General features: G+C 39.8%; 5 protein-coding genes across 7 annotated transcripts; 2 read left to right on the top strand and 3 right to left on the bottom strand.

Annotated features, from left to right (window-relative positions):
* Positions 1 to 527: 527 nt before the first annotated feature.
* LOC146499454 (uncharacterized) lies at positions 528 to 8,035 on the bottom strand. 3 transcript variants are annotated; one of them, XM_085137847.1, is made up of 9 exons: positions 7,748 to 8,035; positions 7,093 to 7,295; positions 6,903 to 7,004; positions 6,729 to 6,824; positions 6,543 to 6,653; positions 6,352 to 6,469; positions 3,468 to 4,239; positions 2,579 to 2,637; positions 528 to 2,497 (listed from the first exon to the last, which is right to left on the bottom strand). In XM_085137847.1, the coding sequence occupies exons 2-9, from the start codon at positions 7,228 to 7,230 to the stop codon at positions 996 to 998; spliced, it is 2,898 nt and encodes a 965-aa protein (XP_084993973.1). In that variant the 5' UTR covers positions 7,231 to 7,295; positions 7,748 to 8,035; the 3' UTR covers positions 528 to 995. The 3 variants fall into 3 exon arrangements, with proteins under 3 accessions (XP_084993973.1, XP_084993972.1, XP_084993974.1); XM_085137846.1 differs by having other exon boundaries at positions 7,786 to 8,035; XM_085137848.1 differs by lacking the exons at positions 7,093 to 7,295; positions 7,748 to 8,035 and having other exon boundaries at positions 6,729 to 6,819; positions 6,903 to 7,005.
* Positions 8,036 to 8,859: 824 nt separating this feature from the next.
* washc3 (WASH complex subunit 3) lies at positions 8,860 to 15,805 on the top strand. The gene is made up of 7 exons (XM_085137852.1): positions 8,860 to 9,069; positions 9,823 to 9,921; positions 10,017 to 10,082; positions 10,179 to 10,310; positions 12,130 to 12,246; positions 12,328 to 12,392; positions 12,485 to 15,805. Exons 1-7 carry the CDS (start codon positions 9,019 to 9,021, stop codon positions 12,582 to 12,584), a joined length of 630 nt encoding a protein of 209 aa, XP_084993978.1. The 5' UTR covers positions 8,860 to 9,018; the 3' UTR covers positions 12,585 to 15,805.
* dram1 (DNA-damage regulated autophagy modulator 1) lies at positions 13,664 to 20,831 on the bottom strand. Its single transcript, XM_085137851.1, has 7 exons — positions 20,462 to 20,831; positions 20,054 to 20,121; positions 19,701 to 19,843; positions 19,429 to 19,606; positions 18,364 to 18,422; positions 17,668 to 17,760; positions 13,664 to 17,578 (listed from the first exon to the last, which is right to left on the bottom strand). The coding sequence occupies exons 1-7, from the start codon at positions 20,590 to 20,592 to the stop codon at positions 17,540 to 17,542; spliced, it is 711 nt and encodes a 236-aa protein (XP_084993977.1). The 5' UTR covers positions 20,593 to 20,831; the 3' UTR covers positions 13,664 to 17,539.
* A 5,833-nt stretch (positions 20,832 to 26,664) lies between these two features.
* On the top strand, positions 26,665 to 47,565 carry gnptab (N-acetylglucosamine-1-phosphate transferase subunits alpha and beta). The gene is given in 22 exon segments (XM_085138379.1): positions 26,665 to 26,957; positions 27,388 to 27,473; positions 27,790 to 27,909; positions 28,110 to 28,160; positions 30,456 to 30,658; positions 31,564 to 31,628; positions 31,782 to 31,916; positions 38,323 to 38,484; positions 38,631 to 38,810; positions 38,926 to 39,096; positions 39,208 to 39,331; positions 39,418 to 39,633; positions 41,549 to 42,564; positions 42,645 to 42,844; positions 42,976 to 43,195; positions 43,284 to 43,397; positions 43,481 to 43,566; positions 43,644 to 43,742; positions 43,874 to 44,041; positions 45,247 to 45,337; positions 47,363 to 47,404; positions 47,407 to 47,565. Coding segments are annotated over 22 exon segments (3,741 nt in total). The 5' UTR covers positions 26,665 to 26,795; the 3' UTR covers positions 47,437 to 47,565.
* Positions 47,566 to 47,835: 270 nt separating this feature from the next.
* On the bottom strand, positions 47,836 to 57,391 carry chpt1 (choline phosphotransferase 1). The gene is made up of 8 exons (XM_085138389.1): positions 56,935 to 57,391; positions 54,763 to 54,910; positions 54,489 to 54,630; positions 53,419 to 53,503; positions 52,823 to 52,954; positions 52,583 to 52,741; positions 52,334 to 52,459; positions 47,836 to 51,175 (listed from the first exon to the last, which is right to left on the bottom strand). The coding sequence occupies exons 1-8, from the start codon at positions 57,172 to 57,174 to the stop codon at positions 51,059 to 51,061; spliced, it is 1,149 nt and encodes a 382-aa protein (XP_084994515.1). The 5' UTR covers positions 57,175 to 57,391; the 3' UTR covers positions 47,836 to 51,058.
* Positions 57,392 to 58,678: the final 1,287 nt, after the last annotated feature.

Below are 58,678 nucleotides of genomic sequence, written 5' to 3'. Positions count from 1 at the left end.
AGACAAAATGTTGTAGAACATCAGCAAAATGTCTATTTGGCGAGACAAAACTACCAAAAACTGTGCGTGGTTTTCAGCTTCTCTGTGGGATGAGTGAGGAGGATACATGTGCCCAGAGGCCCTAAACCTTCATAATCCGTCCATGCATTTTGCATGTTGTGTATGTTCAGGTCTTTTATCGTCTTAAATTATTAAGGCCTAAATGGAAGAAACTTACCGCAACAAAGTGCTAAGACTTACTAATGAGCAGAATTATCACTACAGATGTAAGGCAATGGTGGTGACAGAAAACCTGTTTCTGTACAGGTATTATAAATAGTCCTGAGGGGAGGATGTGCATGTCTGACCACATTTCACAATAATGCATTCAGTAGCTGCCGAGATATCAACCACTAAATTTCCTGTCATTGTTACTCATCACAAGACTGAACTATGTAACCCTTTGAGGTTGCTTGGTCTGGCCTTAAAGTTGAATGCAATCCAACATACAACACTTTCTCAGCAAAAAAAGAAAAATTACACACATCATAAAAGGACCATTTATTGCATGATGCTCATTTTAATGTTTGATGACAGAGTTCTCCAAGAAGTCTAGAAATTGGATCTAGAAAATCATGTTTTTCCTTTCTTTACTACCTGCTGGTAGTATCTTTGTTTTCATTTATAGGTGGGCAATAGTACAATGGCAACACAAAGAAGGAAAAAGGCAGTACATGCAGTGAAAAAGTCCACTACAGGAGCAGTTTTTGTTCATCTTCCATTTGAAAGTATTTTGAATATGATTTCCTTGTTGTGAAGTGAAAAGAGTAAAACTGCCAATATAAAAATGTATTTATTTATTTTTTTAAAAGAAATATCTAATTTGCTGACAAGCTGAGGGCCTGTTTCGCTCCTGATCTGCATAAAATATATTTTCTCCAATTATATCTAAGCAAAATATTCCTTCTCCTTCCCCACCCTACTTATTTAACCTCTGGGAGTTTCTGTTACAAGTTTCATTCCTTGGTCTCTACAGACTGCACTGTGTCTCCTTCGTCTCTATGTGTCTCCATGTGTTTTTTCAGTTTGGCCTTAGATGCGAACGTCATCATACACCGCTCGCAGCGCGGCTTCACCCGCTTTAAGCCAGAATGGCTGCGTTTGTGTCGTGCCAGCTCGGACGAGCTCTTGAACTTAAGCTCGCATGTGTCGCAGGGATACGGGCGTTCCCCCGTGTGGATTCTCTGATGCAACTGAGCCTCACTGAGGGTGAGGAAGGACTTCTCACAGTGTCCACAGGGGAATGGCCTCTCTCCTGTGTGGATCAGGTTGTGTCTGGTGAGGGCGTAGGGTTTGGTGAAGCCCTTCCCACAGTAAGTGCATGGGTAGGGGCGGGCCCCAGTGTGTGAGACGATGTGCTCTTGCTGTGTTTTCTTGCTCTTAAAGCGCTTCCCGCACTGAGGGCAGGAGTACGGCCTGTCGTCCACGTGTGACCTGTGATGTTTTGAGAGCTCGCCCTGTGACAAAAAGCCTTTCCCGCACTGAGAACAGAGGAAGGGTTTCTCCCCGGTGTGCATCCTCTCATGTCTGGCCAGCACAGACACCAGGGTGAACCTCTTTGGGCAGTGGGAGCACTGGAAAGGGCGCTCACCCGTGTGAACACGGAGGTGTTTGATGAGCATGAAGCGCAGCGAGAATCGTTTGCTGCACTGGTTGCACTGGTAGGGTCGCTCCCCAGTATGGGTGGACAGATGTCTCTTAACGTCAGACCTCCGAGTGTACGTCTTCTCACAATGTGGACATTTAAACTGACGCTTCACCTGATGCATCTGCCTGTGCTGAGAGCGTGCGAGTAGGGTGTCGAAGCCTTCGCCGCACTGCTGGCAGATGTAGCGTTTAGCGGTGACGTGGGACTTCCTGTGCTCCAGCAGCTCAGACGAAGTCGGGAAACTCTGACTGCAGATGGAGCACATTTGAGGCAGCTGGCTCTCCTGCGAGTGAGACTTTTTATGGTGGACAGTCAACGCCCTCAGGTTAGCGAAGGAGCTCCTGCATACCTGGCAGGTGAAGGAGATGGCTACGCCGTGATGTTTGCTCTCGTGCTTCGCCAGATCCCACGAGTGCTGGAAGGTTCGGTCACACTGCGAGCAGTGAAACGGTCTCTCTCCCGTGTGAGTGAGCTGGTGTCTCCTGACATCCGATGTCCGGGTGAACGTCTTACCGCATGTTTCGCATGTGAGCGATCTCTGACGGCCGTGCAACTGAGAAACACTCTCTCTGCTTTGCTCTGGCTGCTCTGCTTTTCTCTCCTCCGAGTTTCCTCTGGGAAAAAGTTTAATAGATGTAAATATTTCATCTGTGCTGGAGGGGGATGGTGTAAATTTAACTCCTGAGAGAGTCCTGTATGCTTCTTTGCGAACGCTCTGCATGTGGAAGTGTGGAGGACTGTTTTCATCCGAGTTATGGAAAGGACACTGCGAGCAGGTGAAGATGATAGACGTCATCTCGTGTGCATCTCCTGCATTAAAATAAAGGAAGAGATACATGAGTGGATTTATTTAAGAAGTTCAACATTGTTTTCTTCTTGACATCACATCACCTTTGTCAGATCCTTTGATGGCTATCACAGAAGGGGCAGCTGATCCATCAGCATTGCTCCTGGAGAAATCAAAACACTGTGTCACAATATTTAAAGGAAAATCTCTCAGATTTTTCACATTTTTGTGATATGAACAAGTAGAAGAAAGTGTAACAGGAAACCATAAATGTTTAATCAGAATGCTAAAGTACATAAAGTACATAGCACATAAAAATCACTTCAAAGTTTGTCATCTTGTCCTGGGATACAGCAGTTTATATGCAGTCATCATAGGGATTAATATCATGGTAATTTTGAGCTTTTAAAGAATTGGGTGCACAAGTACAACAAATTCTTGCTTTTTAAAGTAATTAAATATGTATGCTGTACAATCATTTCACTTTGGAAAAAGAACAAATCAAGGAAATCAGTAAAAGCTCAAAATTACCCCGATATTCATGTCCACGATGACTGCATGCAAACTTGATCTGCAGATGAGAAACTGCTCATATCTGTGTACTAAATATGCTCCAATGAGCACAAAGACATTAAAACCAGGGAATCGTCCAGCCTATAATTAGTTCATTAGTGAGGTTTAGCAGTGCTGACGGGCAGATTTATTTATTTTTTAACATTTGCACCGATCTAGAGCAAGTGCTTAAGGATGCTGGGTGTAGCTTCACATTTACCAACCAGACATGACAGTAATGACCTATTTTCTTATATTATTTTAACCATATTCCTTATTCCTACTTAAATGGATGAGCATGAATTAAAACGTGCATCTTTAGATTATAATAGCTATACCCAAGATCAACATAACCAAATTAATCTGATTTTTTTTTTTGTTATTCTAATAAGGTGTACATTTCTGCTAAAGATATTTGGAATGAAAATAATGTTTTTGTACATTTTTGGTTCTTCAGGATTTTCTCTTGTTGTCCTTTTTATTTTACACGTCTCGTTGCAACTCGGCGAAGTCTTTAGTTGCAGACGTGTGGATCTGCGCATGTTTCCTGACGTGTCAGACTCCTGTGCTTCCGACATTTCAGTCTGGATTTCTGCCATTTCTTGAGCAGAAAATGAATTATCTTTCAGGTCTGCGCATATATTTCTCTCTATGCCTCCAAGCTGGAACTCATCTGTCACTTCTTCTGCAATGACTTCCCGTTTCCCTTTAGTCACTTGGTCACTTATTTCGTGCGCTTCATGGCTTTTTCCTTCATCTGTTCCCTTTCCTGGTTCAAGATTGTCATTTATGGATGACTGGTTGTTCTTTTCTGTAAGTACGTCTTGCCCCCTTAATGCAAAGGTTCTCGTCAAAGTCTCCAAAGCTTTTGCTACATCCACAGTCTCACTCGTTTCTTCAGCCCTCACAGCAGGAGCCTCTTCGTCGCCAGCGCTATCAGCACTTACAGCTACTATCTCCTCTTCATAGAAATCTGTCTGAACTTGAACTGCAGCCGACTCCATCATTTGCTCATCCACCTCAGCTGCTCCGACTTCCACTTCAGTGTAAACGGTGACCACGCTGTACTGGTCGGTTCCCACTAAAGTGACTGGGTTCAATACGTTAGCGTAGTTATGGATGGCGTCCAGTCCAACTGATACGTTTGTCTTTTGTGAGGGAGGGATTGATAATGCAGACATGATGGAGTTACCAGCAGTAGAAGAAGGACCGTCTGCAAAAAAGAGACTCATCAGCTACTGCAGAGAGAGACATATGTACTTCATGACATATGTGAACAAAATCTCTCAATTCATTTTATTTACATAGCACCAAATCACAACAATAGATGCTTCAAGGTGCTTTATACTGTAAAGTAAAGACACTACAATAACATAACAAAGGTTCCAGCAATCAGGCAACCCCCTATGAGCAAACAAGCAAACATGTGGCAACAGTGGGAAGGAAAAACTCTCTTTTAAAAAGAATAAACCTCCGTCAGAAACAGGCTCAGGTACTAGGAAGTACGAGTATAAAGTGTATACTAATAATAGTACACACACACACACACAATACAAACAAATGTATTTAGGTGTGATGAACACATCAACATCTATTGTATCTGTTATTAAACATTTAGTTGACCTGTTACAAATATGTGGGAATCACAGTAAGTTAAAGCCTGGCTACACTATCATTTTGCGGTATCAGTCAAAAACATAAATATATACAATAGAATATGGAATGACTGAGTTCATTTATATGCGAAGTAATATTTTTGATTGTATTTCCAAGCCAATTGGACCTTTTCTCTCAAATCTTCTCTTCAAAACATTGAACCTGAGAGGTCACTTAGATATATTCTCAGAAATTGTAATTTAATGTTTGCTGATAAAAGCATTAGGAAGTCACGAGCACCTCTCTATTTTGGTGTCAAAATTATGTTAACATACTGTAATACACAATTCACTCAAACATGGCAAACAAGAAGAGGATTAAATAAATGTAGTTTTGTTTATACAACTTGTGTTTTTAAATTTCTTTTGGCATAAAAAAGATTAAAAATATAATTTATTACATTAGGAAATGTCACTAAAATAGCTTTGTCACTTAACAGCCATCAGGTCACCCTATCCCACTTTGAGTTAAGGTTGAGTTAATATTCACCTCTCTTCGTGGAATTTTCCCCGTTTAGAAAAACTAAATGGAAAATCCCATCAATGAATAACTGCAAGGCCAAAATGTATGAAGGAGACTTCATTTGAAAAATAACAACTTCTAGTTTCTGGAAATTTATTTGTTTAGCATGTGAGTAAAACATCACCAAACCCCAAATGGTTTGCTGGAGATTTGGTGGGTGTTTAGAGGTTAGATAATTCAATTCAATTTTATTCATATAGCTCCAATTCAGTCACCTGAATGTGCTTTATATCGTGATGGAAAGACCCTCCAATTTTAGAAAGAAACTGACAATCACGCAACCACCTATGAGGACAAAAAAAGTATTTAACAGAATGAAACCTTGCGCAGAAATAGGCTGAGGGAGGTGCTGTCAATGCTGTCACAGTTGAGTGAAGGAAAGCAAACCAGTAGTCTAAGCCTATTGCATCACAATGAGTCCGCTAGGGTCTATTTGACATAATCTGGTCATCAGATAATGATTCTGAGGGTCACATGGAGATGTGACCCTCATATATTGAAATGCACCAACTATACATGCATACCAGGTGGACTTCAAGTGGGCTTTTAACAAGTAAAACAGGAATGACTGCTCAGCTGTTGGTGCTTTAGCTGTTTCTGTCCATAACAGAGTAAAATCAAGGCCTAAGGGAGGATTCAGAGTCACCTGATCCAGCTCTAACTATAAGTTTTATCAAAAAGTAAAGTTTTAGGCCTAATCTTAAAGGTAGAGACGGTGTCTGTCTTCAGAATCCAAACTGGGAGCTGGTTCCACAGAAGAGGGGCCTGATAGCCAAAGACTCTACCTCCTGTTCTACCTCTAAAAACTCTAAGAACCATAAGTAAGCCCACAGAGAGAGGGCAAAGACCTTATTAGGTAATATGATACTAATAGGTCTTTAATATATCACAGGGCCTGTTAAGATAAGCATTATATCTCAGAAAGTTCTGATAAAGTGCATTACTATACACTACAAACCTGTTGCTATGAATTTATCCACTGATCTTGAAATATTAAGAAGTGAGAACTAATTATGCAACTTTAAATCTGACTTTTTAACCCAGCTGTGATGGTGCAACATCTTGCTTCATAGTTTTGTTGATTGTGAAAACTGCTGCAGGTCTACTTAAAGTAAAGCGCTATACAAATACAGGCCATTTTACTTACATGCCATTTTTAGTAGTCCTGAACTTTTGTAGTGCTGGTAGATAAAGCTCAGATCTTCAGTTGACAACTGAATGCATTCCCCCAAAACAGAAGGAGCGGAGTCCAGCCAGGCTACAGTCTGTAATCACAGCACGGTGTTAATATAACCTGCTGAAAATCACCTGAAACAATTATGTTATCTGACTGAATACCTGCTTTAGGTCTGGTACTGGAAGCAACTTTTCCAGCTTGGAGAGCAGATCCCATAATAACATATTTAGTGCTGAGTCATACTGTGGACCGTATTCCACTGGAAACACTTCCTGTAAGATAATAAGATGTTATTTTTATTCTGAGCATTTTCAAGCAAAGATATGAAATACTAAAATATGTCCTACCTGAAAAAAATATGCCCTCTCAATTGGATCTTTCAGCAGACTTTGAACCAGAGCGACAAAAGTAGACTCTGTTGTTTTCACCTCTGCATCCCTATACTGCAACAAATTGAAGTAATATCTTGAAAAAAGTACTGGGCACACTTTATTTTAGCCGCTTCTCTTTAACGTACTTACATCTGTGTTTTCAGAGGTTACTGGGAGTCTGTCCAAATGGCTCTGGATTGCTTGAGAATCAACAGAACCGCGTGTCGAGCCTTTGCAAAGCTCCAGTATCAACTGAAATATCAATAAACTGAGTTTTTACAGAATCAACGCAGCAAAATAAACATACATGGATGGCATGTCAGCCAGACTAACTCCTCACCCTCGCTCTGAGTCCGAGGATGAGCTGGGATCTCTGCCTGTGGCTGATCAGACCAGGAATCGCCTCTGTCACTATGAACACGAACTCCTGCAGCTTCTGGTAGTTCATCACATCTTTCTGCTTCACCAGCTGCCACATGGAGGCAGACAGAAGCTGCAGAGGTGGCACCAGGAGTTGGAGGGATGAGAGAGAGAGGCTTGGATCTAAAACATAAAGGTGTAATGTAACAAATGGTCTTTAGAGGGCAGCAATCAGCTTTAAACTCCAGAACTCACACTCACATTATAACAATACAATGTTATTCATTTAATTCAGTGCTGCTCATATATTACTAAGGTAATAATTTTCTCAGGTAAAGCATTGCACACATATGTATTTTTTTTGCCCTGTATTTAAATAGCCATAAGCTTGGGAACCCGAATAATTGCTGGACCGTCCTTAATAAAAGGAGTTTTAAATTGCGATTCTTCAAATATATCATCAGCTATGGTTTAGATAATAAATTAAGCATAATACTTGACAGAATAATAAAAAAATCTGAAAATAATTGCTTTATTTTTTATGCTAAAGCTTAAGTTTGACAGCGTGTGCATAGCACAATTCCTTTAAATAGACGGCCACCGCTAACTGTGTAACCGGCATAGACGTAGCTTACTTTAAATCGCAGCTGATTCAGATTGCCACTGTACCCACCGCTTGTTTTCTCTGCAGAGTCGAGAACCTCCATGGGTGCACTGTGCCTCTTGTGGCGCCGAAAATTAGGCGTTAAGTTGTTTTGTTTTAGTTAGTAGCTAACATGCGCTGTTCGGACGCAAGCACCGTTTCCTCAACGCTTATACTCTGATTCCGCTTTTCAAAATAAAAGTATCCAAGCTGACAGGCGACTTGTCTCACTGACATGAATTTCTTACAGTTTTGTTTTTAGTTGGAAGACAAGATAGGACAGACTTTCCTAATCTTACAAATCCTAAAAAATGAGTAATTCCAATGTTACATAAATTGAAAAGTAAGTAAACAAGTAAACATTGCATCTGCATGCTTTTTCCGAGCATGAAGCTATAATGCTGCTTACTGATCGTCACCTCTCTTCTTAACCTAGCTTGAAGAATTCCTTCTTATAGCGTCACGGTTTGGCACATTAGCCTTATCCCTCTGTAGTTACTACAGCTCTGTACATCACCCTTGTTCTTGGCGGTCAGTACCACGATATTCATATCCATGTAAAAAAAAAAAAAAAAAAAAAAATCCAAAACAAAACAGTAGACCGTAATAAAGTAAAAATATCTCCTATCTAACAAAGCAAGATTTAAAGAATTAAAATTTGCAACAATATAACTCCAAGTTTTCTTTTAACTTTTTTTTTTTATTTAAAAAGCATGAACATTATCTGATAATGAAGACCTCATTGTTTGAGTTCATTGTTTTGCTTGCCTCCTATCATCTGTTCTTAATTTTTTGTTGTCAAAAACATATAAATAAATACCTAAATAAATGCAAATTCTATACAACAATGATATTTTCATGGCTAAATTACAAGTAGCTCCGAATGTAGCAAAAGTTCAACTTTTACTTTGAAGTAACACCCAACCCACCATCCCCTCTTAACTTTATTTAAACACAAACAATTTACAGAAAAATACAAACATGACGGTTAAAGTCATATAATAGTGCATATAATTCAGGTAAAGCAGGGAACAAGAAAAAATATAGGTTTAAAAAAAATACAGGCTCGAGGGTATTTGAAGCGCGACTTTGAGGCAGACTTCTGCTACGCAGTTGGTGACGTCAGGACGTGATCACGCAACCCAGAGTCACGTGAACCGTTTCACATATGTAAATGTTTTAATAACCTGTTTTCGGTGTTTTTTGCAGTGAAATTTCTTGCTGCTGAATTTGAAAGTGCACTTTAATCTTCAGCCATCCAACATGGACGAGGACGGGCTGCCCATCGTGGGCTCTGGAGTCGACCTTACCAAGGTTGGCGTTGACTAGTTAGCTAACATAGCTATTTGAGTAGCTGGTGAGGAAATGAAAGCAGGCACAAGCAGAGCTGCTTGACATATGTTTTGTTTAAGAAGTAAGATAACACAAAGGCTGTTTATCGGTGATAGAAGCCTATAGCTTGTAAGTCATTAACAGATATGACTGTCGCAAGCGCTTGTAGTTCAATTTCCCTGATAAATGAGTGATTTTTTTTAAGTGAATTTATGTTGTTTCTACACTTGATCTTCCAGGGTAACAGATTTAACCTTTGCAAAGAGATATACTTACGCTTATCTTTTGTTTAAAATAAATCTATGAAGTGAAAATGTCTGTCATTTGTATAAATAACCGTTTTTCGGGAAGGGATGCTTTTTATTTTATTAAACGTTCTGGGCAATATTAGCTAATCTAAAATGCTATTTTGCTCTTGTGAAATATAAATGGTATATTTTGCATTCAGCATTTGAAGTTTCCTGTGAATGACTGTCAGCATGTTAAACTTGTTCTACTCATTATTTTTTTTTCACAAGAATAATAAAAATAGTTTTGCATCACGTTTAAAAGCAAGATACTTAACAAAAAACTGATTGTGCCAACACCTAAAAGGAGCAGGGGAAAGAAGATGTATGCAGCCTAGGGAGGAGAAGTTGCTTTAAGGGGAGATTGGACTGGGAGTTGTTTCATTTCCTTGTTATATTACACTTATGTTCCTTTTACCTTAAATTTCTTTTCCTGTGTTTCCTTCAGGTTCCTGCGATCCAGCAGAGAAAAATTGTTGCCTATCTCAATCAGTTTGTTGCACATACAGTCCGCTTCCTTAACCGCTTTTCCACAGTGTGTGAAGAGGTTTGTTTATCTTTATTTTTCTTCTGTTCTCGTCATGAAACAAAAAATCTCTGTAACACTTAAATCCTGAACTGTTGTATAACATCTTCCCCCAGAAACTTGCAAACATATCTCTTCGCATACAGCAGATAGAAACCAGCCTGTGCATTTTGGAGGCCAAGGTGAGTTCTGAAGCCTCTGCAGGATGCAGTGCAACATTATCTTAATTTCATGCCAATTTGCTTGATATTTATGGAGCAATATTGTGCTCTGTGTAGTTGTCTTCCATTCCTGGACTGGAGGACGTCACAGTCGAAGGACTCAGTAAGCAGCAGACTGCACAGGCCAATGGACCCATCATCCCCAATCAGAGCCAAATCGATGGTCCAGTAGCAGTGCCTCAAGAAGAGGTAGATACACAAACTCGTACACGTAGAAACATAGTTCCATCCAGCTTCGCTGAACTGCAAAGTCGAGGGGTTCTTTTTGGACAGTTTTAAAAATAAACCTGTGAGCAGACAAAGGTTTCAAAGCATCCCCAAGACCACCTAATTAGAACTTAATATCTGACCTGTTTAGTCCATTTTCAACTTGACAATCCCACATTGAGAGAGCCTCCTCTAATATATTTTTGACATGATGGGAGCCAGAGCAGCTTTTCTCTTGACTCTCAGGGTAACTCTGTCTTCTGTATTTGTTGTCCAGACATTCAAGTACAATTTTCCACTGTTTTGACTACAGTGGGATGTTCCACCACATGTGTTTTTGTTTTTCTTCCTCTAGATGAAGAAAGGGAATATTTCCATGGAGCTTTATCTGGCTGAAGTTCAGCTCCAAAGTAGCTCTTTTAATGCAAGAGAGCCAGTAAAGAGAAAAAACCGAAGTAGTTGGAATTGTTAAAGAGAAATGAAACTTTGTTGTTTTTTCTTTTTGGGAATATAATTTGTCAAATTTTAGTGGTTTTGATGATCTCCACTTTCACCTGAAGTGAAAATGAAAGAACTTCAAAGCAGGAATCTCCCACTTGTATTATTTATATCTACCAGTGGAGCACTTTTAAAAAAGAGCCACATGAAAATAGTTTAGGGTAAATGAGATGATGAAAAGAGAATAAATGTTATTTGAAAGATCTCTTGCAAAGAGGACCTCAAACAGAAAACATTTACAGGCTTTCATTTCTCTTATTGTGAAACATTTGCAGAAACATGTTGTGGGAAAGTCAAACTTTTTTTATTTAAAGACAAAACATTTTTCTTTTTACTGTTAACACTTCATGCGTTATTCTACCACAAAAGAGAATAGATGAGGGGGGGGGGCAACAAATCTCTGGAAAAGGGGAAAAAGGACCTGTTTAAGTAGAGAAAGGTGTGATGAATGAATGAATGCCAAAGGAGATGGTCTTACAGGGGAAGATTTATTAAAGCTAAATATCATCACTGAAATCCTGTACTATGAGATGCCACAGGGCTCCATCTTAGGACCGTTGCTGTTTAGTGTATTCACCAATCATTTTTCCATTTTTTTATGATGGTGTTGCTGGGAGCGTTGTATGTACATTGTAATGTATTTGAGCAAGTTGCTGTTAAGTTAGCATTCACCATTCAAAAAGTTATCAAATGCTCTGAGCAAATTTGCATAGCGATCGGGTCCACCACAAGGGGGCACTGTAGCATGCCTGAGCAAGGCACCACTTTTTTTACAGTCTACTTTCTCTAACAGAGAAAATAAAGCTTGGAATTTGCTTCCAAAGGATTTGCAGATTTGCACAGATTCTCCTCTCATGGTTTGGATAAAAAAGGATTTTGAGAATTAATTTCATTATAATTTTCTTTTTGTTTTTGCAAAATGTATTTGTTTTTTATTATATGTGTGTCTATGCACATATTTATTTGGTATTTCATCATGTGCATATCTGTTATTTGGTGATTTCACTGGTTTTTAACTGCCCAGGGTCTGCAGATGGACACTAGTAGCTAAATCTAATACAAAGCATCTTTTGCTTTCATGTGATTAATATATTTAGTACATGGTCCCTTAAAGAAATAAACACGTAGCACTACGCCCCTAAACAAAGTGATGAAATGGGTATGTTTCCAGGTACTTCCAAAATTGTATCACCTGATTTAAAAACATATCTTAAACTATGAAAATGTAAAACCTGTCAGGATATCTGCTGTCATCTAAACCGCTTCACTTTGCCTTTGTTTCTGTGCATGTGTCATGTTGCAGCCTGCTCAGACCACACCAGAAGCTTCAGCGACGCAAAAAGCAGAAGCGGCTGCAGAGAACGTCATGACGGTGGCCAAAGACCCGCGCTATGCCCGATACCTGAAAATGGTTCAAGTGGTGAGTCATTATTACTGTTGCTGTGGTTACCTGCGTAACGGTTTAGTTTTGTGCCTTAATGTGATGTTTAATGTGCCACAGGGGGTTCCGGTGATGGCCATACGGAATAAAATGGTCATGGAGGGTTTGGATCCCAATCTGCTTGAGTGAGTGTTTTTTTTTTTATTACTGTTCTGGTTATTACCAGTTTTCTGATAAACTGACAAACAATATGTGACTTGTTCTCTGTTGACCACAGCACACCTGATGCCCCCGTGCCCGACGGAGAAACGAAGACCTCGGAGGACCAAGATGCTGCCGGCAGCAACTCTGATAGTGAATCATCTTTTAGTGACTGAAATTGCTCATTTGTCCTCAACACACAAAGTTTCCTCATCCATCGCCGTCTGCACAGCTTTAGGCCCGTAGCGAGGAAGTATGAGGTACCTGTTAAGGGCTTCGAAGGAGGTGGTGTGAATGTAGGTGCCTGTAACAGGAAATCCAAATTGAGTGACTGTAGTTTCAGTTTAAAAGAGCTGAACTGGTTCTCCTGTTTGGTCAATCAGTGACCTTTATTTTTGAAAAAACATTTTTTTCTCATAAATTACTTTTCAAGAGGAGGAGATCATTTTTTCTCTTAATCATATAAGCAGCAGTCAGAAGATGACAGTAGCAAGTGTTTTAACAAAACCAAACCATATCACATAGAGGTCTTCTGTGGTAGTTGCACCACTGACTAATCACTAATGTCTAATTTCTGAAATGTTGTGTTCACACCAGCTGCAGAGAATATAGCTGGAAACCCATGAACATTCACTCTTAACAACCAGCAGGATGAGAAGGAATCAAGTTACAGTACATTAATTTAGAACTTATCATAATGTCCCAAACATTTACTCATGTTCATCTAAACCTTCTCCTTTTTCCTGTCTCTGTTTCAAAGCAAAGTTCAACTATACAGCTCGAGATTACCTCAAGTTTGTCTTTTATTTCTTATCGGCACTGAGGAGAATCTGAGGTCATGTAGCATGAAGTGAACTTTTTGGTAAAGTTTACATATTTTAACTACTCCCCTCAGCTCACATCAGTTCTATGGAAGCTTATTACTGCCAGTGAATTTTTTCCCATTGATAACTCAGACTTTTGGAACCTAATTAAATTTTTAAAAATGAAATTAAAAATTGAAATTAAAAGAAGTTTTTTTTTTTTGAGTGGCGAAAACGAGCTTCCATAGATTTAGCCTCCGCATAAACTTTGTATGTAATTTGAATTTGGTGTGGATGCACAATAAACCAGTACACCCTTTCTTCTTGCAGATTTCAGGCAAAATAGGAAGAACAAATATGTTGGTATTTTCAATGTTGGATATGTTCGTGTGCAATCAGGGGTAAATTAAATCTTTGGATCTTGAAACGCTTTTTCTCTCTATTTTAAAAAAAAAAATTGTACTGTTGTTTAATTATTTTTAAGTTAGACAGAAGTAAATACATAACAGTTCTAACACAAAGACTAAATATCAGTGGTGTCAAACTCAAATACACAGTGGGCCAAAATTCAAAACTGGAACAAAGTCGCGGGCTAACGTTAATATTTATTGAAATATATTTATTCCTACAGATATAAGAATGAATCTTTTCTTATGGACTCAAACACGTTTTGCTGAAAAACCGAATATGGAACAAGCAAAGCTTAATACTAAACAATATATATATTAGCTGTATAATACCAGTAGGCCAGCTCTAATAGTAATTTGGTATGGCTTCACGGGCCAAACGTAATTAGGCTGCAGGCCAAATTTGGCCCACGGGCCAGAGTTTGACACCTATGCTATATATCATTTACATCCTATACTATATACAGCATAGTCTTCACCATGCCTGGTGAAATGTAATAATAAAGGAAAGTCCAGTGTAGCAACTGAACTTGGATATACATCACAGTAGTGACGTGGTGTATTTTTTTTTTTTTCATTATCAAAGAGATCAGACCTGTGTCAAAAAAAAGAAAGAACTTATCTCGGTTTTGTTATTTATCCACTCTAAATAAAAGCAGAGGTATGAACTGATCTGATCTGTGGTTTAAATGGGAAGAATTAAATGGGAAGATTCACACTTCTTACATGTGTTATACTATAAATGCTTTTTGTTTTCACTCTAAAGTGCTTAACTATCTCACCTAAGGTTTGTATTACACTCCTGAATATGACTTCCTGATTGTGTTGGCTGATGCGTTCATCAGCCAGGCGTCAGCTCTTGTGTGCTTGCATTTCGAGCTGCCCTCACATCTGTGTTTACCCAGCCGTCACGGGCAGAGCCAGCAACGTGTCGTACTTGGACGAGGACAGAGGCTCAATGAGAAACCTATGACTGATCTCATTCATGGAGCCTGTCATATCTGCATCAACTCACACAAAGGAAAAGTTGCTCTGCAGCTGCTAATCAGGCTCACGTATAATAATTTCCTCACTCTGTATGATGTATGGGTATGATTTTTTTATTTTTTTTAAGAGATGGAGGTGAAAAGATGATTTTACATTACATTTAAATGTAGTATAAGTGTCCACACCACCTTTATTCGAGCAACAAATGTAGGTATCAGAGCGCCGTCTTTTGGGGGCATTACAACATAAACACTTGCTGATTATGAGCAAAAGTGGCTAATATTTGCCATGTTATTCAGAAATGGTTTATTCTCCAATAATGGTAAGACTTGTGCAGTAATCTTTTTGATTATTGTGTAACCTTGATGGAAAAAGAGGATGCTGTTCAGACTAAAATATTCTTTATCAAGACTTTAAATCCGTACCTGCAGCACTGCCTAGTGCACTTTTAACCATTTAGTTGAATCTAATAATTTATAACAATAAAACTATTTTCTTTTTGATATTTGTTTGTTTGTTGTTTGACATTCAAATTCTTTGAGAAATGTTAGTTTCCCAAAGCTGCTTAAGTTTTGATGTTTGATACAGAGAAATTAATTACTGTACTATTAAGACACTGAGTACTAATAAATTCTATAGCCAGTCAGTCCAATGACATGCCTCTTGATCTTCATCTGGTTTTGTAGAGTTATGCTCTAGCTTTTGTAGGTGATGTGTGAACTGCAGTCTTTCTTGTGGTGTTTGTTGTTGGTAGGAAGTACGACTCTTCATCGTCATGTGACTCAAAACTTGTGGGTACAAATGCTTGTACCCTGAGAAAGAGGGGCAATCATGTCATCGCTGTCAGGGATAAGATGTCCTTTAACGGATGCTAAATTGTAGTGAGATAAGTGTGGAGTTGTACTGAAAAAACACCATGCTGGATCTGTGATCCTGCCTTAAATAAACACTCGTACACTTTTTCTTTTCTTTTTTTAAATATGTGCTTTTATTTTTCATCTCAGCTGTGCATTACAATCTGTGTTTTACCTCATTTTATAAGCAAAAGTACAAAAGTAGTTCAGATAAAACACAAAAATAAAACGTTTCCCTCTTATAAAAACAGTACCTGTAGTGAAATGGTTACAACTTGTATACATCACTGCGCAGGATCCTTTTTTTTCTTTAATGTACAGTACGTTTATTCCAGCTCCACATTAACAGCTCCAGTCGAGAGCAGTTCAGCAGAAGTATGTGCCTGCTGCTCCACTGAAACTTGACCACTTTTCTCAGTTTGCATGTCTTGCATGTATCTCTCTGTCTGAGAGATAAAAGGTAATGAAACTTTCAAGTAGCCTTCCAGTTTGTTAATATCTTCCCTTGTTCCTTTTATGTAACAATCTCTAAATCACACATTTTTCTCAGAGTTTTACAGCCCTCTTCTAGTCTCCCAGTGATTTTACTTTGCTGATTTTTGGCTAAAACGGTGGCTCTCAATTTTAGATGTTTTCCTCTAAACATCTAAAAGTAAATAAATAAATTACGCCAGATTACACCAGCGGCAATGCCACAAACTCCTCACCCCACCCGTCTGCTAAAATCAATTTTTGGAAGAGGGGTGTAGTCCAACACCCTTTATGTATGGGGTGTCAAACACAAGGCCTGGGGCCAGAATCGGCCTGGTAAAGACTCCAATTTGCCACTCGGCAGGTCTGGAAAATGTGATGGAGTGCATAGACTTTGTACTTTTAACTGTATTCTGATATGTTTTTGAGCTTGTCAGACATACTACGCCAAAGTAATTAATAGATAAACAAGGAAATTACAGCAAGTTCCTGTTTTTTCACTGTCGTCTATATAAATTCAATCTTTTGACAGTGGACTGGACAAAGACTGTCTGGGTAATAAATTACCAAAAGCTTTTCTATGATTTTACATATTTATCATGTAATTCCACTGGTCCAGCTCATTTAAGATCAAAGTTGTCTAAAGTTTGACATCCTTACTTGCACACCTATAATGATCCATGACTCATTATAGGTACCATACAGTACAAGATACATACTTGGTACCAGAAACTTCTGCCTAGATTAAAACCGTACGATGTAAGGTTACAAGAGAAAAACCAACCAGAAGCCCTATTGAATGAACCTCCAGAATCCCAGCTTTACTTTCGGTTCATATTGTATAATTCCTACTAAAGAGTAGCATAATTCCTATTACCTGTATGAAAATCTACATTTGTAGCAGCACCAGAGATGATATTGAAGTGTCTGCTAGCATGACTGAGAACGTGAACAGTATACAGTAACTCATATCAGTCAGAAACACCATGTTGGACTTTTCATGAGTCAACAATGTGGAGAGGACAGATTCAAATACCGAAACCAAAACTCTGAATCTGAGCATCCACAGCAGGAGTTTTTCCTCCTTAATTTGATGTTGCAATAATGTGGTCATCCAATAAAACTGGGAATTCATAAACCTCTGCACAAAACCAACAACTAGTACACATTTACTGTCAGTCAAAGACAGGTCAGACTGCCAAGTAGCCACAGACATACTGAGTGGTCTGAGTGGTATTGTCATTTAGCCCCGAGTGCACCGATCATGTGCTTACTGTGTGATGAACTTCTCCTATGTAAAGTCGGAACTCTCACAGAATGTGTCATGCTGGTGTGGCAACAGCAAAGTGCAAAGTAAACAGGCAACATTAAGTACACTTGAAAATAGTTTGTGTAAAAACAACGTAATAATACAGTATTTGCATAATTTTTCATCTGTCACACCTGACAGACAGCCAGTTGTACCAAAATGCATAAATACATATATTTTTAAGTATCTACTGTATTCTACCAAAATTTCAGCCAGGGGAAATTGGACAGGATTAAAGATACATACATAAAATGTAAATACTTATTTATCTTAATGTTTCTGGCCCAAAATGTTCCAAGACTAATCCTCAAGTTCTGCTTTCACCCGTAAGGTAAAGAACTGTAGGAGAATAAAAAAAGAAGAATTTTAGCAAATGAATAAATATATATTAAAAAACTATATACTATGTGTGACAGTGAGATACTGACCTTGAAATCATGAATGTATGTGAAGAAGAAGAAGACAAAGGTAAAGGCAACAATCCACTCGCATACTGCACTGGCTACATGGAAGGGATAGTCCTGCACGATGGAAACAGACACTTAAATCAGAAAATTCTATGCATCTAATAATAATTATTAGAATTTTTGTTCTATAAATGTTGGAACGTTCTGTCCAATGATGCCAAATATACTTCCACTAGTTTACTGTTAGAATACTTTTTTGCACAACTTCTCACATTTAGGCAGCACAGATGAACAATGGACAATGGCAACGGTAAACAGTTCTCACATATTATCTGATATTGGCGTTTGAACATTATTTGCATCACCATTTGGTTTTCTCTGCTGCTTCTTTTCAGACTCGCTTAACTTCCACAAAAGGTTTCTGGTTCTTTTAGCTGACTCATGGCAGTGAGAGGTTTGTGTTATGCACACACTTCCATTTAATTCCAATAGTAAGTTTACCAAAAATTATCACTGACATGTTGGGGAATGTTTGTTGGATCTATCTATTAGATCCCCCCCCCCCCCCCCCCCCCAAAAAAACCAAAAAAACAAAACAAAACAAAATACCAAACATTCCCCACATTTTGACACTTTATGTCACTATTTTGACACTATAAGTTTTATTCCTGATCTGTCCTGTGATCTGATGCAATGTGCTGACACACTGTGGCCTACCTTGTCATGCTTTTGTCTGTGCAGCTCCGTTTGTTTCACGTAAAATGCACAGATGACGCCTGAGTTATCCATGAAGGAAAACACTGAGTCGATACAAGAAATGACACTAATCATAATATTCTGCAGGTCATACATTTACATATTGACATATTGCCAAGAGAAAAATAAAGTAAAAAAAAAAAAGGTTTATATATCAGGTTGTAATAAAAAGTCTGCCGGTCCTCAGCAGGGGTTAAAATTATGCCTGACTTTGCTTTTATTACTTCTTATTTAGATTACTGAAACTCTTTATATGTTGGCTCTGATCAGTCATTACTTTATTGCCTGCAAGCTTTTCGAAATGCAGCTGCTCGCCTTTTGACGGGAAAGAAACGGCGTGAACACATTACACCCACACTGGCCTACTTAGACTGGTTTCCAGTCCATTTTAGTATACAGTTTAAAATTCTCTTACTTGGTTTTAAGTCTCAAGGGTTTGGTGCCACACTTTTGATACCCTGCAATCCTACCAGAGCACTGAGGCCTCTAAACCAGCTGCTCTTAAATAAGTCCTAATCCAGGCTTAAAAGCACAGGGGATAGACTCTTTTCAGTGGTGGCTCTTAATCGTTATAACAACTTGCTGTTTCACATAAGAGCTGCCCAGTCTCTCAATCGTTTTAAAACCCTTGGCTGTTATTTATACTGCATATTATGTACAACTAAGGTTGTTTAAAACTTTGTCTTGGCTAATTTCAAGTGAATAGAACATAACATGATACACAGTGCTATTATTTATTTTAAAAGTCGATGTGAGGGACTAGTAAAAAAAGTTTCAGTACTACACTGCTTCTGCATTTCAGCTTAGTTTTTGTTATAAATAATATAAATAAATATAAATAAGTAAATAATGACGGTATAATATGTCATATATTATTGTTCATCTAAAGTTGTATTTAGATAATTTTCAAACCTAAGAAGGACCAGATGACTTATTTTTCTAAGTTCTGATATATAAAAGCTTCATCATCGTTATCATCATCACAAAGTTAAATCACACAGACATTTGAACACTCAAAAAGGATACTGGGTACAAATGCAACAGTAGCAAGGGAGGCGATAGCGACCCGCACACAACACACATTCTTGGAGGACCCATACGGATAGGCTCGGAATGATATAACACACTGGAGGATCATGTACACAATGCCACAGACAAAAAACAGAATTGCTCCAATATCATGGACTATTTGCACTACTGTTTCCTGCAATCAAGAAAAAAGAAAAGAAAAGGCACCACTTGTAATTACACTGAATTAGTTGTGATGTGTTAAATGTGATTTTAATGTGAGTACATACTTGGAAAGTAGCAACAATGCACATGCCAAAACATGAGATCACACCAAACCAAAGCGCTGCTTTGTTGAGGTGTGCGCTCACATTAGTGGCGTCCTCCCTCAGCAATTCCACGTGCTTGTATCTGGCATAAATTGTGCCCACACCTGTGCAAAAAACACAGAGAGTCACGAGAGTGTGCAAACCTACACATTTACCCTAATCCATGAGTTGTACTTTCATTTTCTTAAAAAAGGGGAAATGTGAGAAGCATCTTTGGAAAGCATGCTTCCTCCTTAGGGAAAGCCCAGAGTTGCCTAAAAAGAGTCAGTTCACAGAGATGACACTGCAGATGTCCACACTGAAATTTCAAATACCTGCACATGCAGAAATAAAAGTCATCAGACCAAAAATGCAGCTCTCTGGGGGGCTGACACCTGTGTCGCTGGAAAGAAAAGAAAAAGAGTAAAGACCCGTGCAGATTTTCAGTCCTGAGTTCGGGTTATATGAGACAATACGTGGGTTGTGTGACTGTGTTTTGTACAATATTAAACATTTAGTTGCCTCTTCTTAACATAAAAGTCTTCTAATGAAAGCGAAGTGAAAGAACAGATTTGCGCAAGTCTCCTACAATAAACAGATGTGCAGGCTACACGCAGCTGGTGTTTGTTATAGCGGAAGAAACCGAAACTAAGACGTTTTCTCATGAAACGTTTTCCACGGCTCCGAATCAGGTTGAGCATGAAAGAAAGGCTGCTTTGTGTGAGCTCTTCAAATAAACTTACCTTATGTACGGGAAGATTACATCGACGTCGTGCCTGTAAATCGCGATGATATAACAAATAATGAAAGTGGCGGAAGACCAGACGACTAAGAACGCTGGCAGGGCGCACAGACCTTGCTCGAACCAGTACATCTCCAGTTTTTGCGCTCAGCTTCAGGCAGACTTTCTCTCACGTATATACGCGCAGAGTAAACAGAGCCATGCGATAAGAAAAGCTGGTGTAGGTGTAGGGGTGTCAGCTGCCGTCTGTGGTCTGCGAACGACAGTCACATGCAGCGGTGTGTGAGCAACAATGAACTTGGCCTCTACCAGTAATCAGCATATACAGTGTACAGTAACCTCTAGCCCAGAGCTACTCCCCCGTGGGGCGACCAAGCGCTTCCTTGTTCCTTTTTATTACACACACACACACACACACACACACACACACACACACACACACACACACACACACACACACACACACACACACAACGACAACAGCAAAATACCAAACTAATGAAGTGTCTTTGAACTTAACTTCAACCGGAGGTGATACTCAGAGTTTCCACAGCAGAGTGAGCAGCAGTTCTACATTTATATGAACAGATTTGAGTTTATAGAGTGAAAAATCTGCATAACTGCTTGCGTTTGTGAAGTAAAAATAACTGTCTTTGAATCATACATTATGACTTGTTATGCGTTTTGTTATTTCACAGCTGTGCAAAACTCTTGAACTGCCCCTCATTTCTTTGTATTTTTCCTTCTAGACTATAGCCCCCCCCCTCCCCCCCCCCCACACACACACACTCATTTTGAGTCCAGTCTAGCTGCCTGAACATTTTCAGGGGGATATTTCTTAGTTTTTTTGTTAGGCCACTTAACACTGAGGTATGAACGATGGGCCAGTGTTTCGTCTGCTCATAACAGACAACTTAGCAAAGAACCAAATTTAACTTGTATCTTAAGGCCCTTTTTAATCAGCAGTCTGTCGCAAAAACACATGATTTATTCCCATTTCTTTAGTTGAATCTATGAAAAATGCCAAAGATAACAAATTTGGACCTGAGCGATGCATCCGGCCCTTCAGTTGATCCATCTACTGTTGACTGAAGCCTCGTCAACTACTGTCAGGTTTTGATCCACCACGCATTAACATTTTGAAACCATTTGATCGGAAACAGCTTCATTTTCAGCATGGCAGTGAGCCCCAAAAGATTGGCCTCCTCAGAGCCTGAATCTCAACGTTCAACATTATTAAAGCAGCGCGGGATCATCTTGACAGAGAACAGAAGAAAAGGCAGAAACACCCAAAGAAGACCTTTGAAGGTCCTTCAAGAGGCGTGGAGAACTATTAAAGAAATTACACCAAAGCTTGTGTTGAAGAATAAAGATGGTCATACCAAACATTGACTTTCAAGTTAATTGTATTGTGTACAGTATTTTCGTGTATGTTTGGATGTTTCAATAAATCCCTGCACATATTTCCCATTTTCATAACAAAATATAAAGAAAAGAGTGGTGGCTGGGGACTTCTTGACACTTATGTAGTTTTGTGGAGGTACTTGTCGTGATCCTTATGTCCTCTCAGGTTGCATTCTTTCTATCTCTCTGTTGTGTACATGCATGTGTGGGAATGTTCATGATGTAACTGTACTTATCTTATACAAGTAGTAATTGTAACTGCCAGATTCCAGATTCCAGATTCCACACACAACTGATATGAATCTACAGTTCCAACGGTTCTCCTCCCCTTCCCTTGCTGGATCATTCGACTACAGTTTATTTTCTATCTATTCACTGCAACTGAGAAATAATACTTACCTCTTTAGCATTTATGGAGCCTAAGTTCTTCAAAGGGATAGAAAAGGTGTTAGAGAGAAGTAATAATAATAATGGATTGCATTTATATAGCGCTTTTCGGGGCCCTCAAAGTGCTTTACAATTCCTCTATTCATTCACTCTCACGCACTGGTGGAGGGAAGCTACAGTTGTAGCCACAGCTGCCCTGGGGCAGTCTGACAGAAGTGAGGCTGCCATATCGTGCTATTGGCCCCTCTGGCCATCACCAGTAAGTGGTAGGTGAAGTGTCTTGCCCAAGGACACAACGACCGAGACTATCCGAGCCGGGGCTTGAACCGGCAACCTTCTGATTACAAGACAAACTGCCAACTCTTGAGCCACGGTCGCCCTGACAGGCATCACAGTGTGTCACTGTAAGACAAAAGGGACAAGATAGGAGAGAGCAGAGAGGAGAGCAGTGTAAAGCACTTTAAGTCTGGTAGGCCTGGTATTTCGTGCTTCCTCACATTTTCTTTATATTTTATACTTGTTGGTCCTTACATTGAGAAGCCAAACACGTCTAGATACAAATTTAATTACCGTGTGATATAACACGGTAGTTATATAAGTGATTAATATATTTTAAGGTTCCTTTGCAGTAATTCTATTTTTAATTCTTTGTGGGAATTATCCTACGAGCATGGTGCATCTTTCTTTTGTTTGTTTTCTTCTTGGAGCGTTCAGCCCTGGTGCACAGGTCTCTCCAAAGATGCTCTGTTGGCCTCAGGTCTGGACCTGATTTTTTCTAGACTCCGGGTTTCACTCACAGTAACCACCAGCTTCTTGGTTACTTGCTTGTCCAAGGTCTTTTGTTTTCTGTTACTCAGTTAGGCTGGGAGGCTAAATGTATGCATTCACATGTTCCCAGGGAAATGGTTTATGGAACATTTGCAGCATCTAGCTTAACACCTACAGGTGAGGTATAAAAAGGGCACCTGTGTAACCTCCATGCTAGTAGTCCGATGATTTCAAGTGTACCAATATAGTACATTTAGATCTGATACATTCCTTTAGTGCAATTTTAATAATAATATGAGGCTGACACCGAATTTAAAGGAACACACGAGACTGTCTTGGCACACTATGTGGGAGCCACTGCTACTTTTTACATTTCTCAGTAGCTACTCCTGCAACAACCTGTGATTTGCTGTGTCCCTGCCACGAAGACCATCATTTGACCATGATGAAAACTGCCTCGCGTTGCATCGTCCTTACTCGTCACGGGACTCTAGAGAATTCTCTTGACCACATTTGGTTTCCACAATTCATTTCCTTCTAACCCGTAACTGTCAGAAAACTCTGCAGAAAATCCCCACTTCCTGTCTCCCGTTTGTCGTGTTGTTCTCAAACTCTAGCCTCTGTAATTGTTGCATTGTTTTACATTACAGTGGAATCTTGTATTATGGTAATAATAATAATGATAATGATGATGATGATGTGGTTTGACTTTCATCAGACAGAATAGAGGAAAGGGAGAAATGACTGAAACGCAGCAGAGATTCCTCCAAAGAAGCTGACATTCTGGTTTCAGGAGTTGCACAATACAGTGTTATGAAGAAACTTTTATTTTCATTTTTACTGTAAGTGGTGGCATGAACAGCAATACAGTCATGAGACTTTTCAATCATATGACAGTATGACATAAAAACAATAATAAAATGACATTATTCAGTTGTTCAGTGATGTTGATCAAGGACAAACTGAATTTATTTGAAAATCACGAAAAACTTAATTCTACTGCATTTTAGTAAAAAAAATAAAGAGAAGCTTTCATGTATTCTGTATTTGGTGGATGTTAAGTGAAATCATTTGAGCATTTTTAAACTTTAATTTGAATAATTATGGCATAAAAAAATCCATCCAGTATTTCTATTAGAGTATTAGAGTATTTTATGAGGTCAAAAAAATAACTAGTATTACAGAAATGTCCAACTTTTGTAAGTACTGTATGTTAATTTCACACTGTACTTGGTTTTGGGCTCCTTTACCATGAATTACAACAGCCTAAGCTGGAGGTGATCAGGTTGTAGTACTGCTAATGTATTACTGATAACCAGTTTGGGGTTTTTTCTAATTGTCTCTTTTGGGCTTTCTAGTCTTTGTTAGACAGATTAGTGAAGAAGAGACAAGAAAGCGCACAGCAAAGACCCTCAGGTCAGAGTCCAACCTGGGCAGCTGCATATCTTCATTGGCTCGGTCACTGAGCCAAACTGGTAACCGCCTTCAGCTCTTTTCGGTCGAGTGTTTCTTATCTTCCTCGTGATGAGGTCTCATATTCGGAGATTCTCTGTGGTGTTCTGATAAGTTGAGTTGGCTGGTCCATTAAGCACAGCAATAACATGGCCAGCAAATCATTTGGTTGTATCTTTGGCACTGTGGGCAGCTGCTAAAGAAATCAGCCTGTCAGCATGTGGAAGCTGACATGCTCTAAAATCTCTTGGTAGAAGCTAAGTTGACTTTGGACTAACCACCACAAACGCCAGCAGATGCCATGCACCCAGAAACTTCTCACACCTTGGAGTCTGGTGTCTCTCCACTCCTCCATCCGCCTCCAGGACCTTGAGTTCCAAATGAAATGCAAAATTTACCTTTATTTTAAAAGTTTCTGTTTCCCTCTTCAGTCCAGGTAAGACTCTTATGACACCGTATCTGGTTCAGGAGTGCTTGCTACACAACAGTTGGTAGTTATTAATGCTCATACACCAGCCTTAGTCCACTTCCTGTGAAGTCCTGAGTAACATGAGTAATTCATTCAAATTGACTTTTGTCTCACGAAAGTTGATTTGAGCCTCTCTAGCCAGCGGATACCGCTGTTGCTTTTGCCTTCCAGTCAGCTTTCCACTAATATGCATTGTTAGAGCACTCTGTGAACAGCCAGTCTTTCCATCAACGACCTGCTGTGGCTCACTTGCTCCCCCTTGTGGAGGGTGTTGATTATCGATATCTGGACGATTGTGATTGTGGATGAGTTTACTAAACAAAGGACATGCTGTATTTATGCCTTTTGAATCCCAATCCACTCACATTGAAAATTTATTGATAAAGAAAATAATGCGATTATTAATTAATGTTAATTAATTAATTATAACTAAGTGAACTACTGTATTTCTGGTTTTCATGAGTTATAAGCCATAATCATCTAAATTAAAATAACAAAATTCTTATAACTTTTCACTTTATGTGTAATTAATATAGATTATATGTAAATTTACCTGTTTGAAGTACATTTAAGAAAAAAAAATCACCAGACTACTGTCGTTTAACACTATGCAGGGTAAAGTTTGATTACGTGGCACAGTGTGGGGCATGCTACTGATTACATCTAATTTTAAAAAAAAGAAGCACAAAAACTACTCAGTTTAAAGGTTTGTACCACGTGTTGGGTGAGCACAATTTTGCCAGTCACTGCACCCTTTTCTGATGTGTTTCAGCAGATGGAGGGTTTATTTACTACTTGTATTTTTACAAATAAAATCATAAAAACAATGATTGTACAATACTAGCAAAAACCCCAGATAAAAACTACCCTGCACTTTTCATTATAGAATGAAAGTTGCACTTTCAGCATTAGCTCATTGTTTTTGAATTCCTGTCCTTTCTATACAATTATTTTAATAATTAGACTGCAATATGATACATTTTTGTCCAGCAGAAAACTGCTTCCATTTTTTGCGTCCATTTTAGGAGGACTACAAGTTATAGTCTAAGGAAGATGCATATTAAAACTACATATATTGTCATTGTTTGTGTTTACACAGACCCAGTGGTGAAGACAGCAGGTGAAAAATGTGAAGTAAATGTAAAATGAACTTTTTGGAGTGAAAATAAAGAAACAACAGTTCTGATGCAGTTCCACTGATGAAATACACTATTATTTAAGTCAAACTCAATATTGATGCTTTTTATAAATGGTAAAATGGTAAATGGCCTGTATTTGTATAGCGCTTTATGTGGTCCCTATGGACCCCAAAGCGCTTTATACTACATTCAGTCATCCACCCATTCACACACATTCACACACTGGGGATGGCAAGCTACATTGTAGCCACAGCTGCCCTGGGGCGCACTGACAGAGGCGGTCAGTAATTCATAAAAAAGTTGGCTATATAATATAATATAATATAATATAATATAATATAATATAATATAATATAATATAATATAATATAATATAATATAATATAATATAATATAATATAATATAATATAATATAATATATTACATTTGAAATGTATAAAATGTATTAGGGACAATTGAGATACCGCGAGTTACTCAGTGAGAGAAGGCCGTGAAGACACCATGCATTCTGCTCCTCGCCGCCAGAGGGCAACAATGAGCTCAAGAGGTGGTGGTGGCAGCCGTGCGCGTGCTGCTTCATCAGGGCTGAGGAAGAGTCACAAGCCTCATGTGTCATGTGTCTTGCTCTGTGGCAGGCGGTCAGCTGACAAATCCGGCTCCTGTGTGATGTTTACTTTCTGTTTTCAGCGCGTTTATCTGCGTTTTTTCTGAATGAATGCGGCGCTATGCTTCGCCCAGGAGGACCATGGTAGTCGTGAACTCGGTGCTGAAGCTGGTGCAGAGGCAGACGTACACCTGTCTGTCCCACCGATACGGGCTGTACCTCTGCTTCGGGGGGATCGTGCTCATGATCGTTTCCGCCTTTCAGTTTGGGGAGGTGAGGTTTCTTCTCTTGTTTCAGCTCCTGTCTCTTACAAACAGCCGCTTCTGCTGTCGGGTTAGCTAGCGTTTACTTTCTCCTAACAGCTGTTTTCAGCACAGCACCTTCCCACCAGAGTCCACTAAAATTCGCTTGTTTAAGCAGATCTTCCTGAAAGTAAACAGAAATGTATTGCATGTCTTTAAACGACACGTCTCCCCGGACTGCCTCTGTTCTGTGTGTATTCTCCATTAAAACCACTACTGTAGCTCTGTTTTAATTAAACTGCCTGCCCCTTTTTTCAGATGTAGTTTAGATTTAGTTACACCAACTGCTACTTGATTTACGTTGAATATCAGATACTAAATCTCCCAAAATGATTCAGCACTGTAGTGTGCGCGTGATTTTAAAATCGTGAACTACACGGCGTGTTCTTCTGTCCATGCAGGTGGTGGTGGAGTGGAGTAGGGACCAGTATCATGTGCTGTTTGACTCCTACAGAGACAACGTGGGTGGGAAATCATTCCAAAGCAGGTAAAAGAAACCAACCTTAAGCTCATTTCATAGATACATTTTGTGTCTTAGGGGAAATCTATCTTAAGGCATTAGGAACTAGAAATCATAAAAATCTCAAAGCACATTGCACATTTTCTAATCCTAGCAGACAAGAAATGTGAAAGAACCAGACAGGGTTTAGCCGTGCATGGATAAAAGTTAATTTACAGAGAAGTGTGTGCTGGGGAGGAAAACGGGGTTGTGGATTTGCAGTTTAAGCGCTGTCTGTTGAATTATATGAGTGTGTGTTTGATTTATTATTTATTTATTTATTTATTTATTTATTTTTTTGCAGGCTTTGTCTGCCCATGCCTATTGATGTGGTGTACACATGGGTGAATGGCACAGACACGGCGCTGCTGAGGGAATTGAAGGCAGTCAAAGAGCAACTGGAGGAAGAACAAAAAGCTCAGAGGTAGCTTTATCTCCTAAAGTTCCCAAATACAGTAAAACTCAGCATGAAGGTCAGAGTATCATCAGCTGACATTGATTGGCTTGCTGATGCATGAAAAAAGGGAATCGTGTGATTTTTATCCACCTCTGAAATGTCATCTAGTGTTAAAATAGACTGCAACAGCCCAATAGAATATAAACACACTGTTCGTTTGCACACAGGGAACGCCTGGGGAGAAACACAAGCGAGACAACTGAAGTGCCAAAAGACAGGTGAGTGTGATGACGGTGTACACAGTGGGTGTGTGATCTGTGAAGTTAAATAAGATGAATTCTTATTTGTTTAGCAGTTCGTTATTTGGAGTACATATTTAGGGCGTGTGTGTAACAATTATGTGGCGACACAGTAGTGCGGGGGTTGGGACTGTTTCCTCTCAGCACCTCCAGTTGTGCATGTTAGGTTAACTGTTTATTCTAAACTGACTGCTGAATGTGAGAGTGATTGCATGTTTGTGTAAAAATAATATGCAAGTTCGGGATTTACATAAAGTGCTTGTGCTCAGTGTTTGTTGCAACACAGTCCACAAGAGTCTAATGCAATGAGAGATATGGAGAAGAAAATCTGGGAAGCTGGTAGCTGTTCTTGTGGACTTTGCCCTGTGTCCCCCACCTCGGAGGAAAATATAAGCTTTTAGTTTGTTTTGGGAACTTCTGGTTAGGGGTGGGCGATATAAACGATATACGATATAAACGATATAAATTTGGCCAACGATAGAGATTTTGACTATATTGCTCTGTCGTGATAGCGCATGTTGATGGTGTCATCAAGCTGAGCCTGTTTTGGTCGAAAGCAATGACTGTATAAAAGTTTGTATCATGTATCGCGATATATATCGTTACCGCACGTGCTTCAAATTATATCGCAATATGAATTTTAGGCCATATCGTCCAGCCCTACTTGTGGTGCAGCTAATGAATATTGAAGCCTAGACTTCCTCTTCTGTGTGCCGGTCTGTGATTACAAATAGAAAAATAAATAAAAAGCAGAAGTCGTTTTGCCATAATTTCTTGCTCATCCTCTTTACATGTAATGCACATACACACCTTAATACACCTGCTGTTTTATGCTGGTTCTACACTATATTGCCAAAAGTGCTCTCTTGTCTCTTGTTTACACAGATTGAGTGACAGCCCATTCTTAATCCATAGGGTTTAATATGATCTCAGCCCACACTTTGCAGCTATAACAGCTTCAGCACTTCAGGGAAGGCTTTCCACAAGGTTTAGGAGTGTGTTTATGGGAATTTTGGACCATTTTTCTAGAGGTGCATCTGTGAGTCAGACACTGATGTTGGACAGGAGGCTGCCTGCACTTTAATTCATCCCAAAAGTCTTCTGTCGGGTTGAAACCAGGACTCTGTGCAGGTCTATGTCTTTATCAGCTTTGCTTTGTGCACTGGTCTGCAGTCATGTTGGAGCATGAAGGGGCCATCCCCAAACTGTTCTCACAAAGTTCGGAGCATGAAATTGTCCAAAATGTCTTTGTGTGCTGAAACATTAAGTTTGTCCTTCACTGGAACTAAGGGGTCAAGCCCAACTTCTGAAAAAACAAAAAACCCACCTTAATCCCCCTCCACCAAACATTACTTTTGGCACAGTGCTTTTGTGTTTATCTATGCGGTCTAATGCAGCTAAGTACCACAGTTCTGCATCATACTGCTCGTCTGTTAACTTACAGAGAGGTTAAAAACAGGTTGCGTCAGTGTGGGTACATGGTGTGTTGAGTTTATTCTCAGACTTGTAGGTGTTGTGAAAAACCTGCTAAATGACTGTTAAAGTCGCAATGCAGTGGCATTGTGTGAACACCGAGGCTGATGTTGAAACAGGAAACGCTGGTGGGTTGCACCACACAGAGGGTGTCAACTGATGGGATACCAGTTAGAGAAAAGCAGTTATTATTTTATTAACCAGAATGTTGACCATTGTTTACCATTTAAAGTTTACCATTGTTTTACTTAGCGCTGTGATAATTGGCTTTGTTTGGCTTTTATTTAAGAAAAGGGGTGGTACAAATTTTTTTAAATTTTTTTTTTTTTAATAAAAACGTAAATGCATAATGATAATACTATATAAGTGTGCATGGAGGTTTTAAAGAAACAGTATTTTATTATTTTATGTTTTCCTCTTGCTTAAATTATATCAGTGCACTGAATATCTCTTTGGATATTTTCTGTTTCTGCTCACCGCTAAAATGTTGGTCTGAAAAACACCAGCCCCGTCTTTCTTCTTCCTCCTTATTGTTGACCTTTAACCACAGATACACGAGGTGCTCACTGCAACATTTTCATGTCTGCTTGGCGCATGCGCCACTAGCGTGCTGCCTGCTGTAACCCTAATTTCCTTCGGGATTAATAAAGTATTCTGATTCTGATTCTGATAAATCCGTAAACTTCATCGATTTTATGCGTGCAAAGGAAGTAGCTCTCTGAGTGAGTGCACAGGTGTAGCTGTGCTTATTAAAGGATTATTTATTTATTATTATCCCTTTTTCTGGCCATTTGTTTGCAGTGTTAAGCCTGAATGCCTGCTGTCCCATTGCATCATCGCGCCCATGCTGGCCCTGGATCCCGCTCTGCCGGCCAACATTACGCTCAAAGAGCTGCCATCCCTCTCTCCCTCCTTCTCTGCTGCCAAAGAGCTGCTGCTCATGAACAAACCCTTCCACCAGCCTACCAGCTTCTCCTTGGTCGTCTTTAACTCGCAAGCTGAAGGTAAAGAAACAAAGAGGATCAGTAAAGGATGCTCTTCGAATGACTTCAGTCAGCCGACTGCGGGTGGAAGTGTAGTAGCTGAGCCGGCGGAGCTATAAGTGTATACTTTTGTGTGCTTGAAGACATGAAACTATAGCAGGAGATTCAATTTAATGATAGCGATAACATTAGTGTTGAAGCAAGATTAAATAATCAAGATCATTGTGCACTGGCATAACACTAAGACCAGAATTTTGCATTCAGCTTTTGAGGAAACAACTGTGAGATAATTCATTTCTAAAATGATGACATTCATCAGTTTTTGTAAAATAATTTAGGGTTTCATTTGCTGACAGGAAACTATTCAGACACAGCATTTAATAGGTTTCTTGGTTTGTGGTCCACTTAAACCCAGCAGTGTTCTGCAGGAGGGAAACGAATGGGAAATACCAAATCCTTCTTGACACTGGAGTTTACAGGGGAGCATGCATGTGAGAACACAAGTGTCCAACTTAGCAGGATTGGACGTTAAAAGGTCTTTACTGTGCCAGCTACCTAGCAGGTAGCTCATAGCCAGTGAGTGGACTCCATGTCTCCTGTCTGGGTTTTATCATTATTCACACTAACCTTAAACAAACTGATTGTTTCCAGCACTGAGATGATGATCTGAATCCTCTGACAGTGCTCAGAACTCATACGTGAAAGTCATAAGTCTGATATTGCTCCCTTGATCCTGTTTTTATCTTTGTTTCCATCTTTTTTATTTGATGATTGGAGGCAGTTTGTTTAGTTTGTTCACGTAGCCCACACTTTCCCAGAGTTTGTTCCACTTTGTTTTGCACTTCATGCACGCGTGTCAAAGATCGAACTATGGAAACCTGAAGGTGTGTGTCTGCTGCTCACCATTTGTTCATTGCTCCCTGCAGCCATTAAAGCGTATACAGATGTGTCTAAAGAAGATCAGAAATTCTCTGTGTCCAGATGTTACCTGGTAAGTTTACATCTGTTTTAGCACTTTTTAAGAAATTTGCATTTATTCTCTTTGTGCATGTAATTAACTCTGTTATCTTTTCCATTTATAAGATAGGGCAATAAAACACCAAAAGGCTTTTATTTTGAACCTTTGTTGTTGTGTCTCACACAGACAACGGATAAAGAGGCTCCGGGTCTGACCCGCATGCAGACTCTGGCGTATCTGAGCGGCTTCCCTGCGTCCTTCAAGGAGACGGAGAGGTTGCGAGCCAAACTTCCATCTGTCATAACCAGCAAAATCAAACAGGTACCAAAAGTCATTCCTTCTGCTCATTAAATAAAAAAATCTTCTACACCACCTTCCAAGAGCATGAAAATAAGGATGTTTTAAAGTTGGTTTTAAAACAGCAGATGGCAGAGTTGCACTTTGGTGAACGTGCAGCAGACGCTGTCACTTTATGTAATTGTATTTCTTACTTTCAAACACTATCTTATTTCCTCCCAGTTCCTTGCATTAATTCTTCTTCATCTTATCCCTTATGTGAAATAGTGACATCAGAGTGATGCTAAAGGATGTTTGTACCATGTTTGTACCATGTTTCACCATCTCAATTACACCACAGTAGAGAACTATAAGATACTGTCTGATCTTTTTTTTAAAGCATAGCACCAAATTCTAAGAATAGTCTAATCGCAGAAGTCAAATCCTCCTTGAAGAGGAGTTTGCACCTTCCTGCTAAACCTGTGTTTCTCTATTTTAATCGGTGATGTTGTGTTGTGGATAAAGGGCCTCTGTTTAGCTCAATGTTGTGCTTGTGTATCTAATAATTTTCTCTAATCAGAACTCTGCTTTATATTTTGAGACAGAGGAATGCCACTAACAGGTTGGGATTACTCAGAAATAACCGAGGAAAACAAACCAGGCCAGGGCTGAGTGACCCTGTAGCTCCAGCCGACAGGCTGCAGGACAGGCCTGAGTCTTCTGATAATGCCCTCATGTGGCTGATGAGAGCTAATGGGTGATGCATTAGATAAGGTCTTTCATAACTGCCTTTGTTTTTAATAAGAATTCAAAACAAATGTGTTATCAGAAAGTCTTACAGTGTCAGAGGACATTAAAGCAAACTTCCAAAAATCCTTAGTATAGGAATTATTATTTTTAATTGAAGCAGTTAAATAAATTAAATGAATTATTTTTATATTAATATATTTCACAATTTCACAACAGGGTACCCATCTTCTGATGATCACAAAGCTCAAATCATCCCAAACTGGTTTCTTGAATGTGACAGTATGCTCACTGTACTCATATAAGCACCTTTGAGATGTGGTAGAACGGGACATGATTACAGATGTGCAGCTGATAAATCTGCTGTTTGATAGTATCGTGCCAATATGCACCAAAATCTCTGAGCAATGTTTCCAGGACTCTGTTGAATGTGTGTCATGACAGTTTGACAGTTCTTAAGGCAAAAGTGGGTCCCACCTGGTATTAGACAGGTACCTGATAAGGACTACACTAATAATGATCTGTAACATGTAGGTTAACTGCATTTAATCTAACTCATCATCCAACCCAGCTGTCCCGTCATTCCTTCCATTCGTCTCCAAGTCTGCCACTGTCTTGCCTGGCAGGTCATGTGATAATAACTAGTGGTATTCAGGCTGTAACCCTAGCTGTCCATGCAGGGGTTAACATTAGAGCAACTGTTTTCAGTGGCGCATTGCCAGCCAGCAGTCCAAAAGGTCACCAGGATTTTTCTGACCTTATCTGCACTCTTAAACACATCCTTGCATCTCAAACCTTTAAACCAACCGGATCTGGCATTTGTGAAGCCACACAGGAAAGATGATGGAAATAGTGTGTGTGTGATTGGTGTTTAGTGGTGGAGGGATTCTAGGTACACAGGCCACTACACAATGCTCAGTTTGGATTTCAGCATATTTCCGGGTGCTTCTTGGCCGGTTCTGTGAAAGAGGGATGATGTGCATAGTGCGGAGGGAGCGGCTGAGCGCTGAGGGGTGGCTGGTATTTATAGCTGGTGTTAGACCGACGACTATAGTGATGAAAGCTGGACCACAGCCCTGATCATCTGCCTGTGCTGTTGCCTGTCAGGTCCTGCCCACTGTGTTTGTGTACAAGTCTGCTGATGTGATTGTATTAGCGTGCGTTTTGATCTGTTTAAGAAGCGTGTGATTGTCCACGTGGTGTACTGTCTGCTCCATGTAGTGAGGTTATATAGAGTATGTTCACAGAAATACAGAGCAAATAAGACAGTCACAAAAATGTTGAATTTCTAAGACAAAGTAAACCGTTTGTACATGATTGTAAAAGAGATTTTATGATCTTGATGGATAATTTTTTTCCTGGTTAAATACATATGAAATTAATATACAGATGTATAATATATCAGCCAACTGTCATCTGAATGTGATAGAAAGTTTGAGCTGTGTTTGCTTTAATTACCAAGCAGTCTGACTAGGATTTAAACAACTATAAACACAGAGAAATGCCTTCAGTCACTCAGGCTAAATCAGTTTTCACAACTTCCTTGTTTCATTGACAGAAAGAATCCAGAACCCAGAACTTGAGCTATAGAAAATTTAAAAGTAAAAGTTGTGCCTCAGCACTGTAGCCAACATGTTGTAAAAGGTGATCCTTTTACTTTGAAAGCAAAGGGATGTCACATTTTTCACAGGTTTCCTAGACCTTGGACAGTGTTTGTAGACTAAGTCCATCCCTTCAATTCAAACTACGACGACAGAAATATGCTAGTGACCGATACAATGACAGCGTAGGTTTCCTTGATGACAGCTGGTTGCCAGGTGCCCAGTCTGTAGACCTGGTGTAACCAATCTTTTACCCAGAAACTGTTGTCAGTCTCCAACAATCACTCATAAACACTTGCAAAATACACATTTTTCCCTCATGATCAGTGGTTGCCAGATGGTTGCAGATCAGTCTCTAGGCCTGTCTGTCTTGGGTCTTATTCAGTTTGAACCACAGTTGTCATATGGCTGAAATGGTGGTGGTTAGCGTTCACATGTCTGGAAAACCAATAAAGAGTGAGATTAAGCACCAGTAGCCATGGTTTGTGGACTGAAATTGCGATGCCAATGTAGCAGTCATCTTTTAGAGCTAAGACTGACTGTGATATGGGTTGAATGCTAGCAACCCTTCAGCAAGGACTGTATAGATTCTTGACACAGCGACTGGCAGATAGATGCTAACTGGTATTTCTATAGCAAATTACAAAAACAGCTGCCTCATGGCGCTTTATCTTGTAAGATTGAGAGCCTACAATAATATAGAACAAACCCCAACAATGAAACAACCTCTTTTAAGGAAGCACTTGGCGAGAGTGGGATGGAAAAACTCCCTTTTAAAAGGAAGAAACCTCTGGCAGAAGCAGGCTCATACGTGTGTGCTTCAGTGACCCACACAGAGAAGGACGACGCAGCTGGAGTTCAGATCGAGCTGCATGCTGCTGCAACATCCCAGTCCATCTGCTTGAAAAGATCACTCGGCACTGGGTTAATTACTTTATCCAGATTGTCAACTTATTTTTCTAGACTAATTACATTGTCCACAGTCCCTGCAGTGACACACGGCCCACAGTGATGAGGGTTTATTATGTGTTGAGAGCATAATACACACGGGACATGTTAATGCTGTGGTGTGGAATAACTCGCGCAGCCGCCTGGAGCAGATGAGCTGATGAAATCCAGACTGTTTGGTGATTCAAAATTAAATTTCACGACAACCATTCCCCCTCTACTTCAAAACAAGGAAACCTATCCATATATTTAGTGCCTTTTTTTTTTTTTTTTTTTGGACAGTCTGTGTTCTCCCAAAATTAAGACAGGAAGTGGTCACATGTAATGACAAGAAAATTGAGGATTTGTCCACCTCTGGGTCAGTCGTTGCTAGCTGTGGAACCAGTTTGGTTTCATGTGTCAAGCATGCTGCAGTAAGCGGACGCTGCTGAACATAGCTCGACTGTTTATGATGAGAAATGTTAAAGCAAGTCGGAGCAGTTACTGTATGGGATAGCGCTTAATCCTGAAACCCAGTAACAGTAGCACAAGAAATCATTAAATCACTGAACTGATATTAAAGAAGGATTATGATGTAATATGTTTTGTGTTTGCTTACATTAGTCTTTGTTTTTTCAGCTTTATTGACAGATACAGTGAAATGAAAAAATATGAAAATTTCCAGCAGTCCTTAAACCAAATCCTCATAACCAAATATTGTTGTTCATAATTTACTTAAATTAAAAATGAATCTACAAAATGTTCTTATGACAAGTATCTATAGGTCAAATTACCAAAGTTTGGTTATTTTTTATGTTGATTATGATGCATTCGATAAAAAGGTTTGTGGGTATAAATTTACACTTCTTTGGAAAGCGTGCGTCTGTGTAAAGCTGCCACACACTTCTGCTTTGTGTGTATGTGCCAGTGCATTATCATGACTATAAAGAGTGCAACCTGATCCGTGCCTTGTTGTCTCCGGGCTGCGTCCCGCTGGGTTTATAAGTCCCAGCTAATCCGCCTCACCTAAAAACAGGAGCAGAGGAAAAAGCAGACGAGTGGAGGCAGAACACGATCTTGTGTGAAGCGACTCAAGAAGTTTTTCCTGTAAAGTAAAAGTAACCCTTCAATACAAAAAGTGTTTTCATTAATATTTTTAGACAACTAGAAGTGTGCAAGTATGTAAAAAGGAGGAAATACTCGATTACTTGCTGTTAGCAATATTTTACTATTGCAGCTCATTTTGACTATTATACAGCGCTTAAAGAATTTATTAGCTCACCTTTCAGAAACACAAGAAAATACAAATATTTTGGATATTTGTCAATGACTTGTGTAAGACAAAAAAAGTGTTGTTATTTATTAGATAAATAAGAAAACTTTAAGTTTGACCTGGCACACTGGACTTCTCTTAAAAAGTCAGAAATTAAACAAACATAACATTTAAACCCTAAGCCAAATGTTTTTTGTTCAGGAATGCAAGTAAATACTCAAACAGTTTTTGAGTAAAGTACTTGTGGACACTGGTGGATTTATCAGTGCAGAACCATAAAAGAAACATTTTGGTAAATATCAGCACTGTTAATCTTAGGGAAGCTGTCGCATAAAGCTTCCACTGTATCTTGGTCTGATAAATTTATTAAGCATTGCATATTTATATCTTACAGCATTTTTATATGGAGTTTATTTGTATATAAACATCCTTACCCTGTAATGCCTGTGCCATGAAGAAAACTTAAAAATTCAAAGTATTTAAAAAAACAGACAAATTCAAAAAAAGAAGAAAAAAACTCTTTATTTGCATAAGAAAGTTTTAATTTGTAACATTTCTTGTTGAATACAGGAATATTGAGAATTTATTGCTCACAGTTTGTTTATTTTAAGCAAACATATACAGTGGTAAAAATTACTAAAAAGTGTTAAAGGATTAAGAATATTGTTCTTTAATGGCTAAAGTGGTCAGAAAATGATGCAGAGTGAAAAAGGTGCAATATTTTACTTAAAAAAAATGAAGCAGCTGAAGGTTTTTTGCCGTTCATGTTATGGAGGCGGTTTTTAATGTTTGAGAGAGTAGACAAAAGGTTTTTAATATCCAAGGCTGGGGGCTCGCACACACACAAACACGCACGCAAACACACACAGAGGGCTTTGATGCCACACATAACTCCTCTGAGATCAGACAGAGCCATATTCATGTGACCCTGCTGGAGAAGATGACATCACAGAACTTTCCGAACTCTCGCCTCTTTATACGCACGCACGCACGCATGCACGCACATGTATCTATGACTTCAATGGACCTTTACCGTGACTAGCTTACCTCTAACTTTAACTGTAACTACTGCTTGCCTAACCTTTTGAGGAACTGCTTTTGTCTCCATGGAAAGACTTAGTCAACTGTTTTTTCTAGTCATTTTTTTGTCAGCTTCATTTATCGCCGTCTTTCAGAATTTTCCCTCTCCTAGTCTCTGCTATAAGCTGCTTTAAATTGAAATCTTTCTCACTGTTGCATATGGAGATTTTTGCTTTTCGGCTTTAAAGGGAAACCTTTTAAGTTGGTAACTCTGTCCAACTAGAAGTTTAGTGCTTTTAGATTTTAGAAGGAGAATTAAGCCTTATGTAAAAGGCTTGTTTTTACTTTTTGTGGATTAATAAAATAATAATAAGCCTACAAACATGTCAACAGCTCTGTGAATTGCAGCTTCAGTCCACTGAGTAATATTTTATAAAAGTTTACCACCATTAACAGCTGTCTTTAGTGCTCTAAATCTGTAGGTTTAGCATGCTTATCAGCACTAAACAGAAGCTACAGCTGAAGAAGATGAACAGGTTTTTAGTCCAAAAGTGTAATTTCAACCAACTTGATAAGTGACATTTGAATAGTCAGAAATGGCAAAGTTGATAGAGATGTGTACCAAATGTGACAGCAGATTTGTATTTAAACACCAAAAAAAAAGTAGCCTCCTGGTGGCCGTAAGAGAGAACAACATTAAAAGGTATTGTGTGAATTGCAGGATCAAAAGTAGAGCCTAAACATTAGAATATCTTTATCCTTTATCCTCTGCTTCATTTATTTTTACCAGGTCAAGTAACTTATTAAAAGGCTACTGCAAACCACTGGACTATTCTTCCAAGCAATTAACACTGTAATTGAAATGTGTTTATTTGTCCCTCAGTTTGAGTTGTACTCAGAAGCCAGCATCGCCCTGCTCCACCTCAACACGCAACAGGATTTCACTGACTTGACTCAGCAGGCCAAGAAGAACCTGACACTGGATGGGAAAGAGTTAACCATCAGTCCTGCATACTTGTTCTGGGACCTCACTGCTATTTCACAGGTAGAGTCTTCTTTTTTTTTTATCCTTTAATATTTGGCATTTGGTTTATTTATTTTTTTACACAGTATTGCAAAATGTGTGCAGTAGGCACTATATATAAGATATATAAGATGTAAAGAAAGAAGTGTTGTGTGTTTGCCCTCCAGTCTAAACAGGATGAAGATGTATCAGCCAGTCGATTCGAGGACAACGAGGAGCTTCGTTATTCGCTGCGCTCTATTGAGAGACACGCCCCCTGGGTGCGACACATCTTCATCGTCACCAATGGGCAAATTCCCTCCTGGCTCAACTTGGATAACCCCAGAGTTTCAGTTATTACACATCAGGTAAAACTTGAGCCTCAACTTCTACAACAATAAAGGTCCGCCTGGAAGACAGAAGCTATGCTTTTATTCATAGTTTATTGTGTAAATTAGCTAACTGCTCCTTTTGGATTTCCAGGATATCTTCTCGAACCACAGCCACCTTCCCACTTTCAGCTCACCTGCTATAGAGACCCACATCCATCGTATTCCTGGGCTCTCACAGAAATTTATTTACCTCAATGATGATGTGATGTTTGGCAAAGATGTGTGGCCTGATGACTTCTACAGCCATTCAAAAGGACAAAAGGTGCAAACACAACATGAAAAGTGCTCACAGTGAAGTTTGCCCTGAAATATGAGCCACCGTTTCAGTTTTTAAATACCAAAAACTAGCTTTATTTTGCTCGATTCCCTGCAGGTATACCTCACCTGGCCGGTTCCTAACTGTGCAGAAGGCTGCCCAGGATCCTGGATCAAAGATGGGTACTGTGACAAGGCCTGCAACAACTCAGCTTGTGACTGGGATGGAGGAGACTGCCTGGGTAAAGATATCAACACCGTTGCGTCTTTTTTGTAAATGGGCATGTTTGTGCTGTGTATATAAAATTTTTTAATTCTTCTCTAACAGGTGCAGCAGGGAGCAGTCGATTCCCTGGTGGGGTCGGTCCCGGTGGGGCTGGAGGGGCCGGGGGACAGGTGTGGCAGTTTGCAGGTGGTCTAGGAGGCATAGCGGGGACATCCTACTGCAATCAAGGCTGTGCCAACTCCTGGCTGGCTGACAAGTTCTGTGACCAGGCCTGTAATGTACTTTCCTGTGGCTTTGATGTGGGAGACTGTGGCCAAGGTATGTTTAAAGCAATACATGTAATAGTGTTTTTTTGTTTTTTGGTGTTTCTTTTGGTTTTTACTATTTTATAATATAACCCTCAAAGGTAATCAGGTCTTTCTGTTGTATTATTTTAGGTTCAATACCTGCAAAAGGATTAATAAATTGGTAATATGTACAAATATAATTGCTAATAATATGTAATAAAATATGCTGACATATATCCTTTAAAAATGTAAACATTTTTAATGATAATAGGTAAAATAGCAGACTATGGTACATTATTTTTTAAAGAATAAAAGATTCATTTTATTAATCTACTCACTTACTTTATCATTTTATTATTTATTTAATTACTCATATACATTTATTTTATTGATACCAGAATTTAAATTACTCTGTTGCAGATGCAGCACAAAGAATAAAGTAAAAGCAGTATAGTCTACACTAAAAACAAAAGACTTTGTTATACTTGGAACAGCCATGTTGTCAAAATTGTAGAAATTGTCATATGCAACATAGCTAAATGAAGATAACAAAAAATACATAATAAAACTATCCCCAAAATGAAAAAATTACTGCAATTAAAGCCCCAAAAATGACATGAATATACAGTAGCTTAGAAACTATGAGCACAGCTAAATAGACAATGTAGAAAATATTTTTTTATAAAAGTGAAGACGTTTTTCAGTCAATTAAATTTTAAATGAGATGCAATCAGGAGCTGAAATCTAGAATGAACGTATGTATTGTGACATGAACTAGCAAAGACTGTGCAAATCTTTCCTTAAACAGCAAAGCTGTAAGAGATGTTATACAGTGTGTTTAACTGCATGTCCAGCAAATGGTGCAGAGGCTGGTCAGGATCCTGACAGAGGAAGCCGAGCAGTGTGGTGAATCAGTCAGGAACAGTATTGACGAATTTCCTCAGTGAGTAATATGGACGCATTCCAACAGCCGGCAGTTCGATAATCAGGTGACAGAAATGCTCACTTCTTCTTACTGCTCAGATTAGTGTCTCTGTCTTCTTGAAAAGTCCCACAGTTAGACCACACTGTGGTGCTGGAAGTTTGAGTGTAACAAACAGCAATTAGATTTTTTTTGTTTACATTCCTGAAGTGTCTGTCTGAACTAGTGACAAGCTTCTTATAAATAAATGATATATGTTTATAATGCTAAGATATGTTTTATTCATACATACATCTAAATAACTCAAATGAAGTAAAAAGAAAGGAACTCATTATATTGAAATGACAAAGTAAAATAAAGGAAATTATCTTAATAGGTAAAATTCTAAAGAAAATACAAAAAGGTAAAAAATACATATATCAATCTGTCTGCGTGTTTGTTTCTTTGTCCACCAACTCCTCCTAGACCTTTAGGAGTTGAACAACCAAACTTGGCACAAAGGTGCATCGTAGGCCCCTGAATGTTCTGATCTGTATCAGACACCACAGTGTTATCATATTGCCCTCCACCCACCTAACAACAGGCTTAAATGACTTGGTTTTTGACTTTTTGCAGCTATAACATCTTATGAAAGCTAAACTATACATTATATATTGTAACGTCATTATGTTGCCTAGCAAGCACCCTTTTGCATATATGCACCCACAACTCTTTATAAAAGCTTTGCAGCACAGACGATACTGTAGCCAAACATGTATTAATAATATTACTAAGTATCCTATAAGAACTTATAAGGATTGACTTGTTTTTATGTTCTGACACCATAGTTCTTGGATACATGGTCTAAATGTGCAGTGTAATTTGCGTATGGACAATAAACAAGTTTATGTTTTTATTTAAAGTGAACATTTTTGTTGCTACTAGAACCCTAAACATATTCTTTTGTCGTAGGGGGGAAAAAGACATTCGAAGTGTGTCCTTTGGGGAAGTGAGAACGTTTTGAAAGAACTCTTTTCTTTTTTAGAACACTTTAACGAGCTGCATCATGTGACCCTACTGAGGAACCAGAGCCACTACACGCTCCCTGTGGGTGAAGTCAAGCCGTATTTCAGCTTTGAGAAACTCGCTCGCAGAGTCTCCGAAGCCCACATCAGCGAGAACCCCGTGGTGCGTCACACCTCTGTCGCAAACAAGTGGAAGACCATTCACCTGCTGCTCTACCCTGGTTACAACGCGAGCCAGATCCACTACAACCTCACTTTTCAGAGAGACGACGACACAGAGTTTGCCATGAGCATCAGTGTGGCTGTCGACACCCGTGAGGTTTCTCAAACTAACCCGTCCCCGACTTCAAGCAAAGATGCAGGAAAAGAACCAAACGCGACCCCGACCCCGGAGTCAGTGTTCCCTTTCTCTGATATTCCTGAAGACAAACGAGGGCCTAAGATCAAGAAAGGGCCACCTGGAGATCCTCAGACTATCATTGAGGTTCCTTCTTTAAATGTGTCACTTTTACCAGCTGCTCTGCGCAAAGAGCTTCAAAAGCTGGAGGAGAAGCTTCTGATCGGTGACATTACTATGAAGGGTTACAATCTCACAAAAGCTGAACTTTTAAAGTCTTACAAGAACCTGGCGGAAAAGCATTTGATCCCTGATTCACAGCTAGGCAAAGATGATGAAAGCAGAGTCCAGAAGAAGACCTATAAAGACTTGGACGGAGAGGATTTGAAAGGAAAAGATGAAACTGGAAATAAAGAAGAAATGTCTAAGAAAGATGTTGCCGTGAAAGACAAACCCGTTACTCCTCTCGTACCAGTCCACATTGATGATAAACTTGAAAGACCTTTCTCTCTGAAAACTGCGATTGAGAGGCCCATGACATCAAAGCTTTTAAACCGACTTTCCCTCCAAAAAAGTGCGGAGAGTCAGGCTGAGCCAGATAATGCTGCTCCAGTGGGGAGAAGGCTCCAGCACTTCATCTCCTCAGATCGAGGCTTCCTGCCGTGGGAGAGGAGAAAGTATTTCCAAGCTTTACTTGAGGTTTGTACACCCCTGTCTTCAATTTAAAGCTCCACTCAAAAAACTTGATTAAACAAACTAAATTTGTGTTTACTCCACAGGAAGAGGAGCGTCTTGAGAGTGAAATGGCGTATGAGACCGATGGCACCGCTACCAGGCGAAAGCTTCAGGACACTTTTGCTGACTCGTTGCGCTACGTCAACAAGCTGCTCAACGGCCAGTTTGGCTTCACGTCTCGCAAAGTCCCCGCACACATGCCGCACATGATCGATCGTCTCATCATGCAGGAGCTGCAGGACACGTAAGTGATATTCTGTCTTATCAAATCAGATTTATATAAATATATTTCTATTTCTATACATGTTTAGAAACAGCTCATCTGTTTTTAAACAGTCATTATTTATATCAACCACTCTGCTTGGTCTTCTTCAGATTCCCGCAAGAGTTTGACAAAACATCGGGCCACCGTGTTCGTCACTCTGAGGACATGCAGTTTGCCTTTTCATACTTTTACTTCCTGATGAGCGCTCAGGATCAGCTCAACGTGTCCGAAGTGTTTGATGACATCGACACCGATCACTCGGGTATTTTGTCTGATCGTGAGATTCGAACTCTCGCTACAAGGATCCACGAGCTTCCACTAAGCCTCCAAGTTAGTCAAAGCATCTTTCCAGCGTCAGTAAACAGTTTCCAACAGTTCCAGTTTTGAGTTTCGTTTTTATTCTTCGTGCCCTTTTTAGGACCTGACAGGTTTGGAGCAGATGCTGATAAACTGCTCTAAGACGCTCCCAACTAACCTGACCCAGCTTCACCTGGTCAACCCCACTCAAGAAGCCTACTATGATCCTAGCATGGTGAGATGTACAGCTGGCTTGACAAGGTAATATTTATTCAGTGTTGAATTATTTGGCTGATTTTCTGTTTTCCTAATCTGCAGCCTCCTGTCACGAAAGGCCTCATCCTCCACTGCAAGCCAATCGCAGAACGTATTCACAAAGCCTTCAGAGACCAGAATAAATACAAGTGAGATTTAATTAGTTTATTTCAATGTGTATGAGTAGTTGTGTATACTAAGCTGACAGAGCGCTTTTGATGGACAGGTTTGAGATCATGGGGGAGGAGGAGATAGCTTTCAAGATGGTGCGGACCAATGTGTCCCACGTGGTCGGCCAGTTAGATGACATTAGGAAAAATCCCAGGTGAGGAGAACTTTATATTCCTTAGAAGCAGATGCTTTTTCATTGTTTTACCTTAATGTGGTGCAATCAAAGTTTACATCTCTTCCATCCTTGTTGTTGAACTGTGTTATTTTCTTTAATTTCACCAAAAGGAAGTTCATCTGTCTGAATGATAACATCGACCACAGTCATAAGGACGCTGCCACAGTGAAAGCTGTGCTGAGAGATTTCTACGAATCAATGTTCCCGCTGCCGTCCCAGTTTGAACTGCCCAGAGAGTACCGCAACAGGTTCCTGCATATGGAAGAACTCCAGGAATGGTATGTTTAGCATTTTTAGCAAGTTATATCCATTAACTGCCATCTAATAAGTGCTAACTTCTAAATAAAATAATATCAGAGTTTAAGTTGTTAGAGATCTGTCGATAGAGTTACACAGGAAGAAAGTTGATATAAAGCGGTTGATAAAAATGCTAAAATATGCACCAATCAAGCAGAAACTGAACCAAGAGATTCAGTTCAGTGGTTTGAATTAGCAGAAATGATGTCTCACAAACAGTTGGCAACTTCTAGCCACCTGTTACAGCACATATCCAGCCTCTACCTTCCCTCTGCCTTTGTCATGGATTACTTCTAAGCCTTAATTAAAAGGGCGAGTTATTTAAAAAATTGTGTCTGTAAAGTTGGTCTGAAGAGGACCAGAATAATTTTATGTATCAGGCTGTAAACAAGCTCATTATTGCTAGTTTGGCATTTTAAGTGTGGAGGTGGACTCACTGCAGTGAGGAGTAGGTCACCAGAACAGTAGTGAATATTTTTAATCACTTTTGTTACATGGCATATTTGAAAGCTTTGTCTATTAAATATCCATAAATAACAGGAAAATGTGTAGTTTTTTGTCAAATACGGCAACACCTTTTGGCAACAAGAACTGAGATGCTTTAAACTAAGGCATGCACACAAATGTAACTTTAAGCTCTGACTCCTTCCCACACAGTCGAGCTGTTTTCCCCATTCATGCTAAGGTATGAATTTGTGTCTGTCACCACGTAGGACAGCGCATTGCCATGTTGGACCAGTGGGAATCCCTCTGGAGAGTTACAGGGCTCTTTGTCAGGGATCCTGCTCCTGCATTCAGGGCGCTTCACCAAGTGAATGCAAGCCTCACATAGAGGCTTTGTAATTAGACCGAGCCGCTTCAGATGAATCACTAGTTTTAAGATGCTTGTAAGATCATTAAATGGCTGAGACTCCCAACTCCACCCCTTCCTTTCCACATCTATTTTCCATGTCTGTTTGTAAGCTTGACAGGCAGATGGTGTTGGGTGATGTCCCCATGCCATTCCATTGCTGGCTGTCCTCTGCGTACTGCATGCTTCCTCCTTGTTACATCACACCTTATCATCCACTGACCTGCCACTGCGAATGTTTACCTGATGCAGAACAATCATTTGACGCCTGCCTCTGTACCTGTTGGAGTTGGATTGAATTTTTTTGTTAACTGATTGAAATGTGTTGTTTCCCAGGCGGGTGTATCGGGACAAGTTGAAGTTCTGGACCCACTGTGTCCTCGTGACCCTCGTCATCTTCACTGTCATATCCTTCTTCGCCGAACAGGTCAGTGTTCACCATGAACCACGCTCGGCTCATTTAGACATTCAGACAAAGATACACACAGAATTTGCTTGCACACCTCTCCATTTCCATGATTCACGCTTGAGTTATGATAACGGCCTTCGCTACCGAAATTCCTCTCCGAGGAGCGTCCATCTCGTGTGTCGAGCTAGTATGACCAGCTATGTCGTGACCTGCCTTTATCAAGATGAAAGACCCCAGCAGCCTTTTATGGAAGGCAAGACTTAACTGTCTTTGTTAACTGGGATCAGACAATTCCTGCTATATATTGAACCTTCAGAAAAGTTGCATTTCAAGCTGTAATAATATACAGAAAGCACAATCATTTTAAAAGCAGGAAAATATTATTGGACACATTTCAAATTCTTCCTCTTTGGTGTTGGAAACGGTTTAAAACAAATGCCACGAGTTGTTTAACAAATACTAGTCGACTGTTCTGAGGTACCTTCCTAATCCAGAGGTTTCCAGTTTCTCCTCAGCGAACTAAAAGAAAGGTTAATAGTTGCAGTGACCTTAGGAGAATTTCCTTCACAGAAACCCACTGGGACCAGTGTGTCACACTTGTCTTGTGCCGTTGTCACTGTGCACAGACTGACTTTTGATGTCTTTCTGGCACTATCTGAATCTGGCTGCCCCTTCTGTTTATGTCAGAGTTTAGATTAGAGAGATCAAATGTGTCTTCACTCCTCAGAGGGAGGTGATTTTACTCGGCTGCTCTATGTCTAAGATTATCTTTGCTTTCTTGAGTTACAAACATCTGAAGGGACTCTGGTGTCAAAGCCTTGATTGGTGAAATTAATAGTTTGACATTTTGGGAAATATACTTGCAGTCTGGGCACAGTTACATGAGAACATTGATGCCACTTATAACCATTTGCTGTTGCTAAAAAACAAATGAAAAATGGTGCCATGAGGAGGTCAAGACGTGGAGTCAAACTGCCGACCTTCTGATTTATAAACCTTTGCTTTATCACACACACACTGTATCCTTTTGACAGTCGTGAAAAATGAAATGACTGCAATTTCCTGTGCCGTGATTTAAAAGTCGTGTTTTCCTATTTTTAATAAAGAAAAATGTTATTTTAGATACAATAGATCTGCATTTGGCAGCAATAACTTGAGCTAGATATTTTCTGTATGACTTTCTCAGTCTCACATATATTGCTGAGGAATCGGCATTAATTCATACACAGCTCTCTTAAGGTCTCTGCACAGCATTTAAACCAGGTTGAGGTTCATTCTTCCCCATTTCAGCCTTTCTGCTGTAGATTTACTGCTGTTCCTGATGCAGTTTGGGCCAAGCTTTAACTTTAGGCCTCACACTTTACTCTAGAATACTTTGGTATACAGAAGAGTTCATGGTTGGCTCTTTGCCTCCAAGGTGGCCAGGTTCTGTGGTCACAAAACTAGCACAAATGACTACCCCTCCGCCACCGTACTGACAATTGGCATTAGGTGTTTGTGCTGTGTTTGGTTTTCTCCTGACACAGTGCTGTGCATTATAGCCAAATATCTATACTTTGTGGTTTGTTCGACTTTGCAAACCTAAGCTGTGCTGTCATTTTCTTTAAGACTGAATAACAAGCCATACTTACTCAGTGTTTTTCTAATTGTGCTGTGATGAACTTTAACATTTAACATGCTAACTGATGCCTGTAGAGTCTAAGGTGTAGATTTCGGGGGTTTTGTAGTTTCTCCGTGAATCACATGTCTGATTTTGGAGTGAATTTGCTTTTTGACAACCACTCCTGGAAGATTGCTGGCAATATATTCACACCTGAATTTGCCAGACCTGCAAACTGCCTTGACCTTTTCTTTGCTTTTATAGAGGTGCTCACATTTGCTGATGATCATTTAATTAGGTGCATTATAGATTGGACTAGATCTCTCTCTCCTCCATGTCTGTTCATAAGGAAGTTAATGACCTTTATTGCCACCCCCTTTCATATTTCTATCAGTTGTTCTGCAGGTTTAGTAGTGACATTTCCTCTTTCCCTGTTCCTGCAGCTCATCCTGCTGAAGCGAAAGCTGTTCCCCAGACGCAGGATGAAACCGGGAAAGCAAACCCGGAGCGGGTGTGAAAGCGGAAGACTTCCCTCTCTTCATTTTATTGAACAACAGCCTCCGCGCCTCCTCTCCACCTCCACAGTGAGTACAGGAGAAGGATGCAAGCCAGCTGGAAAAAGCAATCCAAGATCCTCAGCGCAGAATTGCATCACCGTGGATTTGAGGAGAGACTCGTGTGAAATGTTAATGAAACATTTTTCAGAAGATGATAGACAGGGCTGGCCGGTGAGGAGAATAGCAGCCAGACAGGAGGAGCTCATAAATCTTCTTCTCTTCCACTGGAGGCACCCGAGACTTTTTACACACCACAAACAAGAAACACTCCTTTCACCCTGCACCACCCTCCTCACGTCCTGCCCTCAGCATGCCACTGATTAGTATTCTGTTAAAGTGGGAAACACTTGATATCAGCATGTCAGTGTCTGTCAAGACAAATTTAAAGTTTTTTTTTTTTTTGTTTGGTTGGTTAGTCAGTTAAATCTGGTGGTAAAAGTCTCTTTACTGTTGGAGGTTGGAGGTGTTTTTGTGTTTGAGGATGCTGCCTTTGCTGCTGGGATACTGACAGACTCATAGAGTCAAATGATAATCAACACAGTCATTACTTCTAGTTCTTTTTGTGTTTATGTTATAGCTAATTTTAAAAAGATTGAGGATCAAATTTATACATATAGGACAAATAGGAATAGGTGATTAAAGTGTTGGACGCCATATCTTCGTCTGCCATATCTGAAACAAGAAAACTTTTAGTGCCTTCGTTGTTCGTTCCTGCTTGTTTAAATGTTTTTGTCAATCTCCCTTTGGGATTTTAAAAGGTCTTCTTGTAAATGTTAATGATATCTTACTCTAATCTCGTGGTTTACAGTAAGAATGAATGGGATGCAGGATAATTTGAATATCATTCTCTGTGTGGTACAAATGTAAGTGATTGGTGGAGCTATATTAGAAGTAATACTACAGCTTTCAACGCTGCCTGTACGTGTGTCCCTGTGGGACTCAGCAGGCTCGCTGCTGTCTGAAATTCAGACCTCCTCAGCATGTTCTCTAACTTATTTTGATTGTATTGTTGTGACAGTGAGCCCGTGACTGACACAGCCGATTTGAGTTCTAGAATGTAAACGATACGCAAGTGTTTTCCTCTGAACGCCAGTTTTGTAGTGTTTCTTATTATAGTGACAAAAATGGAAATGAGCAGTAGCAGCTGTCAGCATTTTGCCACTGTGCTCTGGGTTCATAGGATGTGTGTCAGCAGATGAGACGCTGAGAGCCATATTTGGAAGATGAATTTACTCTAATTGCACCAGTTTCGTTGGTTTAACAGAAATAAATGTGATTTGGTTCAGTCAGCTTGGTGGTGTTTTTGTCAGTACTGTTCACATTACTCACACTTACTACAATTTTATTTCTCAATTCCTCACCTCAGACTAATAATCAGGGCTCGTCACATTTCAGACGTCAATAAATTTACTTTTACAGGCATGTTTAAGGGACTTTCAACATGGCATGGTTGTTGGCTGTATACCTGTGATGTGAATCTCCCGTTCCACCAAACCCCTTAGTGCGCTGCTTGGTTGAGATATGATAGTGGAGGCAATTTGAGTACTTTTTTTTTTTTTTATTGTCATGCTCAAGAAACAGTTTGAAATAATCTAAAAATTAAGAGATGATGTGTATTCCTGCTGGAAGTTGTCATCAGAAGATGGCTACAGTGAGGTCATGAAGGGTGGACATGGTCAGCAACAATACACAGGTAGGCTGTGGTATTTAAACAATGCTCAGGGGCCCATACTGTGCCAAGAAAACATCCCTTAATTTCTGTTGCCCTCCCATCAGGTCAAAGCAGATTGGCTGTTCTTCTCTGACATCAACAAGGCATACGTTTTATTTTTTGTTGACCATTCTCTGGAAACTCAAGATGGCTTTGTGAGAAAATCCTCCTTAGATCAGATCAGCTCATCTGGGAAACCAAAAACTATGCTGTGTTCAAAGTCTGAGTCAAGTTGCAGTATTTTTACAAGGTAGTGTTGCAGTACTTTTTTTCCACCAATGACAGGAACAATCAAAATGGATGAAAAATATTTTCTTTATTACAATCTTTTCCACTCATGTCTGTTAGTAGAAAGGTGTTTCACTGCATTACTGAACAGTGCAACAAAGTGATTTTGAATCATGGTTGTACCTTTGAAATGCATAGCTCTAAAGTCCATCCATAAATAAGCTTCTCGAGACAGGAGTATAGTGTCAGAATCTAAGGGGATGACAATGGCAATTTTCAAAATAAAATAAAAAATACACGCCCTCAAATCTTTTACCGGCTCTACAGAAATGTCCCTTTTTACCCAAATGATCCTGAATGATGTTTCCTTCTGATTACAACCCTTCATTGAGATTCATTACACAATTACTAATAATCCAACAAAACTTAATTTAAAAAAAATATATCGGTCACAGATACATAACAATTATGCATAAATGAACATGAGTGAACAGTTAAAAAAAAAAAAAAACAACTTCCAGGATAGCGTTCTATTATTACTGTATCTGGTGTGATACTGAGTGAAAATAAAATAAAAGAAATGTACAAAGCTGCTTTAAATATTCACAAGTTAAACAGTAATTACAACAAAAATATTTAAGGCATCTTCAGTTCAATTCTGTACAATCACACAAAATCATTAGCCCTTCAGGGAGAAGAACAGAGAAAGCAGAACAAGCTGAGTGTTGACGCTTCATCGGTCGACGGTGCTCCAGAGGCCGGAGAAGATGTTTTTAAGGATTGTTTTCCACGACTGCAGGATGAGATGAGTCAAAACAAAACAAAACAAAAAAAACTGCAGTGGGATTTGTGAGGTCGGCCTAACTTTAGACACGTCATCATTTTCAGCATTAACACACGATTGTTACCCTTCGATGCAGCTCGCTGACAACCTGCCGGTCCAAATTGGAAACCTTATTGGAAATTATTTTAAGGTCTAAAAGTTTATTTTAAAAAAAAAGTTTCTTTAAAGCCCTAATTTGTATCAAATTCAGTCTTATTTCATTTAACAAATTAAAACAAGTCATTAAGAAAACTCTTAACAGGTATTTGATTCAGATTCAGCAGATATCAAAGACATGTTACTTAAATTGTCACTCGTGATTGTCATATTTATGTGTTTAGTTAATTGTACAACAATCCATGAGGAACATGTCTCCATATTTAAAGCTCACTTAAATGCTTTGATATTTGCCCAAGCTAAAAAAAAATACCTATTAAAAGATTTATTTTTTTTTGGTATTTTGTGTTGAATAAGCTGGAAGTGCCAAATGATGTTCAAAAAATTAAATCTAACAACATGCATTTACCTTGAAATTAAAATCTGAAAGACTTCATCAGGCAACTGGGTTTTCAAGGGAAACTTGGGTTCATTTTTCATTCAACAGATCCATGCTTGGTTGTTTTTTTTCTTTTCTGTTTTTGTATCACGGTAGTTTTATCTTTCCTTTTAGTAGGTGTCGGTTTTAATCTGAAGTGGTTACTTTGTCAAGGCTGCAGTGGCTCGAGGTCGAGGGTTTCTCCTCGTCATCGTGGTCGCTGTCTGCTTTCAGGAGCGGGAAGAGATCTGCGTCCCCTCCCGCCTCCTCCCGCCGGGCAAACCGTCAGTCGCGGTGCGGCTGGCTCGGCGTTGTGATGCTAAAGACGTGGATGCGCAGGTGGGAGGCGATCTGGAGGCACACGCCCGTGCAGTAGCGTATCAAATCCACACTGGAGAGGACCTGGAGCAAAAATAATAAAGAGAATAAAGACTTACTATGTTAGGTGATATACTAATTTGAGATGCAATACAGGTCCCTAACAGACAGCATCATTAAATGGTACCACAAAGGATGATACAAGAACAGCCACTGGATACAGCAAGGAAGTAATTTACATGGAAATCTTTAGTTTTGTAGCAATTTCCTTTCCTCCATTTAAAAAGTAAAGCAGTTCACTGCCAAGGACCCCGAGACACGCACAAGCTTCTGGTCGTTGAGGGCTGAAGGACTGACACACACTTTCAAAACTAAGTAACCAACTTCCTGCTTATGCAATCACATATTTTCTTGTTGTCATGGATGGCTATTATTTATGAAATGATCCTAACACGCATGTTTAGATGGACAATAAGTATTGGTATAAGGAAAACCAGTAAGCCAAAATCTGTAATACCGGGATGTGATTACTGATATTAGTAATACTTTTGCCCTCCCTAGTGTGGCATGTGAGTGTGAAATGAGGAAAACGTGTTTGCACACCTACGCTGGCTCCAAATTCAAATGGTGGTTTCCCATCAGCTATTAATATATTTGTTGACTCTTAGTGAATATCAGCGCACCATCTCGGCCGTCACACTGACCATTTATAGCAGAGAACATGGCTGCAAAGTTCTTTTGAAGTGTAAAGTTTTTAAACTGTATTTATCCTTTCAAAGCTGATCAGCTGGAAACCCTGTAGGGGTTTGCAACAGCGTGTGAGATACAACACGAGTCATGGGTGTCAAAGGAAGGTTTATCACAAGTCATCTCACTTGCATTGTAGAAACTTTGTGCTCTTTGAACCACAACTATAATGATTAGATGGCAACTAGCAGAGATTAGAGTCCCACAGACAGAAATGAAAGCCGCTGTGCTTATGAGAACTTGATTTAACTGTGTGCGTATTAGTCATCAACGCTGACAAGTCCTGCAAGTATATCAAGGCACTACGCTCCAATCTTATTTCTCTATTGTTATCATTATAATGAAAAGCTCTCAACTAAATAAAGTATGCAAGGAAAATAATTTAAGGCATTAACTATATACACATATAGAAGAGCAAAGAATGTGGCTACTTGGAGGTGACAAAAAGGGTGGGGCTGCATTTTAAACAAAGACACCTGTGAGATCAGTACTAACCATGGCGATCCAGAGGACTATGTGTTCGTCAATGAAGCTGTTAAAGTACTGGTTGAGGAATAGGAGGCCAGGCCCAATAAAGGCTGGGTCTGGTAGGTATAACTCACTCTTGGTCATGTGTGCCATCTACAGAGAAGATTCAAGAAAGAAAGAAAACACAGGTTAAACACTGGGTTAAACGATGGGTTAAAACAGACAAAAGAAAATATGTGTCAGTTCATTCAGGCAATTAAGAGAAAACCAACGTACCACCAGCTTGTTGGAAATCTTGGCAATAACCATTCCAAAGGTGAGCAGGTACAAACAGGGGTGGTGCTCAAACAGGTGGCTGGATGACTTCTTGAAAATGATGAAGGCCAGCGTAAGGATGAGGCTGATGTGCAAACCGGGACTCAGCACGCTGGTGTCCTGAAGAGCAGAAACGTTGATTAGTTTTTGCGCTTTACACATTTTTTTAAATATTAAAATAATGCTGTATTTAGAACTCACAGCCACAGTGGAGCCATTTTTGCCAACCCCTCCATTCAAAATGATATAGAAATAGTTGTAACAGGAGTACAGGGCTCCCCCGATGATGCCCATGACGGGGAAGGCATACAGCTTCAGTCCGATGATGGGCAACTATGGGAACACATTGAGGTCAAAATAAAGAGAAAACAAGAAGCATTCTCCTTATAAAATAGAAAAGTGCTTATATGAAAGCTGCAGCATGCTGAGCATGATGGGAGGGCAAAGCAAATAAATAAATAAATCCAAATAAAACACAAACAAATGCGGGCGACATCATCAGCTTTTTGAGCCTGATCATGTCCAGTAGATGACCTGTTGCCATGGCTTTAGCTACCCATATTTACCTTCTCACTTCTCTCATGTGATGTTAAGTCAAGCCTCCAAAGGCAGCACAGAGTAAAAGTAAAACACAAATTCTATTTAAAGACTAGCATGACAACTAAAGCCTAAGAAGTGATTCAATTAGTTTGTCTGGTGTAAAAACTAAGGAGAAAATACACTTGAGGTGAAATGGAAGTGTCCCTGTGTGTACACTATTTGTGCAGGCGAGTGTGAAGAAATGGATTCTCAGTTACCGTGTACTGCCAAAGGCTCACGCCTCCGAAAGCTGACATCACATACATGATTATGATGGCGAATTGCACCTCTGTGACATCAACCCTGTGCAGAACATATGAGGGAAGTGTGAGATAAGTGACAGTGCGAAGGTTTAACAACAGCATCGGTACTGCAGCATTTTCAAATGCCTCTGTGTGACCGGATCCTACAATTAGATGTTCTCATAAAACAAGCCATTCAATATGGGCTGTGGGTCTTTTCTCCTCTTCCAGGGGAACACATACACCTCATACCAACTGTCAGGCATGGTGGTGTAAGGGTGATGGTTTGGGCTGGTTTGTAGCCACAGGACCTGTGATCACTGAGTGAGCCATGAACTCCTCTGTATACCAAAAGCATTAAATACAAGGCCATCTGTCCGACAGCTAAAGCTTAGGCCAAACTGGGTAATGCAACAGGACAAATATCCCAGGCACAGCAGCAAATCTACAACAGAATGATTGATAAATAAGAGTATAAAATGTTCCAATGACCAAGTCCAGACCTCAACCTAATTGAAATGCTGTGGTGGGACCTAAAGAGAGATGTGCATAAACCAGTGCCCACAAATCTCAATGAACTAAAGCATCATTGTAAAGAGTGGGCCATAATAATGTGAGAGACTGCTGAAGTCACACAGCATAAAAACAGGTGGAAAAATAAGCTAAAGGTGGTTATACAAGCTACCGAATCATGGAGTATACTCAATTTTTCAAAGGACTGCTTAGAGCCCTAGAAACTCTCTTTTTTCCCCACGTGACTATATGAGTTGGTAAATGCACTGAAGGATTATTTAGGCAACAGGAACCTGGACTGTTCACTAGCAACCAACTATCACATGCAAAGCAATGCATGACAAGTTAAACACTTTACATGTGGACGGGGCTTGAACGGTCTTTGGGGTAATGTTGACCTGCCAGTGCAAGTGGCTTGCCAGGCAAATTAGCTTACTGTCAAGTTATTTTATCATTCAGTGTTGCAAACTAATAACGATGACCATTTTCTTATATTAAAAGAAAAATACATTTAAAATGAATATTTGACTTACAGGCCAAAGCGGAGCGTCCCGGACACATAGGTCTGCCAGTGGGCGCAGAAAAACATAAACATCCCAATAAAACCACAGAAGAAAGTCCAGTTTGGATATTGTCCTATTCCACATGAAATGCACGTTCCCACAGCAACAAAGACTGAAAGAGAATCACCGGGGTAAGCACATTAAAGTCATGTTAATGAAATTAAAGCCAAAGCTTTGTGTACTAACATGCTACAGTCAGTTTATTATAATGAAACACAGCAGACTTCAGGGTTTAGGAGATTACCTGTAGAGACTGCATCACAGCCGTGGTCGAAGAGCTCACCAAGGGCTGAGCTGCTGTTTGTCCTCCTGGCCTGTTTCCCATCAATAGCATCCAGAGACTGGTAGATGAACAGACCCAGAGCAGACAGGATGAAAGCCCATGATGGAGCCTGAAGCCAGAAAAGGGACAACAGAGGGAGACTGACAGTTACACACCCATTCTTACAACACAGATAATCACCTAACTGGTGAAATCTATTTAAGCTACTTAAAATACAGATAGTTGTAGAGCTAAAGAAAATGTGGGTAACTGGTGAATATTTCAGTCATTCTCATGTAGTCACAAAGATCTTCAGTACTACCAATCAGTCTTAGAGTCCAAATCAATTGAGCTCTTATAAGACAGGCCAAATTTTAATCTATGCAAAATCCCCCTGCAAAATCACAGGGACCAAGGGACCACTTTAGACCCACCCCACTTCCTTTGCAATCTGTCATTTATTTGTAACACCCTGGTCTATAATCATATAATTCTTAAAAAATTGCAGTTGTTGACCACATTACAAGATGGTCTGTACTAATCATATCTGTATTTCATAACTTTAATTCTTATTCATATGAGGGGGGAGGGTTGTGTAACTTGTTGAGGTATTGGATTTTCAGAAGTTGTTTGTTTTGGATTTCATGGAGCTTTTGAATTCATACACGTGTGCACTGTTGGATTTAAATAATACTTATGTGCCATATGTGCTACATCTCTCTGAAGTGTGTAGTAGGAGGGACTCCAGCTGACTAGACCAATTCAGCTCCTCTTTACTAGGGTGGAGGTTATGGACCATCTGGACAGTAATGCTGGCCAACATAGCATGTTTGCAAAACTACAATGTGTGTGTGTGTGTGTGTGTGTGTGTGTGTGTGTGTGCGTGTGTGTGTGTGTGTGAGAGAGAGAGAGCATTTGTGTAAGCCTGTGACAGAGAGATAGAGAGAGAGAAACACACACAAAAACGGAGTGTGTTTAAACAGAGATGAAGCACATGTCCCAAAAGCTTTGTGGACTACTTGTTTAAGTTTATCACAGCAGTAACTTGAGGGAAAACACTGACCCATTTCCATAGGCTCCGATGAATTCCTGTGAATGTGTGTTTGTTTGCACAGCGATGGGACTTAACTCTTAACTCTCCATAAATAAAAGCGTACACTGTATGCCTCAATAAATGCAGAATAACAGTAGATGAAACTTGTGGAGTCAGTGGGAGTGCATGGACTTTGACTCAGGTGCAAGGTTGTCATAGTTAGAACGAGCAAAGGTGCAAGTCTGATAAACTCACCAACCTGTGCATGAGCAGCTGGACCCACTGCTGCAGGGACAGACAGGTTTACTGTGCCCTAGGTCAACTTGCTACCTGCAAGGCACATTTTCTATAGTATTCTTAGATTACAGAATAATATAGAGGCGTTTCAAAATCAGCTTACTCATTTAAATAAGTATATTTTTGTCTGGTTAAGGGCTAGACACCCTCCCGCCCCCTTTTATATTTTAATTCTTAATTACCAATAAATTGCTGCTAAATGATTCGCCTCTTCTCTGATAGATAGTGGCCTTAAGTGAAACAATGAAACAAATTGCTGTTTTGACACCAACAGCACTGCGTCACATGAGGCCTTTCAACTTTCTAAAGTCACATGACCGCCGATATATCTTTTCCCAATACAGTTATTCTTGTCCACGTCGTCCCTAATACGATTAAAACCCCCTTTAAAGCGTCTCGGCTTGCTTGTGGCCATGCTTGGGTTTAAAAAAAAAAGAGCAAAAAACGTTTTCCTGAAAAACCTGGAGACGGACTACAAGCATACTTCAGCTTACACTACCGAATTTAAATGTAGCTGTTTGACACTACAGAACAGTCCCCAAAATACAGCGCCTGCGGCGTTAGCTAGCACCACGGCCCGATCTATAAGGTAGATATGAGTCATATGACGTTAAAATACAAGCAGCTGTGAAGCTCAAATGTTTGCCGAATTAGTAAGTATCCCCAATGGACTCAGTAAATATAATCAATCCTATTTGTTGAGCTATCTGGGCCTTACAGGTTGCGGTGTATCTTTAGCCTACGCATTTTCTAAATGGAGGACGGTCTTTTCATAGCAGAGATGGGTAGACATTTGAAACTTTAGCCCCAGTCGCTATACTCACCTCTTCTGTTGCCGTGGGACAATAATACACAAGCACCAACGTGGAGAGGACATTAACCAGCAGTCCAACAATAGTCAGTGTATTTGGTGCGATCCATGTCGGTATCTGCTGGACGAGCCAGTTCCAGTAGATCTGACACGGCGGCTCAAATAGGGATCTACCGGAGGCGCTGTATTTATGCTCCTCCAGCCGCTTTAGTTGAGCGGGTGACAACGGCTCTGGCCACAGGAAATGTGGCATTATTTTTTCTGCCTCGTCACTCCTCGGAGTACCGCAAAAAACTCCCTGATATTCCCGGGTGGTGTTTCAGACAGGGTTGGCCGACTCCAGGAGACAGCAGCAGCTCATCTGCTATGTCTAGGGTAGACGAGCAGCAGAGGCCATTTCCACAGCGGAACCAAGCGCTGTGGATGTCTATACGTTTCTGGCCGAGGTGCGTCTCGGCAGGAAGCAAAGGTCCGGAAGGGATAACGTGGCTATCTACCGGGAAGTTTAAATGCACATAGCCTGCGCCTAAGAGTGTATAACACTGTGATAATAACCATCTTGTTGGCTTGTAAACTTGCTAAAATACAAGCAAACCTAAGCACATATTGTGTGACTGGCAGATGTATTTAGGCCCATAATTACCTCATTCGTGTAGGTTAAGCCTTATAACTTAGAAACTATGATTCTTAAAAGTGTAGGTGGTATCATTAACATATAGAAAGTACCACACAAACATTTAAAATATCATATCACATTTGACCTGCCTTAGTGTAGCTGTTCTCCTTGTGCTTCTTGTTCACTTTGTTAGTTCTAAACTAGGGGTGGGTTTTTATAATCGATTTATCGATTAAAATCGATTCTGGCTTGGATTACGTAAAATCGATTCATTAAAATCCTGAATCGATTTTTTAATATAAATTTATTTTGCCCGAAATGCCAGAATCTCAGGTGAAATCTCACAAAACTTCAACAACCACCAAACAGCTAAAACAGTAAATGAGAGCAGGAACACGGATTCTGCACAAAGACTTAAACACACAGCGCAGCCCGCGGATCAGAATCAGATGTCGAATTTCTCACAGTCGGGGCTGAAAGCCGACAGCCCGCTGATTCTGATCTGTCGGCGGGTCCGCGCTTTGTGTTCACGCCCTTTATGCGCTGATTGTAAAGCTGTTAGTTTGATGTCTCTCCAAACAATATTGACCGAACCAGCAGCAAAAGAAGATCCAAACTACACTTCACATAAACATCGTCATGTATTCACTCTTACTTTTACTGTTTTGCTTCTACCATGATGCACAGCTCTCTCTCCCCCTCTCTCTCTCTGTATGGTTTTCTGCATTATTCGCTTGCTTGTTATGCACAAGTCTACCTTTGTTTACAGCGCTATCGGCCGACTTTTTTTTTCTTTCCGTTTTATATACTTCCGAAAAGAAAACCTAATTTCTGCTGTTCAATGCTGAACAAATTTAAACTTTTTAAAATTATGCAAAATGCAAAATGCTTAGCCTTGTCTCTAATAAAACCGCTGTAACTTCAGAGGTAATGTTCATATGTTGATTAATGGTTTTCTTTCGTTTTTGATGTACTGCAGAATATTTTTATAAAATCCCAGGCCAGGAAAAATCACCTTCATGTGTTTCTGTGTTTTATCTTCAGCTACTTTGACACAAAGGCATCTGCTGTGACGCTCACACCTTTGATAAAGTCTTGCGTGTGTCAGCTTCCTTTTTATAGATACAAAAATATGTAAATG

The sequence above is a fragment of the Neolamprologus multifasciatus genome, chromosome 17, assembly GCF_963576455.1.
Source record: "Neolamprologus multifasciatus chromosome 17, fNeoMul1.2, whole genome shotgun sequence".
NCBI classification, from domain to species: Eukaryota; Metazoa; Chordata; class Actinopteri; order Cichliformes; family Cichlidae; genus Neolamprologus; species Neolamprologus multifasciatus.
This window is presented reverse-complemented; position numbering and strand designations above follow the sequence as displayed.

Bases quoted from the DNA above. Each gene is read 5' to 3' on its own strand.
- chpt1 (XM_085138389.1), bottom strand. From the start codon at position 57,174: ATGCCACATTTCCTGTGGCCAGAGCCGTTGTCACCCGCTCAACTAAAG. The intron at 54,631-54,762 runs GTAATCTCCTAA...ATTCTCTTTCAG, and splicing joins CTGTGATGCAGTCTCTACAG to TCTTTGTTGCTGTGGGAACG. The intron at 53,504-54,488 runs GTAAGTCAAATA...TGTTCTGCACAG, and splicing joins GGGACGCTCCGCTTTGGCCT to GGTTGATGTCACAGAGGTGC.
- dram1 (XM_085137851.1), bottom strand. From the start codon at position 20,592: ATGTACTGGTTCGAGCAAGGTCTGTGCGCCCTGCCAGCGTTCTTAGTC. The intron at 19,844-20,053 runs GTATTTGAAATT...TTTTTTGCACAG, and splicing joins TTTTATTTCTGCATGTGCAG to GTGTGGGCACAATTTATGCC. The intron at 17,579-17,667 runs GTCAGTATCTCA...ATTCTCCTACAG, and splicing joins CATACATTCATGATTTCAAG to TTCTTTACCTTACGGGTGAA.
- washc3 (XM_085137852.1), top strand. From the start codon at position 9,019: ATGGACGAGGACGGGCTGCCCATCGTGGGCTCTGGAGTCGACCTTACC. The intron at 9,070-9,822 runs GTTGGCGTTGAC...TGTTTCCTTCAG, and splicing joins CTGGAGTCGACCTTACCAAG to GTTCCTGCGATCCAGCAGAG. The intron at 12,393-12,484 runs GTGAGTGTTTTT...TGTTGACCACAG, and splicing joins TTGGATCCCAATCTGCTTGA to CACACCTGATGCCCCCGTGC.
- LOC146499454 (XM_085137846.1), bottom strand. From the start codon at position 7,819: ATGGAGGTTCTCGACTCTGCAGAGAAAACAAGCG. The intron at 6,470-6,542 runs GTATTCAGTCAG...CTGTGATTACAG, and splicing joins CAGTACCAGACCTAAAGCAG to ACTGTAGCCTGGCTGGACTC. The intron at 4,240-6,351 runs GTAAGTAAAATG...TCTTTTTTGCAG, and splicing joins AGGACTACTAAAAATGGCAT to ACGGTCCTTCTTCTACTGCT.